Source organism: Hydra vulgaris, chromosome 09 (assembly GCF_038396675.1).
Source record: "Hydra vulgaris chromosome 09, alternate assembly HydraT2T_AEP".
NCBI lineage: Eukaryota > Metazoa > Cnidaria > Hydrozoa > Anthoathecata > Hydridae > Hydra > Hydra vulgaris.
In genome coordinates this window covers 42176887-42248975 of record NC_088928.1, presented here as the reverse complement: position 1 = coordinate 42248975, position 72089 = coordinate 42176887, and the positions used below count along the sequence as shown (strand labels likewise).

General features: G+C 27.6%; 1 protein-coding gene across 5 annotated transcripts; it reads left to right on the top strand.

The window, feature by feature from the left end:
- Window positions 1-13184: 13184 nt before the first annotated feature.
- On the top strand, window positions 13185-69127 carry LOC100198141 (serine/threonine-protein kinase D3). 5 transcript variants are annotated; one of them, XM_065805759.1, is made up of 20 exons: window positions 13218-13261; window positions 24888-24966; window positions 26260-26462; window positions 27842-27980; window positions 29748-29879; window positions 29966-30300; window positions 39267-39303; window positions 39568-39651; window positions 39970-40187; window positions 42656-42733; window positions 42824-43144; window positions 45667-45739; window positions 48144-48250; window positions 48329-48385; window positions 48461-48565; window positions 59710-59817; window positions 64256-64416; window positions 64632-64738; window positions 68714-68799; window positions 68884-69127. In XM_065805759.1, the coding sequence occupies exons 3-20, from the start codon at window positions 26277-26279 to the stop codon at window positions 69046-69048; spliced, it is 2499 nt and encodes an 832-aa protein (XP_065661831.1). In that variant the 5' UTR covers window positions 13218-13261; window positions 24888-24966; window positions 26260-26276; the 3' UTR covers window positions 69049-69127. The 5 variants fall into 5 exon arrangements, 4 of the variants coding, with proteins under 4 accessions (XP_065661832.1, XP_065661831.1, XP_065661830.1 ...); XM_065805760.1 differs by lacking the exon at window positions 24888-24966 and having other exon boundaries at window positions 13185-13261; XM_065805758.1 differs by lacking the exons at window positions 13218-13261; window positions 24888-24966 and adding an exon at window positions 25822-26061.
- Window positions 69128-72089: the final 2962 nt, after the last annotated feature.

The following is a 72089-nucleotide window of genomic DNA, read 5'->3' as shown; positions in this document are numbered from 1 at the left end:
GGTTTAGTACTTCCTCGATGGTAATATTTTTGTGGTTGTTGAATTTACTATAGAGATGACTCCACGTTTTTATTGTTTGACGGTTGTAGGGGGGTAGAGTTTTTAATGATTTGGAAGAATGCGTGGTATGAAATATAAGATTTCCTTGATTTGCATGTCGGTAATTATTAAAAATATGAAGGGCTGAATCTTTCCATGCTCCCTGCTTGTTCTCATCAAAATATTTGGAAATCCAACTTAGTTGAATTGATTGTAATTTTTTTTTCACGTCAATAATGTTCAAACCACCTTTATTGATAGGGAGTTTGGAAACTTGTTTTGGTGTTTTTATGGAGCCATTATTCCAAAGGAAGTTGTCGATTTTTCGTTCTATTAGTTTTATGTTTTTGTCACATGGTATAGGTAGGGTGAAAGCAAGATGCCATAAGCCGCTTAGTAGTGTTTGGTTGATTATTAGAGCTTTTCCTTTAATCGATAATTTAAATTTTTCCCACTTTTCTATCTTTTTGTCCAACTTTTCTATGCTTTCGTTCCATTGTTGGTTGATATATTGATTAGAATTAGAGAAATTAACACCTAGACTCTTAAGAGTAGTGTCATGCCATACGAAATTTAGAAAACTGTCTTTTATTATTGATCTGTTTCGTCCAAGCCTTGGCATTTGGAAATGTTCAACTGTGTTCCTGTACCTCGTTTGTATATGTTTAGAGCGTTTCCTAAAGCTATTATTGAGTTGTAAGTCGATAAGAAAAAGACAGTGTCATCCGCATACTGTTGCAGTTTAGTTTCTTTATTGTCGATTGTGACTCCTAATTTCTGGATTTCTCCTAATAAATCCTGCAAAAACCTTTGCCTGAATTATATATAGTATCATGGAAAGGGGACATCCTTGCCTAACTCCTCTATATATGTTTATTTTGTCTGATAAATAACCGTTTACTTTAAGATATGCACTGATGTCATAATATAATGTTTTAATTACGTTAATAAAGAAAACACTAAAACCAAATTTAAATAAGCAATCATATAAAAAGTTCCTGTCAACACGGTCAAAGGCTTTGATTTGGTCGATTGACACAATGGAGGCATCTAAATTATTTTTGTTAGCTATATAAATTATGTCTCTTGTATATGCAAGATTTTGGTATATCGTTCGGTGGGGAACACTTGCTGTTTGGTTTTCGTGTATGATTGTTGGGAATATTTTTGCTAGTCGGTTTGATATGATTTTAGTGAGTATTTTTGTAATCTATGTTTAATAGAGATATCGGTCTCCAATTGGAAATGTCAGTTTTATCTCCTTTTTTAATAAACATGTTACAATGGCTTGTTTTTGTGTTTCCGACATCTCGTGTTTTTTTATGATATCATTTAGACTATTAACTAAAATTTCACCGATATTATTAAAGTTTGATTTGTAAAATTCGACGGTTAAGCCATCATTCCCGGGTGATTTATTATTTTTCATATTCGTTAATGCATTTTTGACTTTAGATAATGTTATTGGTTCGTCCAATGATCGTTGTTGTTGTTTAGATATTTTTTAATATCCGAATTATCTAGCATGAGTTTTTGGAGTGTGGTATCATTTTTAGTGCCTTTGTATAGTTTTCGGTAGAAATGTTCAAAACATTTAGTGATGTCTTTGGTGTTATTTTTTTGAATTCTGTCTTTGTCTTTTACTAATGTTATGACTTGTTTAGGAGTTTTTGATTTTTCCAGGTGGAAGAAGAATTTGCTCGATTTTTCACCCTCCGTTCGCCATTTAACTTTTGCTCGGATTTCAGCACCTTTGGCTCTATTTTTGTCATATATTTCAAGTTTTGCTTATAATGTATCACTCAATTTTTTCATTTTTGGGTTATTGAGGGCTTTTTTTAACGAGTTTTTTAATTGTTTTTTTAGTCTGTATTCTTTAATTCGAGTTACTTTAGCGTTTTGCTTAATTTTTGGGAAAATAGTTTTATTTGATATGTTTTTGAAATTATTAATTATAATTTGATCAATTAAAGTAGCAGTATTTTTTGTAATTAGAGTAGGTTTATTTATAGTTGGAATAAATCCATTTTGAAACATAATATTGAAAAAAGTACTGACGTCTTTGTTTTTGTTGTATTCGAGTAAATCTAAATTCAGATCGCCTACGAAGTAAACGCATTTGCCACATAGTTCTTCGCTTATAATTAGACTTTTAATTTGTTTGTTAAATGCTTTTTCATTACCGGAAGTATATGACGTGTACAACTGCGTTCTTGCAAGTTTTGTTTACAACTTCAATTGATAACAATTCAAAATCATGCGAACAGCAAAATAATTTTTGCGTAGTTTGAATCTAAGGAGTTGTGGATAAAAATGCACAATCCTCCACCTATTTTTTTAGAGTTTCTAATTTGATGAAAAACTTTATAATTATTAAGTTGAAAATTAGAATTGTTTTCAATTTCCTTATCGCGGCACCATGTTTCGGTTAGACATAATTTGAAAACTAATTTTAGCACTAAATAAAAATTGTTTAAATTTCTCAACATTTTTTTGGAGGCTCCTTATATTAAAGTGTAGGATAGATAATGCAGTTGAATTTATGTCAGCAGTAATACTTGAGATATCTGAACTATAGTAATAAGGACTTATATTTAGTAATCCCTCCTCATCATTATAAAATTTAATATCTATATCTGATTGATTTTTTAACGGTATATATTTGTTTATTAGGAAAGGTTCAAGATTATTTATGTCAATATTATTAAAAGCGCTATTATTAAAATTATTCCTAAATAATCGGTTAGTTTCCATTTTAAAATATAAATTTAAGATAACAAATTCAAATAAAAAAAAAAATTAATTTTCCTTTTGAATCCACTCACGAAGGATTAGTTTATCGTAAGATATTATTGCAAACTTGCCAAGTTCTCGTTCCTTTTTCATTCGCTCTTTTAGATCTTTTCTTATTAGTATTGTTTCTGCGCAGTAATCTTCATTAACGTTTACATTTTTTTCTTTTAATTTTTAGACGTTTTTTAAAATAGCAACTTTATCTTTATAATTTAGAAGTTTTATAACAACTGTTCTAATCTTTTTCAAGTCTCTAATCCCAGTCTATGGGTCCGTTCAAATTTTATATTTTTCAATCCAAGTAAATCTTCGAAGAGTTTTTGCACTTTAAATTCAGTCTCATTCCAATTTTTGTTTTCACTTTCTTTTAATCCGTCAATTCTCAAGTTATTTCTTCTTGAGCGGTCTTCTATTTCCCTAAGTTTACTTTTTATTTTTGTGATCTCACTATTATCTTTTATCTTGTTATTAATTTCTTTTGTTTTTTTCTTCAGTAATTCTAATTTACCTGAGATAATAGTTTGTTTTTTTTTTTTTTTTTTTTTTTTTTTTTTTTTTTTTTTTAGTTTTTATTTATTATATTTCCATAATAAAGTTTACATAGCTTACATTTTTATCTTTATAACTTGTTTGTGGTGAAAATGTTTACTTTCAGAACTTGTGTGTCTTTAGCTAGAAATTTGTTTTTCGAGTTTTTATATCCGATTATAATTTTGTACAAAGTCACAATTATTTTTAGTTGTTACACATCCATATCTTCAGTTTTTTAAGAAATTTATTAATCTTTTTTTCTTTCATCGTAATGTTCGTTTTTCATTTTTAATAAAATAGCACTTCATTTTATTTTTTTTTATTTTTTTCTTTCTTTTTTTCTTTTTCTTCTTCTTCTTCTTCTTCTTCTTCTTCTTCTTCTTCTTCTTCTTCTTCTTCTTCTTCTTCTTCTTCTTCTTCTTCTTCTTCTTCTTCTTCTTCTTCTTCTTCTTCTTCTTCTTCTTCTTCTTCTTTTAAATCGTTTCAAGTTCTTGACAATCAATAAAGCGTAGATACTAAGAAATTGCTGTTTTGACCAATGTGTTCAGGTGTGATAAATTTTTTATTTTTTATTATTTTTTTTATTTTTTATTGTTTGTATGTAAACACATACATAAATACACACACTTACACACATACATTTATATACACACATACATACATACATACATACATACATACATACATACATACATACATACATACATACATACATACATACATACATACATACATACATACATACATACATACATACATACATACATACATACATACATACATACATACATACATACATACATACATACATACATACATACATACATACATACATACATACATACATACATACATACATACATACATACATACATACATACATACATACATACATACATACATACATACATACATACATACATACATACATACATACATACATACATACATACATACATACATACATTTTTTATATATATATTCTCCTCTTTTTTAAAATAAAGTTTTACGTTTACAAATATTGGAATTTTTATACTTTTAATAAATTATAATAGAGAATATAATCACCACATCAATAAGATTAAAAAATAAAATAACAAAATAAAAAAAGTTTAAATAAAAACTTGGTATCTGATAGAAGATCTAATGATCTTGTCGCCAGAACCATAAATCGTTATAATAAAATATAACTTAAACTATTAATAAATATAAACAAATAAAAATGACAAAATACAAAAACAAAGAGCGTATTTATATAAATTACTTATTTTTAAAAGTATTTCAAAATATTGTCATTAAAAAGAATGAATTCTTTTAATTTCTTTTTAAAGACTGGGAAGGTAATCGATAAATCAAAATTAGGTAAAATGATTTTGTTCCAGAGATTTGGTGCACGATAAGCTATACAGAACTGATTGAATTTTGTTCGACAAAAGGGTTTATAGAGTGAGTTATCATTTCGTAGTGTATACTTATTTTTTGTCTTTAAAGTAATAAAATCTTTAAAAATGTGTAATGACGGATTGATTTTACATTGAAACATAAAACATAATATTTTATATACATTCACTTCATAAATATTAAGTACTTTTATATTTTTAAATAAAAGCCTTGAATGCGTAAGTCGATTTTCAAAACAAACTAAGCGTATTGCATGTTTCTGACGATGACAGAGAGTACGCAACTTACTTTTGCTTGTACTTCCCCAAGCAATATTTGCATAGTTAATATAACTATGTATAAATGAGTAATAGAGTTGAATTAAAATGGTTTTGTTTAAATAATTTCTTGACTTATAGAGGACTCCTATATTTTTAGAAACTTTAGTGCAAATGTAGTCAATATGCGGTTTCCATGTAACATTCTCATCAAGATAAATGCCAAGAAAACTAGTAAAAGTTTCCCTTTTTATTTCAAGTTCATCAATAAGAATTTTTGGCATGGTTGTTGGTAAAAAACGTTTTTTAGATATAGGGTGAAACAGAATGTATTTTGTTTTATCAAGGTTTAAGGTTAATTTGTTACATTTAAACCACTCAGATACACATTTAAGTTCTTTATTCATATCAGAAAACAGCTCATTAATATTACTATTTGATAAGAACAAATTCGTATCATCTGCAAACATAATACTTCGAAGATTAGCTGCTTTACTTAAATCATTGACATAAATTAAAAACATAAGAGGACCTAGAATAGAACCTTGTGGAACACCACAGGTTATTTTAATATAGTCACTTTGAAGGCCATCATTATAGGTAACAAACTGCTTTCTATTTGATAAGTAACTATGAAACCATTTTAGCATATTGTTATTAATTCCATAATATTCGAGCTTTTTAAGCAATATTTTATGGTCAACGGTATCGAAAGCCTTCGAAAGATCAATAAAGACTCCTAGGGTATATTGTTTTTTTTCGAAAGATTCTGAGATTTCCCTAACAAATTGAATAATTGCGTGCTCAGTTGAAATATTTTTTTTAAAGCCAAACTGTTTGGTATATAGTATATTATTTTGGTCAAAATATTTAAATATTCTATTATATATTATTCTTTCTAATAATTTTGAAAAAGTTGATAGAACCGAAATTGGGCGATAGCTGTTAATATTTGTTTTGTCGCCTTGTTTGTAAATTGGTATAACTTTCGCAATTTTCAATTGGTCCGGGAAAACTCCTTGTTTTATAGATGCATTAAATACTTTATAAAGAATATCTTTCAGACTTTCATAACAATCTATGACTATGTTACCACTTACTTCATCAGCACCAATACTTTTATTTCTTTTTAGAGATTTAAAGGCTCTAGCAAGCTCGTCCTGGGATAATTCAGAAGTACACTCATTGTTATAATAAGATTTATTTATAGGACACAAGTAGTCTTCAAACGAACTCTATCATCATTTGCGTGAATAAATTTCTGCATTTCACTGAATTCAGTTACCAACAGTTCTGTAATATTAATTTATGTAATAAAAAATTATGATATCAAACTCATGTTAAAAAAAGTCAGAATAAAAATGCTTAAAAAATAAAAGGTTTTATATAAAAACGATTTTTTAATTTTCATTGAAACAAGTAGGTAATGAAAAAGTTTTTAAGCGCATCAATTTGCTTTAAATAAACACAAAATTACAGACGGAAAATGAACAGATGAAATTTTTTTTTAATCTATTTATTTAAGGTGTCCCAAGAAGTCCTTACGGTCTTATCACACCGCGGAAGAGCAATTGAAAGGAGGTTCACGCCTCCTTCCTTACCGATGTTATAAAACTTGTCCAGAGGTGGCGTTGAATTATAGATCTCTAGATTCTGAGGCAAATGCGCTGCGGCTGCTCAAATTATAGTATTAACGTATGAATAGGGATTGCAATCCCGGGATCCCGGGATCCCGGACGTTTTTGGGTCACGAAAATTCCGGGATTCTAAACACAAAATCCCGGGATTTTCGGGAATATAGCAGGATTGAACTAATTAAATTATTTTGTATAACAAAATGTTCAAAGTTGGTAACTATACTGAATTATAACGAGTTATATAATGCTGCTTTGCAGGTTTATCCTGTTTATGCTTTATCCTTACGATAAATGGAACAAATTTTTGAATAGACCATGGAGTTCGGGAGTTTATCATTGAAAAAAGTTTCACAAACACAAATTAAGGCAGGTTTGTTTGACTATTGTATAAAAAACAATCGTTAAGTTTGTTGGCAAGACTTCTATTCCACCGACGAGCATCGAATCTCAGCGGGCATTTTCTGCAGCTGGGTATTTGGGAAGTAAAATAAAAAGTAGGCTAAATGGCCAAACCTTAAATGCTCTACTATTCCTCCTATCATATTTTCAGACAAAAAAAGAAAGTTTGTAAATAAAATATGCATTTAATATGAATTGTTTTTTTGTTTTACATTTATCATTTAGCTACCATTTATTTATAAATATAAAATAAAGATTTTCTTTAATTTTTGTCTCTCAATATTAACAAACAACTTATTATGTTATTTTTTACAAAGTAGCTTGTTGCTACAGCAGCTACATCGGTAGCCAAAGAAAATTTATGTTTACAAATTTATTTTGAAACTTTGATTGTTTAGTTACTTTAGTCAAATACACTTTAAATGTTCAAATGTTACTTACATATCCAATTATTTGATGAAGGTTATTCTGTAAAGTCTGTAATCTTAAAACATAATATGGAAGGTACCGTATATATATTTCTGCATTATTTTAAGATCTTTATATACACCTGCTGCCTGTTACACAATTAAAACAATTTAAGGCGCCATAGAAAATTAATTTAAGTCATTAAGGCATAATGAAATTAAATAAAAAATTGATAACATCAAAAAGTATATTCATATATGCAGTATTAAGTTCTGTTTTTTAGCAAATATCTCACATTATATAAAATCCCGGGATCCCGGGATTTTATTTACTTCAATCCCTTAATCCCGGGATCGTAATTCATGCCCGGGATTGCAATCCCTACGTATGAATTATAATATCAACGTCGTGTTAAAAAAAAAAAGTCAAAATGAAATGCCTAAAACAGTTTTTATCTATTGACTCAGTTTCTAACATCAATATTATCTATGACTCAGTTCCTAACATCAATAGGTATAATTTATATTGCAAAGATCACTGGGACGGACGTCGAGGTGGTGGTGCAGCAATCTACATTACTTACTTATTTAACTCTCACGAAGTTAATCAGTTCTATACAAACCCACTTGAACAAGTTTGGGTATCAGTAAAAGTTAATAATAAACGCATACTTATTGGGTGTATATATAGACCAAATCTTAATAATCTAATATAATCTAATGCCGAATATGAAGTGGTCTAATAATGATATTAAATCTTTCAATCCAAACAATTCTAACAAGTATGAATTTGGGAACATTTACCAAGACAGCCTCTTTACACAACACATCACATTCCCTACTTTCAAGACAACCTATGGTTCCCCAAAAAATATGTTGGATTTATTATTTACCTACAACAATGATTCTGTTTTAACTCTGTCTCCTAATTTTATACTCGGTAATAACACTAAGTGTCACTTTAGTATTACTTGGAGAATCTTAGTTTCAGATCCACTACCAGAAAACGATTGTTTAGTTACAACAAAGGTGATTATGATTCAATATCAAGCTTTATTGGATCAATCAATTGGGATATTTTATTTCTACACAAAAATGCGGATCAAATGTTATATGAATTAATTTCTTACTATCGTACTGTTTGCGAATTTTTTATCCCCATGATTAAATAAAACAAAAAATAGTATGGTTTTTGGGTTACTCCATATATTAAAAGCTTAAGCGGAGCAAAAAGTTGGCTTCTACAAACTGCTCAACTAAATGGAAGAATAAAAATCTCAAAATAAATTACAATTGTCTTAATCGTTCCGTTAAAGCCGAAATATTTAAAGCAAAAATATTACATGAAAAAGAAATAACATCAAAATCTCAGATCAACCTAAAACTCTTTACAAATACATTAACAAACAACTAAAAATTAAAGATAAAATTCGTTCTCTAAAAAATGCTTCAGGGGAAATTACTGAAACTCTTCCCGATATACTTGAACTTCTGTTTACTCTTGAAAGCTCCAAAAGTTTTCGATTGTTAAATAAAAGTGAAGTTAAACCTAAATGCAATTATAATATCAACTTGGATTTCGCTATTGCAAACATTATTAATGAACTTACCAATCTAAACCCTTATAAATCTTTCGGACCTGAGTGCCTGCACACTTTAATACTTAAGATATGTGCTAAAAGCTTCGCAATTCCGCTTACGAAAATCTTTAATGAAACTTTTAATTCAGGAATAATACCAACTCTCTATAAATTGGCAAATGTCAGTCCGGTCTATAAAAAAAATGAGACAAACTACTCCCTGAAAATTATCGACCTATTTCACTAACCTCGTTGCCTGCAAAATAAACAAAAAACAAAAAACAAAAAAAAAATCTTTGAAAAATTTGTAAAGAATAAAATCTTGAAGCACATCAACAATAACAATCTGCTCTCTACAAGTCAACATGGCTTCCTTCATCATCTTCCTTCAAATCTTGTGTAACCAATCTAATAGAGACTTTTGATATTATTTTGTCCCTAGCATCGCACCAGTTTATAGATATAATCTACCTCAACTTTTTCCGTACCTCACAACAGACTTATGTAAAAATTAAAATCATTCGGAATAAACGGCAAACTACTACAATCGATTAATTCCCTTTTAGTAAGTAGAAAGTAACGCGTTACAATTAACAATGCTAGTTTTGTCTGGGTTGATGTTCTTAGTGGTGTTCTTCAAGGTTCTGTTCTCAACCCGCTCCTCTTTATTCTTTTTACAAACAATCTTGCCCAACTTACTGAAACTTCTGAAATATTTGCCGACGATACTAAACGTTTTTCTAATACTTTATCGCAGACTAATTTTGTTGATCTGCAGGATCGTCTGCGTTTAGTATACGAGTGGTCAAAAACTTGGTTACTTAAATTAAACAATTCAAAATGGTGTGTTATCCATTATGGTGAAACCAATCCTATGTATAGTTACTTTTTGCAAAATAACCAAGGTATAAATGAAAGCCAAAGAAGCTTTACTAAAGAGCGCAATTTAGGAGTCATTTTAAAATCTAACCTCAATTGGATAACACATATTCAATCAGTTGTCGCCAAATCTTTACAAATTCTTGGTCTGCTAAAAAAGACATTCACCATCATTGATGAAAAAATGGCTCTCAAATTAAATAAAGTGTTCACAAGACCACACCTTGAATATGCAGTGTCTATTTGGGCCCCGTATTTAAAAAGTGACATAGCTTTGGTTGAATCTGTTCACGTAAAGCAACAAAATGGGCTTCAAGCTTGAGGCATCTTTTTTTTTTTTTTTTTTTTAAATTTACAATTATTAATCGTAATATAATAACATAACAATACATAAACTTGGTATCTGAAAGAAGATCCAAAAGATCTTGTCGTCAGATCCATATAAAATATATCAAACGTGTATATATAATATAATAAAAATACAATTGATTTAATAATTATTATCAATGTAGAATAAACAAAAACAGAAAATAATTTTACATTTCAAAAATATTTATATATATTGTCAGTAGAAAGAATAAAGTTTTTTAATTTAGATTTAAAAACAGAAAACGAAATTGACAAATCAAAATTTGGAACAACAATTTTGTTCCATAAATATGATGCTCGATAGTTTATGAAAAATTGATTAAACTTTGTTTGATAAAAGGGTTCAATTATTAAATTATTATTTCGTAAAGTATATTTGTTCATAGCTTTATGGGTAAAAAGATCTTTAAAAATGAACAATGGTTGTTCACTTTTACAACGAAACATAAAACATAAAATATTATAGACATTGAGTTCGTAAACGTTAAGTGCTTTAACGTTTTTAAACAAAATATTTAGAATGAGAAAAACGATTTTCAAAACATATTAAACGCATTGCGTGTTTCTGACGATGGTAGAGATTTCGTAAGTTACTTTTAGAGGTACTTCCCCAAACAATATTGGCATAATTTGTATAGCTATGAATAAATGAGTAGTAGAGTTGAATTAAATTTTTTTTATTTAGATAGTATCTGACCTTATATAGAACTCCAATACTTTTGGCCAATTTAGTAGAAATCTTCAATACTACGAAAGACTAAAAAGACTAAATCTACCATCACTTGAGTTTCGGCGCCTACGATGCGATCTTATCCAAATTTTTAAACTAATACATCGATTCGATATAATTAATAACATATATATCAACCAAAACTTATTAACTCTTTGTCACGTGTTTACCATCTTAAAATAAGACGTGAATATGTTTCAAGACACGACCAACTATATAATAGGTCAGCAAAATACTGGAACGAACTACCCGAGCAAATAACTTTCTACTCCACTGTACTTTCTTTATTTATATATTGTTGTATTGTATTGTTATATTGTATAATTATATATTGTATGTATTTTACGGCTACAACTATGATAATATTAATAAAAAAAATTATACTTATTTTTTAAAGATAGTCGTCGAGTTAGAGAAAGCAGTATTGAAACAAATTGAGTAAACACAAATATTTTGTTTTCACCAAAATAGAAAACCATGCTAAAAACATTTAGTTTTTCAACACATAATTGCCTCATAATTGTGTCGATGTGATTGCTTCAAAAAGCCTACTGAAGAATAATTTAATATATTATTAATTTTATGAATTTTAATTTTTTTTTAAGTTTTTTTTTTCAAATATATTTTAAAGAAAAAATATTTTTGACCCAATAAAAATTAAACTTCAAAAAAAATTAAATTTCATTAATGTATATTTTATTAATGTATATCTAATGTATATAATAACTGTAAGTATGGTTTTATATTGAAGATTAATTAAAATCTTTAACTCGTGCGTTTGCATTTTAACAAAACCACCCAGTGGGCATGGGATCTAAAAAAGACGTCTTATGAACGTTTAAAAAATGTTCAAAACGTTCAAATGACGTCATTAATACGTCCAATACCCGCTGAGCAAAGTTTTACCTGGCTAAAAGTTAGACTGAAATAATCTCATAAAACTTCCAAAACATTTCAAAATTTTGCTCAGGTCTTACAGCTATAATTGTGTTTCTCTTACAGCTATAATTGTGTAAATATACTGATCTGCTTTCATTCTTTCACACGTTTGTAGAAACTGCTGTTTTACTAAACACATTTTTTTGTCTGTTGCCAAAATGATCAAGTATTTAATTGTACAAATTGTTCAAGTACATTAGTTTTTTGATACCTAGTCGATTCAAAAAATATAAAATGTGTTTACTATGGTAACTATATTTATTTATGATTTTGTCCGTGATGCTTTAACATGCCATACTAAAATAAACCTCATATACCAGATACAAGATATATTCAAAAATTAAGTATATAAATAATTAATAAAATTGTCAGCAACATACATTTAAATTATTTATATTATTTTTTTCACTTAGTTATTTATTCCTAAATAATTAAGCATTATTTAGAATAACTAATCAATGGCGTTGATTGATTATTGATCGATTATCAGCTATATGCCAAATTGCTTTTCTGGGAATGGACGTCTCCATTGTCAGTTGGAAATAGGCTTTTATACTATGATTAATTTTATACTATGGTATACGTATGACATCTTACCAAGAGTGAAACTAAACCATTTCAAACACTTGAATAAGTGTCACAGAGCAACGTGAGTTTATGATTTTTTTTTTTTTTTGATTAATATTTTTGACTTTATAGCGCTTCAAATAATAAACGTTTTTATATAATCGCAATACCTTTGATTTTTCTGCTATTTAATGTTTTTTAAAAAAACTTATTGAAGTTTTATTATACAAGTATTTTAAAAAAACCTTATTAATTAAATATGGTAAATTGGCGCGTGGTTTAAAAGCAGATTGAGGTTTGTATGTTGCGTGATCAATTTAATAAAAACTACTTCTTTAGTTGACAAAAACAGAAGATAATTTTAAAAATTAATTAGTTACGATTTAATTATCTATAGATTTATGAACTATTTTGGTTGTTTAATTTTTGAAATCGCATCAAAGGTAACATATAAGTTTTAAAAATTACTATTTAAAAGTTATTTATTTCTATGTTAATACAAAGAAATAAAGAACCTGAAGGACCTTATGTTTTATCTAAAATATAAAATTTTTGTTTTTCATTGAATGTTGGAAAAAACTTTTTTTAAATGAATGTTAATACATATGCTCTAATATTGTTTTTTATTTTATTAAAATTTTGAGGTAATTCTTTTTTTTATTCTACAGACTAAACACAAAGTGCTATTGAGCAACATAATGCAAAATGCAGTTTTGAAGTGAAAAACAAAGAGGTAACTGTTCATTATAATATTTTTTGTATTATTTTATTTTAAGAATAAATAATTTCGCTCAAAAATTTTTTCCTTCGGTATCATTGAAGAATCGAAATCTAAGTTAATGTGCTGCCGAAAAAGTGCATTCTCACGTAAAACTAACGGAGTCTCAAAAATAATGTTGCGTTTTCTTTTTTTATTACCTCCCAAAATATTTCTATTATTGTCTAAATTTTATTGAATTAAAAAATATTGATTTTTCTTTTCTTTTTAAAACAATAAAATTTTTTTAATACAAATAGTTTCCGTTATTTATAGACGGGTAGAACAATCTGTTGTTCTAGGATTTGCAAATTTAAGCAAGTAATAGGTAAATTTAAGCAAGTAATAGGTCCTAAGCTAATTAATGTTTGTTTTTTTTTAATTTACTTTACACCATTTTGTTCGATTAGCAACTTTGTACCAAATAGAGCGGTTAAAGTTTAAAGACCAATGTTTTTTATAAATTGCAAGTGAAAAGTTGTTTTTATAAATTGCAAGTTATCTTTTTAGCTCTAAATGATTTTTGGGAAATAAGGCTTGGGGAGCAAGCAGTTGCACCAGTTTGAAATATAAAGTTAGGGGAGCAAGCAGTTGTACCAGTTCGGAATATAAAATCATCGCGGACAAGGAAAGTTACCAGTGGAAAGGCATACTGATTAGTGCTATGTGTAGAATCAATACAAACAATTTCTGACCCATGCTTTTCAAACATTGCCAGTTGCTGCTTAGTTTGTGTAGCAATAACAAATAAATCCTTGTTGATATCAGTATCATCATACACTTTAGGCCCAATAATAGCAGGTTGCCCTTGTGGTTTATATACAAGAATGCTATTAAACTCTTCACACATTAATTTTTGAACAAGTAAATAAGTTGAAGTGCTATCATCTGGGTGAAGCTGACATCCCTTTTTTATGACTCGGTTAATATCAGAAATGTTCTTTTTTGTAAGGAGATTGGATTTAGTAAGAACAATATTAGCTCCATTAACTCTGTTTTCGCGTTCTCCAAAACTCTCTCTAAGATCATGATAGACCTGATTTACTGGTACGCCAATAGATAATTTAGCAGAAATGTTGTTTTTTACATTATCTGGGATTGGCTGGTACATAGTATTAGTAACAGAAATAGTATGATTGTGAGTTTTTATGTAACACACATTTGTGGTTCCATTTTTCTTCATGTTAACAATCATTCTAGCAGGACAGAAAGTATCTGATTTAACACTACCTCTGAAGTATCTTTTATTTGTTTTTCTTGGAGGTTCTTTAGCAGAGCGATGTGATTTTGAATGACCATCAACTTGACAAATAAAATAACTTGTTTTTGTGTCTTTGCTGCTTTGTTTACTTCCAGTTTGTTTACTGAAAAATACATAATTATCAATCTCCTCTTTTTCTTTCCATGTTAAGAACTCGGATTCTGAGGAAAACTCATAGGTTTCTGTAGAAAATTTCCCTTTATGATACTCCTCTATGTGTTTAATCAATTTTATTTTTTGAAAAAAAACTTGATTACAGTTTTTATAATAACAAGGAGTTCCTTTATCTCTGCACTGGTTGTCAGCGAATATGGGCTTATGCATCAGCAGTGTATGCCATTTTAAACTATCTTTTCTTGAAAATGATCTCATACAAGTGGAGCATGTAAAACTAAAAATCAAATTTTTTTGTTAAATTAAAGTTAAAAGTCAGTATTTAAGATATTTGACAAACATTTCACCTAGAAGTTTTCATAAGGCACATCTGAGCATCAGATAAACTAGTTAAGGGATTGAACGAAGATGCTATATAAAAAATAAATATTATAAAATATTTTAGAAACAAACATTAAAGCACAAAATAAGGATATATCAAAAATTCAAAAAATAATGAAATCTCTATAAAATGTATAAATTATAATTAAATTAAAATTCAAAACTTTCCCAAACACGATAAAAAATATATTAGAAGAAAACTAACTTATTCAAATCAAATTATCGCAAAAAGAGTTACTCTTTCAAAAAAACTTTTTTTAAGTTTATTTTGTATAATTATTCATAACAAAATTCGCACTGATACACTAGAACAATATAGAAAAAAAGGACTTGCTTGTGAACAAAATAATATCAATAAAGGGAGACTTATACATTTTGTAATAGTTTACAAATGGAAGACTTTACCCAATTGAAAAACTTGAAATTGAAAATTGAAAACAATTTTAAAAAAAAAGGGAAGCAAAATAGGAAAAAACAATAGAAAATAATGAGACCGTTTTGGTCTCATTATTTTCTATTGTTTTTTTTAATTAAATTTTTTTTATAAATCTATACTTAGATGTTCAAGTGGTATTCCAGTTATAATACCACTGTAGTATACCACTCATTTTTGGTTACTTCCAATTACATTTGCAGAAAATTCAAAACAATTTTGTTTTTCACTTTATCAAATAATTTTCAATATTTGATATTTCAATCTTATTGTGATTATTTAATGTTTCAAACAACTATTTCTAGTTAAAAAAGACATTAAGACAAAAAATATCACAAGAAGAATTGCAGAAGAATTCATGACAACTTATAAACGTAAACCAGGTAATCGATCCTATGCATTGTATCCAGCAGAACCCATGCAAAATGCCTTTTTAGATATCTCAACTAACAGAATATCGATTTTTAAGGCATCCAAGTTATATGGTATACCATATGGTACTCTGCACAACAAGAGTAAACTATGACATGAAAAACTTTTGAGGGCAGTCCAGATTACAGCCCCATACTGAAGAAAAGATTCTACAAATTATTAGCATCCCAACAGATTGGAAGTTACCTTTAGATAAGTTGGATATACGTCTGTTAGTAAAAGACTATCTAGACAGAATGGATGTTACTGATTTAAAATTTAAAAATAACTTGCCTGGCCCTGATTGGATAAAATCCTTCATTGTTCGCAATCTTCTGACTGCTCAAATTGCTGACAGCGTAAAACCAGCAAGAGCTGAAGTTGATCGAAATTCAGTATGTTTATATTTCGATGAGTTATCCATTACACTTCAAGACATTCTTAATACCAATATATTCAACTATGATGAGACAAATGTGAGCGATTATCCCGGCTCAAAAATATTAGTTTGTAAACATGGCCTTAAACGGGTAGAAAGAAAAATGCAGCATTCTAAAGGGGCTATTAGTATTATGTACTGTGGGAATGCAGCTGGTCAGTTTCTTTCTCCCATAGCTGTTTATAATGCTGCAAACTGCTACATAGAGTGGACAAATGGTGGCCCACCTGGAACTATATTCGACAGTTCAAAATCTGGTTGGTTTGACTCTAGAACATTTGAACGTTGGTTCAGGGAAATTTTTATTCCTGAAACAGCATCTCTTACAGGAACTAAAGTTGTTATTGGGTATAACTTAACTTCACATTTCTCATCTGAAACCATCAAAGCATGCTTGGAAAATAATATCTGGTTTACATGATTAATCCCAAATGCCACACATCTGCTACAACCCCTTGATATTGCTGTTCTCAGATCCTTGAAAGTTGAGTGGTAGAAGATTTTACAAACATATAGAAGAGAATCACAAATCAAGGGTTCAATTCCAAAAAACCCAGCGCTCTTGACAAAGTTGCAAAATACTCTGAAAGCAGACAACTTAAAAGCGGGATTCGAAACTTCAGGCATATATCCATTGAATCGAAAAAAGTATTAAAATGGCTTGCAGATGTCAACAAAGACTGATGTCAGTGAGACCATAAAAGAAATATTAAACGAGGGTGTAATAGATATTCTTACGAAGTACTGTGGCAATGATGGAGCAGGAAAAATCCATAGAAAAAGAGGGAAAAAAATTGCACCAAGAAAATTGATCATAATAGATGACATTGATTATAGACAAACATCAAAACAGAAAAAATCCAACAACCAACAAATTAAAGGCAAAAAATCAAAAATAGCTTCAAAGGATGTTAAATCTCTGTCTAAATTAGAAGACATTGAAGTCGGTAGTAATGATTATCCCAATGAAAGTAATGACAAGAAAAATGTTGACAAATAATAGTTATCAACTAGAGTTTGCAAATGTAAAAAATATTGATAAAATCTGTTAAGTGAATCCGATACGCTATCAGAAGATGTCAGGAATATTCACAAAATGATTGAACATTTCATTTAAGAAAATTAACACTTTGTCTTTCAAATATTCAATTTACTAATTAGTACCCTGCAGCAGTTTAGAGGTGCTACACAGAACAACTAATTCCTAGTCCGGGTTTAACACCAGTTGTTGTAAAATCTTCAGGAAATGTAATTTTAAGGTTTTTTTGTTTTGGTATCTTTTTTTTATTTTAAATGGAGTTAAACAAGTAAAGTACATTAGTACTTAATATTTATATACAATTAGTACTTTTTTTTGTTTGTATTATTTTATAACTGCTAATTACAATTACTCTAATGATGATATTGATATATTATATTGTTATATTTAGCATATTAACACCAAATTGTTTTTCGTTTTTTTGTCCATTTTGTGGATATATTCGATAACCAATCTTGTTGTCTAAATTTATAATTTTATCAGTAAAATCTTAAAAATATATTTGTAAATTGTGTTGTAATTTAGTAAAACTCCAAAAAAAAAGTATTAATGGCACTTGTGAAGATGGCTTAATTAAAAAGCTTTTAAGAAATAATAAATCAATATTCACCCCCAACGAAGGGTTGAGATTGATAACATTTTTGACTTAAAAAAAAATTTATATACATATTAGAATATATATAAAGTATATATATATTAGAACCAAAAAAAAATTATATTTAATGGAATCCTATAAAGGAAAGCTATAATGTTATATCAAAAAAATAAAATTCAAAAAAAAATTTATACGAAAGAGTTTATTTGCAAAAATGTTCAAAAACCTATCAAAGTCAACCCGTTTGACGGTATCACTTAAGGTTGGCCAATAAATGGTAAATTCACTTTTTTTCACTGAATAATTTTTTTTTTTCATTGTCAGCATAACCTCTATACAAAAAATTCATAAGAACAAAATAATTATCAAAGTAATTATCAGAAATAAGTTCAACTATCATATGTAATATATATATATATATATATATATATATATATATATATATATATATATATATATATATATATATATATATATATATATATATATATATATATTATTCATCGTTAGTATTATTATAATGTTTAATAGCTAGTTAGTTTTTGAATCACAAAGAGCGTGTTCAGTAAACCCATCAACATCTAATTAGCCTTGCTCATGCATGTGTGCACGGAAGATGGAGTGCTGTGGTAATTATGGTGGTAGCTGATCGAATTTTGCTTAGTTGTGAAATTTTTGTTTAGTTGTGCGTTTTATGGGTGAACGGCGCGATTGTTAAAGAAGTTAAATTGATATAGTACTTTTTGGCCATTTCACGATGAAACTGCTAGTGATAATTTTAACTTGGTTGGATGTTAATTGGAGCAATAAGTCAGCTAACTATGTCAAATTATTTTTCGGTATTATATTTTTGGATGAAGTCACTGCGTAAACGTTTATCGTATAGGTGAGGTCGATGCATCTAGTATTATTTTAAATGAAAAATCATTTCCAGAAGAAAAAAAATGATCTTCATATCAATTTGTATGATGTTTTAAAAGCCTCAAAAAATGTTTGATAAATCTTTTTTTTTTTTTTAATATATCATTAGAGAGTTAAGTAATCCAAACCTTTTTCAAACTTTAAAAATCTAAAAATTGTGGTTGCATATGATTGTTTGTTACTAATTATTTTTAAAAATATTCACACTTAGAAAAATAAGAAGTTGGACTAGTGTTTGACTTAAAGAAATTGACAACAAAAAACAGAAAATGAAAAATCACATTCATCACTCTTTTACAGCTATTTTTAATTAAATGCATCTTTTAATCAATTAATGGTATTAAATAAATGTTTACATTATATTCATTATTCTATTCAAGACTATCTTCCGTAATAATTTAATTATTATATTTTTTGATGTTATCATATTTTATCTTTTTTTATTCGAATTTTTGTTCCGTAACTACTTTGAAAGAAGAAAAAAAAACAGGTCAATTTAGTCAACTGATTAAGTTCGAATTTCATAACAGCATGTCTTCATAAGTCATAAGCAAACAAGCATAAGTTGTCTTCATAAGCAAACAAGCATAAGTTAAGTGCGAACTGTCGTAAATGCCAACTTGCATAAGTGCCAATTGACGTAAGTGCGAATCCTAAAATAATTTCTATCATATGTTTTTAATTTCTTTTGGCGCACATATGCGAGTTCACACATATGCCAATTCATACTTTAAACTTGTGATAATTTGCACTTATACCAATGTTTGAAAATTCTTTTGGCGCACTTTTGCCAATTCACACTTATGCCAGTTTTTGCAATTGCTTCGCATTTATGCCAGTTGGGAATAAAGAAATTGACACTTATTCAGCCTCTTGCATTAAACTAATAGACAAAGATGATTGAAAAAATTCTTATTTGAATGTACCGATTGTACAATCAGCTGCAATATTAAAAGCGCTTGTAATAATTTGATAAAAACATTCAAGTGTTAATTGAAAGACATTGATTGCGAACTAACTTTATAATCATTTATCACAGAAAAATAAAAACTTGCTGTTACTTTTGGGGAATCTTTTAAATTTCTATAAAACCACCAAAAATTGAGGGGGTTACAAGTTTTGTTTATTCATAACATTTGAACGCTGAGAGATAATACTATGAAATTTAAAATTTATCGTTGAATATTAAGTCTAGTTTAGAGTAGTACAAAAAAGTGTTCTATCAACTTGTTAACCCTCACTTTTGGGGTGGGGGTTTGTTTGAATGAAATTAAAGGGCTTTTTTGTTCCCTACCTCCAATCATAGCAATTTTTTCCTAAGCATCATTATTTGACATAATTATAAACATACAAATGTTTGGAGTTTACTCCATGTCTGGAAGTTAGCTTTCTCAAACAGCAAAAAATGCAGTATCCGTCGCTGACTATTAAACAAATCTGAAATTCAATATAAATGTTAGTGGTCAAAAGTAAATTAGAACGGTAAAACTACTTACTTCATTTTTTATTTTTTGCGTAAGATTTTCGCGGATAATATTTTTAGAATAGTTATGATATTTTGGCGTGGGGTTTTGGATTTTAGTTCCTCTTCAACCATATTTTATTAGTTTCAAAAAATGCAAAAATGTGTTAAATTTTTTTTTTTGCTTATTTGTAATAAATAATAAGTGTCAGCAACTAAATAAAAATTAAAGTTATTTAAAAACTCAAAAAGTAGTCAAACTCAAAATATTAGTTTTTGAAATTTTTCTTAAGAGGTTCTTTTGCTTTTAAAACTTAAGCATCATTAACTTAAGAAACAGTAACTTTAACCTAAAACATTCATAATAAGTTTACAAATGCCATATAAAATCATTTAAAAGAACTCGTTGTGGTGGATATACAATCTGTAAACTATTTTGGGATTTAGTTAAGTAATACACCGTGTAATCACAAACGACTGACGACTGAATAAGCGCGAATTTTCATAAGTGCGAACTGGCATAAGTGCAAATGGCGTAAGTGCAAACTTATATAACTGCAAGTTGGCATAAGTGAACCAAAAAAATTTGCAAACATTAGCATAAGTTCGAATTGGCGTAAGTGCAAAGCATTTGCAAAAATTGGCATAAGTGCGAATCGGTATAAATGCAAACTGGCATAAGTGTGCCGAATAAATTATTAAACATTGGCATAAGTGTGAACTGGTATAAGTGCGAAAAATTATGCCAATTCGCACTTATGCCAATGTTTGCAAATTCTTTTGGTGCACTTATGCCATTTCGCACATACGCCAGTCCACACGTATGTCAGTTTTTGCAACGCTTTGCACTTATGCAAGTTCGCACTTTTGAAATTCGCGTTTATTCAGCTTCCCGTCTCACACTAATAGATTTAACATAACGATATGCCGCGCCTAAAATTACAAATATACTATTAGTAAGATTGGAATATCTATGGATACATAATGTATGTACATATTATTTTGGAAAGGAAAACAAGAATTTGCTTAACTTGTGTAGTTCGTACATTTTTATTAAAAATGAAAAATAAAAATAAAAATCGTTCATCGTACTTTTCATAACTCTTGAGAGAACTTTCCACTTACTTAAACTCACCAATTAAATTTTTTTTTTAAATTTAAAAATTTTTTTGTGTGTATATATATATATATATATATATATATATATATATATATATATATATATATATATATATATATATATATACACACTTAAATATTGTTTTAATATTTAAATCTATAAATACAATATAAAATGTATAAAGACATTACTTAGGCAAAAAGAAGACAATGGTTGTCTTATCACTATGCCCTGCAGTTTAAACTGTATTTTTACATAGCAAACAGTTAGTTTTATTAGATACGTTATTTTAATGACTTGAAAATTTACTTGATTTATTTACTTTACAAATAAATTTGAATCAAGCAAATCAAAAAGCAAAAAGTATGACAAAATTTATTTTGAATGACTACACTTAAATTTAAAACGCTGTCAACAATAAAATGGAGTGCTTATCATGCTGCAGTAAAGCTGGTTAAGAAAAAGTATCAAAAATGATTTGCAACAAAGTTCTATGTTATCTACATAAAAATTTAGATACATAAAAGACAAGACAAGGTCGCTCGTCTGCTGTCTGCACTTTCATATTTCTATAAAATGTTTCTTAACAAGTTAATCTTTAACTGAAGTATTTGCAGACTAAAGAATTAACTAATGACAAAAAGATAAAATGCTAGAGGCGCTAAGATTTTTTGCATAAGAGAAACAGTCCACAGAGTAACGTGAAATTAAAAAGACATAACTAAAAGCAGATCAGTATGAAATTTCCTACAAAAAAAAGTCTGGTTTAAAAAGAGAATAGCATGTACTATTGAGTACATGCTATTCTTTTTTTAAATTCCATGAGAGTAGCATGGTTTAAAAAGAGAATAGCAAACAAGGGACTTGAAATTACACTCAAAATTAAAATTTTATGATGTAATAGTTTACTAGCCATCAATTTAGGCTTTTCCGTCAATTACAATTGTTGATATTTATGCTCTTACAATATACAATGTAATATAATTTTTTGTTTTAGGTGCCCCAAGTAGGCCTAAAGGTTTTGTCACAAAGAACCGCGGAAAAGCATTTAACTAAGAAGTTTATGCCTTCTTTCTTAGCATTGGCGCGAAATATGCCCAGAGCTCTTTTCGAACACTGGATCTCTGACCATTGCGCCACTACCGATTTAATATATAAAATTATTCAAATGAATTTACTGAAATATTTGTGATTCTTGAAATGCAGTTCTTTGATTTGCGAAAAAATTTGCATTTTATAGACTAATATTGATGTTTATTCCTTGTTGATCTTCTAATATCAGTGATCTTGCCATTGTTCACACTCACTTACAGTTTATAAATACTTATTTAATAAATAAATAAACTCTAAAGTTGTGATGAGCGTTGCGGTAAACCTTTAAAGTTGGAAGCACAAGAATTAATTTTGGCATGAAGTTCACAGTGCGCTAAATCCTCTTCCAAACACGCTTTAGCTTTTTAGGAATAAATAAATACCCCTTTAAAAATACCAGATATGGATAAACACTTACGGGTAAATTTTCTCGGTTATGTTAATGACTAAGCGGTAATGACTGGCGAATATTCGTTAAAGTTCGGGTTACGAAGTTTATTGAAAGGCAAAAATGACTTCGTCTTCAACTTCGGTTCTGAAGTTGAAATAGAAATTCGGCTTTCAGTTATATTCGGTATCAATTTCAAAATTTTATTTAACTTTCAGTTAAATTCGAAAGTTATCAAGTTTCTTTCAATTTATAAAGAAGAATAATTGTGAAATATATTATGTTTTATGTATATCAACCTGTTTCTTTTGGTTACAACCCTCTTTCAACAATTTAACTCCGAAAAGTGTTTCGAAGTTAAAGGGTTGAGAGAGGGTTGTAACCAATATAAGAAGTAGCTTCCTCGACTATAGTGGACCACTCAGCCTTGGGAACTTGAATTCAGTAAAAAAAAAAAAAAAACATATTGGAAATACACACATATCACATATAAATATCAAACGCCACACCGTTGTTTAAAAAAGGAAGTCGTCTTGATGCCGCTAATTACAGACCAGTGTCTATCACATCAGCTCCATGTAAAGTAATAGAAAAGATTACCAGTGAACAGATAACTAAATATCTTGAAAAAACGAGCTGCATCTCACATAATCAACATGGATTTATGTTCAAAAAAGGATGCACGTCTAACTTATTGGAGAGTGTCAACTACATCACGAGTTAAGTAAAAGAAATTTTGTCGATATTGCATTTTTGGACTTCGCGAAAGCGTTTGATAAAGTTTCTCACCGTAGACTACTTCATAAATTGAAACCATATGGGATTAATGGCAATGTTCTAAAATGGATTGAGTCATTTTTGATTAGTAGAAAACAGCGAACTGTTTTAGGTGAACACTTTAGCGACTGGACCGATGTTCTAAGCGGAGTTCCTCAAGGGTCTGTACTTGGTCCAACATTATTTATCATTAATATAAACGACTTAACGGATAAGTTAAAATCAGCTCATAAAATTTATGCTGACGACACTAAACTGTTACAAGAAATAAGACCTGAGTTTCACGATGCTGATCGCCTGATCCTCTAAAACGATTTAAACATTGTCACAGAATGGTCAAAGGAATGGCTAATGGAGTTAAATGTTCCAAAATGTAAAGTTATGCACCTTGGTTATGGAAATAGTAATCATGAATATGTAATAAATGATGGAAATACATCACTTACTCTTGAGGCAACGGATATTAAGAGAGACCTGGGTATCTTTATATCTAATGATCTAAAATGGAATCAACACATACAGGTTGCAACAATAAAAAAAAAACATTTAGAATTTTATTACTTTGGAAACTCGCAGGAGACGTGGCGACTTAATCCAACAGTTTAAGCTAGAAAACGGTTTTGAGAGTATCAATTTGCATAATCCACCAATTCGCAGATCATCTTCCAACTTCCTAATGCGTGAATTCACATATAATAATGCTCGTCACAATTTTTTTACAAATCGTATTGTCAATGATTGAAATAACTTGCCGTTAGCATGCAAAAAGGTTCCGTCAGTTAACGCATTTAAGAATAGAATAGACAAGTATTTTTTTTCTACAGCTGCAAACAGTACATCTTTTACTGAAGATGAGTTGCACGTTTATTAATTAATTCGTGCTTTAGCAGCTACAAATATTGGCTTTTTAGATACTATTTGTCATAGATGTAAACTTTAATTAAATGAAAGCAATCTTTTTTCCCTTTTTCTCAAATTTGATATCAACTTATTTGCTATGAAATAAAATTGCTTTTTTTTTTTTACTTAAAGTTTATATTTCACAAACCATAAATTTTTGTATAATTTGTTGGTTTTGTTTGTTTGTTTTTTAATTATTTGTTATTTTATCTAAGAGGACTTATTTAAATATATTACTATTACTATTACTAAATAAATTTGTCTTACAGAGTCTATAGGCACGAAGTCTATTCATCATTCATAAAATCTTATTTATCGCTTTCAGAAAATCCTAAAGGTAAAAAACAGGTGAATATTTAACTTATTATTCTTAACGATCCTTTTTCCTTAATAAAATTAACAATCAAAATTTTTCAATAAACGTTGTAAATGCTTTTTTGTTCATGTTCGTTCAAAAACATTAGGAGTAGTAAAGATTAACTTAAGCTCTCATTATTACTGAATTTTTAGATTTTTTATTGCGACGCAGATTGTTTTTGTGAGGGATTTTTTTAATAAATTAAAATTTACTTGGCTTCACTTGTTCTTCGTCATGTTTTGAATTATATTTAATTACAAGCTAAAAAATTATAATTTTAGTTTATACAAAATGATTATACATCAACCGCGACGCAGTGTTTAGAGCGCTTGCTTTAGAAGCAAGAGACCGAGGGTTCAAAGCAAGCTCTGGGCATATTTCGCACCATCGGTAAGGAAGGAGGTTTGAACTTTCTAGTTTAATACTTTTATGATGGTGCTCCTAGAAAACCTAACGGCAAAACCGTTAGGTTTTCTGGGAACACCTAAAACAAAAAACAAAAAAAAACAAAATTTTATACAACTTAGTAAAAGTTCTTAAAAAATTTATATTTAAATTTAATGTTTTTAAAATCTAAATTCGACTTTCAGTTTAATTCAGTTTAGAAGTTCAAGTTCGTCTTTCAGTTTCAGTTCGGGCTACATATTCGGCTTAAATTCGTCTTTCAGTTAAATTTGGTATACGCGTACAATCTCAATTCGTCTTTCATTTAAATTCGAGTCCTTAAAAAGTCGACTTCGCCGGTCCTTATTAAGCGGTTAGTCGATAAGACGTTAAATTTTGTTTGACCCAATTTTATATTCGGTGCACAAACCTGTATTTGTACATTCGCTATCGATAGATCTGATTTATCCCGGTGATATATCACCGGGATAAATCAGATTTTATAAACATGAACAAAAAAAAATTCGTAAAAATATAAAAGACAATTTTTATATTAAAACTCATATAAAAATATTGCCAGAGTTATATAAAAACTCCTTTTTTTCTTCTTAATGTAATAGTAATAGTTTATAAACCTTATTGTTATGATGTATGCACTAGTTTTATTAATAGCAGGTGTGCCTAGAAGGAACGTGAGCAAGGTGCTTTTTTGTGTTATTTTTTAATTTATTTTTTAAATTAGCATATGCTAAAATTCTTGTAAATGACATTGGATATTTTACATAAAATGATTGGAATTAAGAGTTTTAAAAAATTTTAAAGTACGAATTTTATATATTGTTTCTATTTTTTAAAAGGGAAAAAGTTGTAAACTGCTGCATATTGATTTTGTATTTTAGGGAAATTGGAATTTACAATGAGTTCATTAAATTCTCATAAAAAAGACAGCATAGATAGTTATGAATATCAAGAAAACAATAATTCTAATAATGTAGACAAAGAACTTGTTTTTAAATTTGGCATTGATAGAGAATCTGTTGTATATGAAGGTTATGATTTGGCGAACCTCAAAGAACTAGCTGCTGTATTTATTCAAAGCAAAGTATATATATATATATATATATATATATATATATATATATATATATATATATATATATATATATATATATATATATATATATATATATATATATATTAATATTTATATTATGTTAGTGTATTCTACAAATAGAGTGCTCAATGTTCTTAAAGAAGAAAGCAATAATAAATTAGTATATATATATATATATATATATATATATATATATATATATATATATATATATATATATATATATATATATATAAATTTATTTATAATTTGTTTATATATTGTGCATATATATATATATATATATATATATATATATATATATATATATATATATATATATATATATATATATATATGTATATATATATATATATATATATATATATATATATATATATATATATATATATATATATATATATATGTAAATTATGTTAGTGTATTTTACAAATAGAGTGCTATATTAAATAACCTGTGTGTTTTTACAGCTTCTATTCCACAGATTAAAAACTTTGACTTTGCAACTAATATCTTTTTTTTAAATTATTTTATTTTTTTAAAGTAAACCAAATTTACTTGTAAGAATTTGCTACATAAGTCTATTATAAATTAAAATACTAAAAAGTCTTATAGTTGGCAATTTAATTTTTTCAAAAGAGGTTAAGGGGATGTAAATGATGTGCAAGTAAAAATTATTTTACATATATTCATTGCAAAGTTAAAAGTAGTGATGACATACAAGTCAGGACATGATGTCGGGAGATACAAGTTTGGGACATGTTGTCAGGAGATACAAGTTCAGAACATTTTGTTGGGAAATACAAGTTCGGGACATACAAGTCAGAAGTCAAAAAAAAGTCAAAAACATATTTTTGATAAAAAAATGTTTTTGACTTTTTTAACATAAAAAATGTTTTTAACATATTTGTATGCTAGCTAATTGGCTTAAAAAACTAAAAAATTTTAAACGTAAATTCAATTTTTTTAGAAAATGTTGCTTCTGTTTACTCTGCTTTTCAGATGTAAAAGTAACTCTCTAAGACAATCAGCAACAAGAGCATTTATTTATAAATATTTTCTATTATTAAAACTTATATTTAAAAAAAGTATAAATAAAAGAATAATATAATTAAATTGAGCAAAGGTAAAATATGTTGGCTTTTGCCAACATATGTTTAAAAAATGACAGCGTAGGTTTTTTTGTAACTATCAGTCAGACACATGCTACACCTGTTACTTTTAACAGGTGTAGCCTGTGTTAAAAGTAACAGTTATATTTTATTTAGTATATTTTAAATTATATTTTATATTTTACTTTTCAAAATATTTTAAAATCAGTTATTTATTTTAGATGAAATTTGATTAACAAAAAAGTTTTTTTTTAGTATCCTAACTGCACCAAGCCTGGAATAGTTGACTCAATTATGCTCTTTAGACATGATTATCATTTGTCGAATTCTCTTGAATTAGTTCAGTCAGTAAATATATTGAACAATAATGATACACTGGAAATTGTTCTTAAAGGTTTGCTAATTTGATTTCTAAACACGATATAGTATGTATTAATGAATACTTGTTGTTGAATTTGTTAGCAAGTTAGTTATAAAAATTTGTATATTGATTTGATTGTACTTGTTAAAGATGTATTAAAGGTATGATACAAATTGATACAAGATGAATTAATGAATATGTACTGTAAATTTATTACAATCTGATATAGAAATAATTATTGAATATGAACTGCAGATGTATTAAAAATTGATATAAAATTAGTTAATGTATTGTAGATCTGTTTTAACCTGATGCAAGATTATGTAATACAATATATATATATATATATATATATATATATATATATATATATATATATATATATATATATATATATATATATATATATATATATATATACATATATATATATATATGTTTATATTTATATATATTTATGTATATTTATATTTATATATATTTATGTATATTTATATTTATATATATTTACTATAGCTTGTATATAGCCATATACTTTCCAGTTTTGCTTATCTTTATAGCATACAACTTTTTAAGAAAAACATGAAAAAATAAAGAATAGTGAAAGAAAAGATAGCTGTCTCATGCCAAATCCTCAGTTAATGTAGTGTCATTTCTTTGACTATAAGATGCTTTTTCTCTTTTTCCGTGTGAGGTCACAGTGCTTATCTAATTTATATTTGTATATATTGCATTTGTAATTGTGTGTGTATGTGTATATATATATATATATATATATATATATATATATATATATATATATATATATATATATATATATATATATTATTTTAGTGTTACAAATAGAGTCTTCAATTTTTTTAAAGAATAGAGCAATAATAAATTGTTTTTAGTAAGTTTTCTTGATCCAGGAAAATTTACTAAAATTTTTTTTTAGAATTCAGTTATTTGTGTTTACAGAATGAAAAATAAGCTTATCATAAAGTCCTACGTTTGTAAGATGGTATTAAGTTATATAAATTCCACTATTGCAGTCTTTGTGTTGTACACCTTTTAACCTCAATAATATTAGGCCAACCTTAAAAAACAAAATTTTTATATGTACATTGTGGAAAAAATAGCTTTTTTTTTTTTGCAAGATTATACACTCGAATAGTAAATCAATGTTTATTCAACATTGTGATTTCAATCTTGATCTAACATTAGGTTTCAATGTTAGATCAACATTGAAATTAACTGTCTTTCAATACTATATTTCAACATTTATTCAGCATTATTTTCAACTTTGATGTGCTCTAAACATAACATTAAAGCCCTTAATTACTAATTAGGTCTCTAATTGAATTAGGCATTTGACTGGTATATTTTAATAGGAAAATTATTTTACTACTATTTTAAAAATAGCTTTTTTTTATAAATATTTTGAAAACTTTAAATTCAAATAAAACAACCTTGTACACAGGTTTTAACTAGTAGAACCTTACTTAAGTAGTTATAACTATTTAAAAAAATTTTCAAATTAGAAAAATTTCCCTTTAACATATAAACTTACAAAACACTTTGATAACATATTATTTGATTTGTTTGAGATGTCTGATATTAATTATATCAGGACCAATACTGAATTATTATTACATTTGCGTCCGCCAATTTGAATTCTTTCTCCATGTTTAAAAGTAAAATAATAATAAATGTTGAAATGACATTGTGATTTTTTCTGTTTTATTGAATAAAGTAGATTTTTACTTACAAAATGTAAAATAATAATCTTTTTGTTATCTTATAATTTTTATCACACAGATTCATTTTCTTTGGATGATTCATCTGTGCGTTCACATATGTTGTATGTATATTCATATAAATCCCCAACATTTTGTGATCATTGTGGTGTAATGCTCTTTGGACTTGTTCGACAAGGTTTAAAGTGTGAAGGTATGCTTTATAGCAAATGTTCTCAGAGTTTTTGTTTAGAGATATTTACAGTTGACAAATTAAATTAATTTTTTAAATTTTATTAGGATGTGGGGGAAATTTCCATAAAAAATGTGCCTTTAAAATACCAAATGATTGCTCTGCAGAAAAACCTTTGGTTAATGGTTCTTCTTATGGTACCTCAACAGCACCAAGACGAATGTCAGAACAATGGACTTCTTTATCTAATGATGGAGATATTTCATTGTTCTCTTTATCATCAACAACAACTATTCAAAGACAAAGAAGGAATACATGGAGTGCATTTGCTGGTGGTAGACCACCTGACATTGATCGATTAGTTAATAAGCTTGAAATACCTCATACATTTGTAATACATTCTTATTGTCGACCAACAGTCTGCCATGTTTGTAAAAAACTGGTATGTTAATATTACGTCTAAGTAAAAAAAGTTTTTTCTAACTATTATTGTTAATGCATATAATTTCATTAACTAACACTGTGCTCTCTAAGTTCACTATAATAAATTTTGGTTTACTACTTATTTTTTATCATTAATTGTTATTATTATTGGATTTGTTACTTTAAAATAATTATTAAAACCTAAACTAAGTTTTAAATATTTTTTATAAAAACAGATTTATCCTATAATAAACGTGGAGAAGAGGTGTTAGGGTAGTATCTGATTCTTTCTTTTCAGAATAAGGTTTTAAAAAAGTTAAAATATCTTTTTATTTTTTTAAAGTTTCAAAATTTATTAAGAAACATTTTTTTAAAATTAAAAGGTATTAAAATGACACTTTTAAATCAAATTTTATTAAAAAACTAAAATTTTTGATTCAAAAAAATAGTTCTTGATTGATATATAATGCAATAAATGTAACAAACGTGTAACATTAAAAATGAAAATATTAATTTCTTTAACGATTATTTTTATATAACATCAAGCGGTTATTGATTATTTCACATATAACAAAAATAACAATAAGTAAATAAAAGTTCAAATAAATGACTGCTTTAAATTATTTGCCTTAAACTCAATCACACTTTTTAAATGCTGTTTTACATAAGAATTGTGCTCCAAATAATACTTATATTGTTTCTATATCTAATAGTGACAGCTCTCTCTCCGGTCTGCTCGGTTAGGGGGCTATTCTAGACTTTTTTGAAAGGGTTGAATGTATTTGGGAGATATTGGGGTATTGCCCATTATTTATTGGGATTATTTATTTACATATTTCTTAATAAAGTTACATTATTTAATCTGTAATTAGTATTTTACAAATAGGACATTTTATATTTTTAGAAATTAATTAAACCCAATTCTAAAACATGTTTTTAAATAACTTTTTTTTAAAATAACAAGTAATATTTTTTTAAATTTCAAAACTGATTTCTAAAAAATCAATTTCTTAAAAGATGTAAGTAGTTAACTTTTAGTTTTATCTTCAAATAGATAAGCAGAGTCTTCCAGTAACACAGTTTGTTCATCAACTGTGAATGTAACTGCCAGATAACTCATTGGTAATATGTTTTAAAACAAACATATATTTAAAAATTTAAACACACATTTTATTAGCAAAAAACACAAATGTGCTACTTGAAATGAACAACAAGTAAAATTTTATTTAAAGGTAACATTTTTAAACAGAATATTGATAGGAGTATAAAACATAATGAAAAAGAAGAATCTAGAAAGAAATGATTCACTATTAAATTTTTTAAAGCAGCATAGTTTCTGATCAAAAAAAGTGGAGCAGCTGAATGCATTGTAAATTTCTTATTGCATTGTCCAATAATATATAAATATAATACATAAGAATATATAAATAAAATGTAAACTAGTTGCATATAAATATAATTGCATTGTCCAAGAATATATAAATAGAGTAAGTAAGTAATAAACTTGAGCTCGGGTGTCTAACTGATATAACAGCAAGTGTGGACAATGTTTTGTTCAAAAATATCTGAAGCACTTTTTGATATAATCAAACAGTTTTTATACAAGTTAAAAAATTTCAATAACTGATATGAAATTTTATAGACTTGATGGCACAATTGCAATGGGAGGTAAGCAAAGTGGTCTACAGCTTCTCCTTTAAGCATATTCATTTAAACTGTTGAAATTGTCGTCTTGCCTTTTGTTTAGTTCACTTAATTAAAAAGTATGGTTCTCTTGCTTTACTAGACAAACTCTTAATTGCAATATGGAAGCATTTTAAGTATAGGTCTATCAAACAAGCTATTTTTAAGACTGTTCAACTCAAATTTAAAATAAAACCACTGATGATTTTAAAAACAAGTACTACTCAATGGCTTTCACGTGGGAAAACATATCTAGATATGAACCACTTTGCTCTGGGTGCTCTAGACACAATATTTTATAAAAGAAAAGATCTCTTATTAGCCAAAGTTTTAATGCCAATTTATATTTTGTGTTTATATTTGCAAACAAAGAATATTCTAAGGAGTAAACAAGTTTTTGTTTTTTCTGTATTTTATAACAAAAAGTTTTTAAATTGTGCTCACACAAGATTTCGGATCCTTCCCTCTTCCCAATTTTTTTTGTGTCTTAGAGCAAATATTTGACAAGGGATTCTTTATATAATATCAATATTTTCTTACAATAGCTCCTGTGGTGTATATAATAAATAATCGTGTTTTAGATTAAATGCTATTGAGTAATTTATATTCAGAGCTTGTGATTTTATTAGTTAGATAAGATTTCCATGTTTGAAAACAACTTTAATTAAAACTTAAATCAATGATCTTTTGAACTTCAAAAAATCTAAATGATCATAAATCATGATCATTTAGGGGTCTTCCATTAAGTTCCTACGCAGGTATTAGGGAGGGAGGGGGTCTACCCAAAAACATATGAGTGAGTACAAGGGAGGGGCAAGATGTTAAAGACAGCAAGTACATATGCGATTTGACTATCTCTCATTCTACATTTCTCCTAAAACTCAATTTCTTTTTTTTTTAAACGAGTTTAAAAAATTAATATTATGTTATGTAATAACATTAGAGAAATTATCAAAAGGTTTTTTTGTTTTTAATGCTTTGAAAAATGAATGCGTTGTAAAAGTGTGGGGAGTTGATTTTAGATTAAATAATGCGTATGTATGCAGTAGGGGGTTGGATGTTGAAAGTATCAGGTGCATACAAGGGGTTAGTTTTACTGCATATAGATTTCATGGATGGCCCCTTAGAAGGTTCTAGCAACAATGCAATAAGGATTTAAACCTTCTTTAATCATACAAATGGTAAATCAGAAGTATTTTTATTAATATTTTTGTAAATATTTTTCAAAAAGTACTACACTGCACTTTTAATTCCTTGAAAATCTAGCAAAGTATTATGAAACTGCTCATTCTGAATTGATTTTTAAAATTCAAATATTGTTGTCCTTAAGTTTTGTTGCATATTTTTGAAAAATTTTTTCTCTTTTTTTTTTACTCAGGTTTAAAGTAAATAAGATTTTCATTATTGCTTTAAAAGATGATATTTTAGATAATACTCTGCTACATTTATTATCAAGTGTGCCAACGACAACAAAAATATTGTACCTAAAAGTCTTTAAAGGAAACTTATCTTCAGGTTTAACAAAAAATATTTAACTGTAATGTTATATAAGGTATAAAATATTTAGATTTGTCTTAAGAAATTTTATCTACTAAAAAAAAGTCTGAAAGAAAATTTCATTTTAGTAGTTCTATTGATTATTTCTTGATTATTTGTTGTGATCTGTTCAGATACTTCACTAATATCAGATGACCTTCTCAGTTTTTGCTTATTTTTTGAGGTATTTTCTAAATTAATATTTAAACTTTGATGTTCCATCACTGTTCAATAATTTAAACTTTGATGTCCCATCCCTGTTCAATATTTAAACTTCGATGTTTCACCCCTGTTCAATATTTAAACTTTGATGTTCTGTCCCTGTTCAATATTTAAACTTTTATGTTTCACCCTTGTTGACTGTATATAATTTTTTTGCAAGAAGTATAAATATTTTTTGAACAATATTCTTTGTTTGTGTCATATTTCTCCAAAATAAGTTTTAAATATTTTATAAATTTATTTTTATTTTTTCCATGCAAAAGTATAATAATAACAAATAAGGCATTTTGCTTCAGCCATTTTGAAAAAAGTTCAAAGTATTTTAAGATTGCTTTAAGAAACATTAATATTAATAACAATTAGTCTTTTCATTTGTATTACAGTTTTTTTACTAATTTAAATAGACATTATATAAGTTTGTTTAGATTGGTAAAAAAACCTGCAGTTTAATGCAGTTTTTTTACTAATAATAGAATGATGTAGATATTTATATACTTTTTTTTAGATATATTAAATCTATATTTTTGATGTTTAAAAGTTAGTGTAATAATAATGATAATAATAAAGTTGAGCTGTGGCATAAAGTGGAGCTAACCAACTGAATATGGTCAACTATGACAGGTGAACTGTATATAAGTTTCATATTGTTTTCTTATAGGCATCATAACTATTTTAAAACGAATTAGTAGTTTTGGAGTTTTTAACTGCATCCGTTAACCAATCTATTTAAGAACAAGTATTCTCTTTGACAACGGCTATTTGTGAGCTGTTTGATTAGTCGTTCCTTATTTCTTCTAACTGCACCTGCTGGCCCAGGACAATCTCCAGATTGAGACTTGTTTGGAGGGTGGATCCAGGATTTAGTATTAAGACCAGTGCTTTCCTTAAAATACTGATTTGAATCTACCTGTGTGCTACGTGCTTTGATTGATTGGATATTGAGTAGGGCTAGTCGATCTTCATATTTTTTCCCCTTAATGAATGGCATAATTTAGTGGCTCTTCTTTGTACTCGTACAATAACTTTTTCATTGACTTAGTTGAATGGAGTCCATGCAGGCTTTCCATACTCAAGGTGAGGTCTCACAAATGTGGTACAAAGTGTTTTAAACATTGAAGGGTTCCAGTATCTAAACGTCTGCGTGAAGCTAGTGGTGCATTAGTTTTGATTGGGCTGACCATTTTAGATCGCTAGTTATTAAAATTCCAAAATCTCACTTTTGGTTGGTAGACAATAAGTATCTTCAGCTGTTATCTTGATTTTGTATGCTAAATTTGTGGTCATAGATTATTGTTTTGGACGATTTTTTTATTGTCAATACCTTGCATTTACTTGCATTAAACTCCATTTTCCAATTATCTATCCATTTAGCCACAGCATCAAGATTTATCTGCAGCTGTTCAATTTCAAATTGATTTTTTATTATATTTACTAGTTTGCTGTCATCAGCAAAGAGCTTGAGTGAACAATTGAAAACATCAGGCATGTCATTTATGTACATTATAAACAGTAGAGGACCTAGAACAGATCCTTGTGGCACACCACTCTGAAATTTTACATACTCAGAGTAGTTTTCGTCAACAAGAACTCTTTGTTTTCTGTCCATAAGAAATGCTTTTCGCCATCTCAGTTTACCTTTGAAACCATAGGCCTCTAATTTGACAACTAATGCTTCATGACAGACTTCATCAAAGGCTTAAGCAAAATCCAGATAGATTATGATTGTGTAAAGGCCACAGTTCAGTGCCTCTGATGTATTGCCTATTGTCTCTAATAAATTTGTAACACATGATTTTTATCTTACGAAGCCATGTTGATGCTTAGTGATTAATTGTGCTGAACCAGGTGTCATCATATGTTTTTTCAACAATCTTTTCATGATTTTACATATTATGATTGTTGAAGATATTGGTCTATATTTAGATGGGTCGTTTTGTTAACCTTTTTCTTTATATATTGGTATCACATTTGCTTCTTTCCAATTATTAGGTATTATACCTGTTTCAAATGGGCCAAGCTAAACCAGTAGCACACTCATTGAGAACATAAGGATTTATTCCATCTTGACCAATCACTTTGTATTTCTTCAAATTACTCAACTCGCCAAAAACCGTAGTTTCATTAAGATCAAATTGATCAATCTTGCATACCTGATCAGTCCTGTTTGGGAATGTAAACTTGTTCTTGTGGTCAATTTTAGAAAAAGCAGACTCACAAACAAACTGTTTATTAAGACATTCTGTTTATCACAGACTAAAAAACAAACTGTTTATTAAGACATTCTGCTTTTTTAAGCAATTTTGTTAGCTCCATGCCGCCTTTTATCAAAGAGGGAACAGTAAACTTTGCTTTTTTTTGACTGAAAATATAGTTGTATACAACTTTTGGATTAGATTTTGAAAGTGAAACAAGTTTTGGTTCATAGCTTTTTCGTGCAGCGAGTATGTCTTTTTTTAACTGCTTGCAAGTTGCTTTGTAGAGTGGGATAATAGATAGATGAGTAATGACTGAACTGGCTAGCAGTTTTGACCAAAGGTTAAATTTCTTTTTTGTTAGATTTTTAATGCCTGTTGTAAACCATTTTGGTTTTGATCTCTGTTTTTGAGTTGATGGTGCTTGATTTGGTATATATTTAGCTAATCCTTCTTTGTATCAAAACTCAATGAGTTGGTTTATCATAATGGGATTGTTTTTGAACTTTTTAAGTTGTTTCCTCCATTCTGCATCTGCAAAAAATTTGTTTAGATTTTTATAGTCACCTCTACCATAAATTAGTTTGGTTAGTAATAACACCCTGGTTGGTGAGATTGATGGTTCAAACAAGAAACTCCATATAAGAGTGCAATGGAAATTATTTTTAATTGAGATGCTAAGAGATGGACCAATATTGAGTTCTATAATTCTGGAGGGGTAGTGACATTGTTGCATTTTTCTTAGTGCTGCCACCAGCTGCTGTCCACTGTATTTCAGGGTGATTGAAATCACCAATTATTTGTAACTCCATACTTTTTTTGTTGTTGCTATATTTGCAGTAGAAATTAGGCTACAATTGTTCTGTTGAGTTCTATGCTTGCAGATGGCTCTCAATAAATATATCCAAAAAGGAATTTTTTACTTTTGTGAGATATTATACACCGTACCTGGCCTGGCATTTTACTATGAAGCTCAATTGCATTAAAGTAGGATGCTTGTATATCTTGTTATATATAAATTGCAATGTCACCATATGAATCAGGTCTGTTGTTGTTAAAAAGATTGTAATTTGGTAATTGGAAGTTGGAGTAATCATTGAACCAAGTTTCTGTAATTGCCACTATCATAGGGGAATTTAATGTTGTGACTGTTGCAGTAAGAATGTCCATTTTATTACAAAGTGATGAAGCATTTGTTTAGAAACAGGTCATTTCAATTAAGGCTGTATAACTACTGCTAATGCTAGATTTTTTGTTGATGGTTATGGAGATGGTATTTTTGTTACCGATAATTGGTTGGGCATGCTTTGTACTAAACACTAAGTTGTTCATTAATTGCTAACACCTTTGTTTATTATCTTGATGGTTCTGGTGTTGTACAGGTTAAAGTACTTGTAGACCTTTTTGTAAAAAATAGTTAGATTCAAACTCTGAAAGCTCTACTGTTATTTTTTTTAAAACTCCATTTCTTGCGACATAAATAGGCTTTTTTCCATTGTTAACATCACAACGCCTAGCCATGCTATCCTGGTGTTTCAAGTTTGCATTTAACTCATCTCTTCTTTCTCCCTGTCTCTTCTGGATTGCTCGCTGAACACTAGTTTTATCAGGGTTAATATAAATACCTTTGAATTTTTCGTTGTCTATCAGTTTGCGTGCATTGGCTAGTACTAAATTGACTAATTCTTTACTTTTCAGTTTAACTAAGATAATTTTTGTTGTCTTTCTTTCTGTCCCAGACTTTAATCTAAATGATTTTGGCGTTGTTTCTTCATTTACTTGTAGTACAGATAAGATTTCTCTTACTAACTGATCATCTTTATCCTTAATTTTAACCTCAGATCCCTGAGATGGTTCAATGTTGCTTATTACAATTTTATTTTCAATACGCTTGCTCGAATCCAACTCCTGCCTTATCTTAGTGATCATAATTAACTCTTCTTCACTTTTTTTTTTTACTGAATAACGATGCAAATGTGGGAAGTGGTTATTTATTTGAAGGGCTAGAATTGGTTGTTAAAGTGTTTAGATTTTTTGTTCTAAGTACTTCCTTCTCCAAGTCATCTATTTTAGTCATAAGTTGGTATATTGTCTGGTTTTTTTTTTATCAAAGTCTTCCGAAAATCTTACTCGGTTTGACATGGTGATATGCTGTTCCTGTAACAATTTGATTGATGTTGCTAGAGATTTAAACCAGTCATGGTGCTGTCTTGTTGATGTTGTATGATTTTCCTGGCCTAGACTAGGCTAGTTTGATAGCAAAACGATTGGATCATCCATTAATATTACTTGATTTAAGGGACTTATTAACACAAATACTTATTACGCAGGGACTAAAAAGTTTCAGTATGTTTTTTTTCCGTGTTTAATTTTAAAAATTATATCTATATATTTTCGTGTGTAATTTTCTGTGTGTAGATTTTAAAAGTTATATCTAACTACCCTACCAAACCCAGAAATAATAATAGTGAACCAAAATTTACTTTAACAGTCTCAGGAGAGCACAATGCTTATAAAGAATGATTTAAAGTTTTCTTACAAGAGTATATCAATTTTTTTCACATTCGGATTTGCGATTTTAATTATTGTTTAAAAATTTTGAACATCAACCATGTGAAATATGATAAAGTTTGTTGTGGGTAAAACTTTTATTAAGTTGTTTCAATAAAAGAAAAATTTTGAACCACTGAATAAAACACTGATAAATCAAAACTATTGAAAACAACTATCACAATAAAATTAAAAACCGAGGCCTTAAAATGCAGTATTCATTTTTTGCCATTTTTACAAATTGTTTTAATGATTATAAATTATTATTTTAAAAACTATTTTTTATATATATATGTATAAATAATATGTAAATGTTTTATTAATGATAGTTGTTTTGTTAATTTTATATTATTTTATTATTTATAATTTTTTAGTAATTTATGAATAATTTATAGTATAAATTTGAAAATTTAATTTAATTTATAAAATAAAATAATGAAAAGCTTTTTTGTTACATTTTCATAAAAAGGTCGGCTGTTTTGAACAATTGTAACAAATTTGGATTAATTTGTGAGAGAACATTTGGCTGTTTCAAACTCTAGACAAGATTTTCCAAATAAGTATAAAATCAATCTAATTAGTGTGCATACTAGGGGTTTTATTTTAGGCAGTCTTTTAATTTATTGAAAAGTTTTTAAAGTTTTTCATGTTTATTCCAGTCATTTTGTAACTTTTATAATTGATTTGTTTTTTTTGTGGGAAAAACTTTGGACAACCAAGCAAGAAATTATTAGGAAAAAACTTTAATATAAAATAATGTCTTTTATTTATATAATAATCATTTTTAATATTTGGTTTTTAGTTAAAAGGACTGTTTAGGCAAGGTTATCAGTGTAAAGGTATTTCAGTTAATAATATAGATTTTATAAATTACTTTTAATATGCTCAAAATTAATTAAAAAGATATTTCCATTACTAATAAATCAAATAACTTTTTTGTTTATTATACTTAAAAAATTCTTTCATAGTTTATAGTTTTAACTTAAAGACTACTTTTTAAGTAATTTTCAAACAATAAATTATAATTTTTATAGTATATTAATATATTATTGCTCATTTTTTTGTTGTTTTAATTTGTGCTGATTGTTTTGTATTTCAACCAGACTGTAAATTTAATTGCCATCGTGATAAAAAGTGTCTTGAAAATGCCCCAAGAAACTGTTTGGGAGATTGTATAAATGAAAAAGGTATATAAAGTTATTTTTTTGTATAGTTGTCAGTGACAAGTGTTTAACTGAAATATATTTATTCTATTACTGTATTTTCCTTGGGGGCTCCGTACAGTTAAGGCAGTTAGTCTTTGTTGTTGTTGGAGCCTTGACAACCAAGACTGTTATGGGGAGAAACAAACGCTACTACCAAGGGCATGCTGAGAATCTTGGAACTTCTTGTGTACAAAGCTAGCATTTTTTAGTTTCTTAGTAACGTTTATCTTTTGGAATTGAAGTTTATTTGCAATTAAATGCAATAAAAAGAATTAAAAGGTATATCTCTACTTGTTTCAGAAAATGCACCAGTAAACAATGATGCTGACATAACTGACAATGATCATAACACTGAACCTGATGTGGAAGAAAGTATTGTTAAAATAGAACTCACAGAAACCTCTAGCATTCAAATACCATTACAGCGTATAGCCATGTCTGTGGGTCACAGAAAAACAAGAGGATCTAAAATTCTAAAATCTGCATGGATGATTCATTACACAGAGTCTGATCAAGTAGTAAGGATTAAATATGTATAATTAAATTCAATATAAATTCTTTTTTACTATTTTTTTTTAATTTTTGTTTGTATAATGTGTTATTATATGTATTTTATAATATCTAATTGATTTTTTTGCTTTTGTATGTATTTTGCTGTCTGTGACTCTTTAGTATATTTTTGTAATCAGATAAATTAATTTAATTTTTACATGATATAGTAATAGTTTTATAGTAATAAAGATGCTGTTGTGAGTTGAATCGCAAAACAAATATATGTTTATATATGCATTATGGCTATATATATATATATATATAATGGTTATTATATATATATATATATATATATATATATATATATATATATATATATATATGTATATATATATATATATATATATATATAAATATATATATATATATATTTATATATATATATATATATATATATATATATATATAAATATATATATATATATATATATATATATATATATATATATATATATATATATATATATATATATATATATATATATATATATATATATATATATGTATATATATATATATGTATATATATATATATATGTGCGTGTAGACTGTCATAATGCATATATGCAGTTATGGTAGCCTACACTACTCTTTATTTTATTTATAATAATTTACAATTTAGTTAAAAAATCAAAATTACGCATAAAAAAAACTAGAGTTAAATAAATTACACAAAATTTGTAATAAAAATCTATCAAGTCTTGCTTTAAAAGAGTTCAAAGACCACGCATTCACCATGTGAATTGGTAATGCATCCCATTAATTTGCAACACTTTTACTGAAGAATGCTAACCAAGATGAAGAATGCTTGGCATTTTCTTTTTCAGTTCTTAGATTATGAACTCTTATTGCTGATGCTGGTCCGTTAGCTCATAATGATGGTGCAAATTGTTGTGGTTTAAGCCATGTAACATGATCTTTATTGTTCAATAATTTGTACTCTTGTATGAGATTGCCGCACAAACATTTAGTCTAATGTAGTCAATTTTATTTTGGATAATCGTTCCTCATAACACAGATTTTTGAGATTTTGTTCCAGTTTGGTTGTATAACATTGGACTTTTTCTAGTGTTTCAATGTCACCTTTCAAACTAGGATTCCATACAATGATTGCAAACTCAAGGTGAAGTCTAACTAGCACTGTGTACATAACACGTATCATTTATATATTTAGATGAGTGAAGGTATGCTTGATGACTCTGAGTATATTCTGCGCATTTGCTGCTGCATTAACTTGATGATGCCATTAGATGTCTGATAAGATCAACATGTTAAGGTCACATTCTACTGTTGTTTTGCCTTGTTTGTATTTAACACCATTTTCTGTCATTGTATAGATGGTTTGAGGGTTCTTTTTGCCAGTGTGCATAACCTTGCACTTCTTTTTGTTAGATTCCATTAACCATATACTTGTCCATTTGACTAATTTGTTGATATCCTCTTGCTAACTGATCATATCCAGAATGTTTTTTACCACTTTTATTAGCTTGCTGTCATCAGCGTAAAGTTTCCATATACTTTTTTATATTCCTGATATGTCATTGGTGAATATCAAAAACAAAAGAGGCCCAAGAACAGATTCCTGAGGAGCACTACTAAATATGTTCAACCATAACGATGAAACTTCTTCTATTACAATGTGTTACCTACAATTGGTTAAAAAAACTTCTATCCATCTTAACAAAACACCGGATATCCCATTCTTCACACTTGAATAACAGCATTTTGTGTAGTATCTTTTCAAAGGCTTTGTTAAAATTGACGTATATCGTGTCAGTTGGACACTTGCTCTCTATGTGCATTATCAGAAAATCTATTGTTTCTAGTAAATTGGTTACACAAGCCATCCTCTTCACAAAACCATGCTGGTGTTGCGATAGAGCATCACGTAGTTGCAAATGGTCAGTGGTTGTTACACAAATAAATTCTTCCAAAATTTTGCATGGAACTGATGTTAATGACACTGGTCTGTAGTTTAATGCTACATATGGGTTGCCCTTTTTGAACAAAAGAGTTATGTTTGCTTCACTCAAACTATTTGGTATTGTGCCCGATTTAATTGTAAGGCTGAATATGATTGCTAGAGGTTTCAAGAGTGTTGACGTACATTGCTTTAGTACATATGGACTCACCATAACACTACCTTTTGCTTTGTTTTTGCCCAATTGTTCTAGTTTATTTTTTACATTTTCAGAATTTAAAACACTCATCCAGTCCTTGTCAATGTCTTCATTTATTATTTTATTAAATTTCGGAAGCGCTGTATCCCCCTCAGAACAAATTGAAATTTTTTATTTAGATAATTGGCAATTGTTTCCTTGTTGAAGATTAAGACTAGAATAAAATATATAAATAAAAGTATTGCCATTTATAAAAAAGTATTATTCTGATGTATTATAAATTTTTAACTGAAAATAAAAAAAATGTTTTTTAGAAAAATGTTCACTATTGGCGGTTGGATACAAAAAGTCTTTGTTTTTATGTGTCTGAATCTACTACAGAATTTGTCAAGGTAATAGAAACTATTATATTTTTTTATTATAAAAACTCTTATACTGTCTGGTTTTATCAGTAGAGTTTAAGTTGTTTGGATTGGTCTTAGGAAATTTTGCTGTCTGAAATATTAGCTGTTGATTCAAATATGGAATCCATGAGATGTAATCAAGGTGGCGACTATTTATTTGTACTTAAAACAAGAACGGAAATATATTATTGTGGTGAAAGAGATCATTATGATCCAAACGGCACAGTTTTTCCAAATGATCCCAAAAGTGGTAAAGGAACTCGTATCGGTATTTCATGGGCAGAGGAAATTAAAAGTGCATTTCATTCAGTCTCTGGGAATCAGAAAACATTAACAACACTGCAGGTTGAGTTTTCAGAAGATAAACTGGAAAAAGAAACTGAACTGAATGGAGAATGGGTAATAGTTTTCTAGAATTTTTTTAATATGAGTTATTGTTCAGTTTTTAGTAGGGATGCGCCTAATCCAGTTTTTGGCCGAACACTGAATCCGAATGTTCGGCCATGATATTTTGCCGAACTCCAAATGGTTCGGCAACTGTTTTTATTTTTTATTTTATATATATATATATTTCGCTGTTCATATAAAAATAAAATAATAAAATTACAATGAAACTTTTACGTTACACAAGAATATATATAAGACAGACAGGGGCTCAAAGAAGATACGGATGAGTTATTGAACTCAAAGTGAAAATCAGGCTTTAGAGAGGAGGTACAGTCGGTAGCCACACCAGGCCATAAGAGTTAGTAAATGCGGTTTGCTCAACATATGTTGAGCAAACAACATTTATTTTATGTTACCTAGTTTGCCATGCATCTTGTTGTTCCCTTCACGGTATATCTGGCACCATATGATCAAATCGAATAGAGAGTGTTAAACCATTTGTAGCTCACTTTCCAGGAGTAAAGCTGGCTTTTATAGACTTGCTCCAGCTAAATCTTACTCCAAAAACTAGAAATGAGTTAGTGTGGCACAGAATAGTAATTCCTATTGACATTTGCAACAAAGACATTCAAGCCAGTAACGCAACTTTAGAGATAAGGTTTCAAATATAGAAAGCTTACTTTCTCAATTAGTAGCTATTCGTGACATTCGGAATGCAATGTTGAATGAAGCTAAGTTTGATTTATCTAGCCTTAATATAGAAATAAAATTGTTTAGTAGCAGAAAACAGAAAACAAACTCCACGATAAAAATGTGAGTAGAATGATTGAGTTAAGAGAATCTCCCTTGAAATTCCAAAAGCAAATTTTTAATGTAATATTGGATAATATTCTTGTAGGACTTACAGTTTTTTTTAGCACCATAAAACAGATTTCTTTGGAAACCTTCAGCTTTCTTTGGAACTACAAAAAAATGACAGAGGAGGAATTAATACACGAAGCAGCTAGTTTTGTAAAGAAATATCACTTTTGGTTCAGTTAACAGAATATTAAGGCTGTCCGAATGATGGGTGGTTGTAGATGGCTGTATATGTACTTTTTTATTTACTCTTTATTTAATTTTATCTATGGATCTTGTGCTTATTTATATGTACATAATGTTTGAATTAAAAAATTAATTGTAATATAATAAAATAAATAAATAAATTTTGTATTAAAATTTAACTTATTTTACCGTAGCTACCAGATACGCTACAAATGAGTTAAATTTTAAGTTTAATCTAAAATAATATATGATATTTTCAAAATTTTGCATTTTTTGCATGTTCGGCCGAACTATTGCCAAGGTTCAGCCTAACCGAATGTTTGGTGCATCCCTAGTTTTTAGTACAAAGCTGTCAATTATGGGTTGGGAGATTTTATATATATATATATATATATATATATATATATATATATATATATATATATATATATATATATACATGTGATAGTGGTGTTGTGGTAGAGCTCTCGCTTCATAAGCGAGAGGTTTCGAGTTCAATTCCCACCACGTCCCTAGTAGTACCGCGCTCAACTTGTTTCTCCGCGCAGCGGCCTTGTTCATGAAGGCTCGTATTTTGGAGTTATAGAGTTGGGAGAGGGTTATAACCACAAGTAGCCTCCTCATCTGTAGTGACCTTCTTGGCCTTTTGGAGGTGAATTACAAAAAAAATATATATATATATAAAATCAAATTGAGCATATAAATGATAAAAGATAATCAATTGAAATATGTTATTATATTTAAAAGTAACATTAGTAAAGTAAAAAGTGTTATAAGTTGTAAAAAATATATTATTCAAATTATAATAAATCATCTATTTTTTTACCAACTGCTAACTTGCATTGCAAAATTGCAAATTTAAATAATAACTCAAACTTACAGTAGCTAACTATACTGACTTTCAAACTTATCTAACTAGACAGCATATTTATATAAGTATATGTAAGTAGAAACTAAATATACCATGAAACTAGAACTATATATACCATGTAGCTATATATATATATCATTAAAGTTAAAACTATATCAGTATAATACTGACTTACAAACTTATCTAACTATAACAATATATTGTCAAGGAAATCTACAAAAATATTTGAAATTAATCATTAAAATTTATTTCTTATATTTTTGTAATCTCTTTTCCTTAGAGGCAAAAAATAGACTACTGTACTTTTTTTAGTGGGTTTAAATAAATACTTTTGTATTTATTTAAACCCACTAAAAAACTACAAGAGGTTGAAAGCATATATGCATAACAGAATTGATTAAGAAAAATTTTTTTAATAATTATTAAATAGTAACTAAGTAAATAATATAAATAAAATTAAAACATATATTAAACATGTAAACGTAAAAATGAATTAAATATTTAAGATATCTCTTATGGAATCTTAAATATTTAATGTTAAACATAATATTCTAGAAGTTTCTTATCGCAAGTTGTAAACTAGTCATTAAAAGTTAATTATGCTTATTTTGAATTTAAGGATATCAGTCAAGTATACCAGATTTTTCCTGATGAAATTCTTGGATCTGGACAGTTTGGTATTGTTTATGGAGGTTTGTAATTATAAAATCAAAGTTTTAATGGGTCCCAAACTACTCTAGATTGGTGGTATATTAAAAGTTAGATATAAATTATTGTCTTTCAATAATTAATTTCTTTTTTTTTTATATATATATTTATATTATAGTATTCTATCTTTCTACTAATATACTATTTTAATAACAAAAAACAACAAAAGAACTTGAAAAGCTGATTTTTGAAAGTTCTGAACATTTAAAATAATTTTTTTTGGTATAAAAAGATGCACAAAAAGTTACATTGGTTAAAAAGGTATTCATATTTTTACCATACCAAAATGACATATAGTTAATTTTTAATTAGGATTTTATTAAGGACTTTATGATAAAAACCCAACTTTTTTTTCAAAAAGTTTTTCTTGGAATAATTTCAGATAACGTTCATCTTGATAACCAACTTGATATTAATGTTGCCTAATGACCCTGCATCCCACAACAATAAAGTTTTTTTGAAAAGTTAATTTAAACCTGTTTAAATAAAAAATGTATTTTAATAGTTTTTTTTTATCACAACCTTTATACTAAAAAGTTATGGTATTCAAAACAATGCACTTAGAAGGTGTAGATGTTTTGATTGTAACAAAGTGCAAGATGTTGTATGGAATGGTGAGTTTTAAACTCCAGTTGTAATGTGTGAGAGAGTCACTACAATTGAGGAGGCTACTTTATTGTGTTTATAACGCTCTCTCGACTCTTTAACTCCAAAACACAAACCTTGATGAACAAGACTGCTGCACATAGAAACAAATTGAGACCAGTACTACCAGAGACATGACGGGCATCAAATTCAGAACTTTTTGCTTTTGCCACTATCATATTAAATCTGATTATGATCTAATTATGCTGATCTAGTTATGTTAATTACTATGTTTAGTAAAGAGTTTACCAAAAATTAAAATGGAATAGGATTTAAAAATTATAATTTCAAATGAATTGAAATTATTTAGTCAAAAGCTAATAAAATGTTTGATTTAACACAATTTGACATTTGAACACGTTACACTTTTTGACACTTGAAATTTGACACTTGAACACATTACACTTTTTATGACTTCTTATAACTCTTAAAAAAATAACGCACTAGTTGGTAGGTAGATAGCTTTCATTATTAGATTATTATACATAAATTATACACTAATTAAGTTGTTAAACAAGAGTTTATTTATAATGTAGAAAAATTAAGAAGCATAAAGAACATTATAACAAATAAATAAATAAGGTAACAGTTTTCATCTATTCAAAATTCAGATGACACATTTTAAGTTTAATAGATCATTAACAGACATACATCATTAACACACAGCTGTTTGGGATTTAAATAATAATTTAATGATATCTTTCCATTATTTCGCGTACATGACTAAAAAGTTAAAAAAATGTTATAGAACAGGGTGGCCACTGGTCATGGAAATCATGGAAATGTCATGGAATTTTGTTTGGTCATGAAAAAGGTCATGGAGTTTCTAAATTTTTATTGAAAGTCATGGAAAATTGGTGGAACTTTTTAAAATGATCTTTATTTTTTTCTGCTTGTGATATTTTTAGGATGCAAAGAAAAGTATAAGTGAGTCTAGTCTAAGTCCATTTTTTGAAAAAGATATTTTTACCCACATATTTAACTTTATTATATATGAATGATATGGTATTCAGAGGTACCATTGTGGTAAATATTCTAAAATTACTTATTTAAAAAAAATATATATATTTGGGATAAAGTTAATCTACAGATGATTAAATTGCTTAATCCAGCAAATCTTCACCAGATATGGCCCTGAGCAAATAACTGTTTTATCAGCGGTAGAAAACCACAATGACCATGAAATTACTTATATATATACTTTTTTATATATATAAATTTCTATCATGTGATATCACTCTATTGCTTATCTGATGTGATGTTTACTGCTTGATTAACTGTTTTACGGACTTTTTATTTATTAAGTTTTACTTTAAATAGTTTTTTAATGGTTTTCAAAAATCTTTTTTATCTTTGATAATCTCTAAAAACTCATATACAAAGTCATTAGAAATTTTTGAATGGCTATGTTTGAATAATGGGTTAGTTACAATTATGGATTAAGGTCAATTAGTTTGACTAATGCATTAGTTAGAATGATGGCTTAAGGTCAATTAGTATGACTAGTTCATTGGTTAGAATGATGACCTGATGTCACTTAGTTTGACTAATGCATTAGTTTGAATGATGGTAATTTTAATATTTAGTTAATTTTTTTTTTGCTTTTATTTAAGTTAATTTAACCCCAATTTATGTTATGGTATGTTTTGGATACCTTTTTAAATTTTTAAAAAATTTAGTTATTTTTAAAACTTAGTTTAAATATAGTTTTTATTTTTATAAAAAACATTTTTTTTAAATTAGGAGTTCATAGAACATCAGGAAAGGATGTTGCTATAAAAGTTATTGACAAGCATAGGTTACCAACTAAGGAAGAAAGAGGTTTAAAAAATGAAGTTATAATTTTAGAGGTACTTACCTTTTTAATATATTTATCTATCAGTAGTGAAAAGCTACATCAATAAGAATAGTTTTTTTTTTTTTTAAAGAACATTAACTACCCAGGTGTAGTCAACCTTGAAAGAATGTTTGAAACAGCTGAAAAGGTATGATCAACCTTTAAAGTGGAGTTGGTTTTGATTTATATTTTTTATAATTTGCATTATTCTTTGGATTTTTAGATATTTGTTGTTATGCAAAAAATGAAAGGTGACATGCTCGAGTTGATTTTGAGTAGTCCAAATGGTAGACTAACAGAAAAACAAACAAAGTTCATTTGTTACCAAGTGAATTTTTATTTTTATTTTTTTACTTAATTAACATAGTTTAAAGTATAAATCAATATAGCTCATTATTTTGGGGGAGCTCATTGTCTAAATAGTGTCTTGAGCATTGTGTATTGTCTAGTTGGATTGAACATGATCCCTTAAAAGACATGTGCATATTGCTCCACATACAAAATAGGTTTCCTGAATAATTTAAAAAAAAAAACTAAATAAGAAACAATTAGCACAATGTTGGAACAATACTGTTTACAATATTGTTAAATAGTTTACATAATTGTGCCAATGTTACACTAGTGTTGTTTGTTACTTGTGAGTAGATCTATCCATTTCATTAAACACTCAGACAGATAACGCTCATGATGTTACAATATTTTGGTGAAAGGTTTGTAAATTTAGCATTTAACAAATGCAGAGTTATTACAAAATGGAATAACAGTTCTTACTTTCCAGCGTATAGGAAAACATGGTTAAATTTGCTGAGTATTGAAGAGAGTTCTTCAATACCAACAAAGCTGCAAGCAACCACTATTAAGTTGGGAGTTACTACAAAAAAAGAATAGAGCAAGGAAATGATTAACAGAAGACATGAAAATTTGAAGGTTGTATGAGTCAGGAAAAAATGAAGGTGGGAGAGAGTTTCAAAGAGTTAAAGTACGAGGAAAAAAACTAACAGGGACAGATAGAGTAAAAGAATAAGACTTTGTTAAATGACGAGTCAAGCAAGAATGAATAAAGAAGAGGACTCAGTGAGAGGGTTGCCATTCAATAATATAGGAATGTTGAGAGTACTGTAAGTACTGTCAACATTCCTATATTAATGAATCCTTAGTTATTTACAGCAAACTAGTTGTTTGCAGTAAATAACTAAGTTTTGTTATTGATGTTGAAGTTTAAAAGCTACTGTGAGCCCCAATCTAATACAAAAGTGAGATCAAGTTTGGCTGTCTGTTCTAAGCAATCGAAAAAAGAAGACTTTTTGTCAAGACAGGAGTATAAAGTTGAGTCATTTGCAAAATGAGCTACTTGAGATGTAATGCTGTCAGGAAGATCAATGTCGATAAAAAACCAAACAAGACCAAGGCTAGAACCTTGAAGTACCCCAGAAGTTACTGGAAATGAAGAAGAGTGTATGCCTTTGAAGATGACTTTAATAAAGCGGTTAGAAAGAAACGATTTGATAATCTCAAAAACTTACCCAGATACACCATATGAAACAAGCTTATGGAGAAGACCACCATGCCAAACTTTATTAAAAGCCTTAGATATGTCAGAGTAATAGCCCTAGCCTCTCTGCCTACATCTAATGCACAACAAAATCTTTCAGTCACAGAAGTTAGCAAGTCTGCAGTAGAGAAGATTTTCCATTAACCCCTTAACTGCATCTAAGAGATATATTCGTCTCTGCAAGGTATAGCTCTCTGTGTGTCTGACAGATTATTCCGTTTAACTTTTTTTTTAATAAAACGTTTACAATTTATGGCGCTTACAAAAAAAAAAAAAAGTTTGAAATAATCGTAAATAAATATATTTTGCCGTAATAGAGAATGTAATTTTTGAGTCTACACCACAATTAAGTGGTTACAGGCGCGGGTTTAGCTTTTTAAAAAAGTTAGTCAAGAAATGTTAGCACTTCTAGGTATAGAGAGGGGCGGGGGCAGGGGGGGAGGGAGCCCCCTTCAAGCAAGGGGCAACCTAAATTTGCGCCCCTCGTTTGTCGAGGGGAGAAATTTAAATGGTTCAAAAATTTTTAAAAGAAACCACTTGTTTACAAACTCTTTAACTGACACTAAAACGGACACGAACCATCAGACCTGCTCAATCTGCCAAGCTTTAGTTTCTCTCCCATTGTTGTAAAATTGTTGTAAAAAAATCTCTTTTTCTTTTCTACAAATACTATCATGATCACTGTTCAAAGGAGCTACTATCTCTAGTTCCATCAACTAAAAGTCTAAAGCACTAATTATTTCAGACACACTTTTTATAAATTCAAAAAGAAGCATAGGGTTACACTAATTTAGATCGATTACAGGAAAAAAATACAACACATTAATTAAAAACACAACTATTATATTTCAAATTTAATACACAGTATAATTAATTTATGACAAAACAGTCACAACAAGCAATGTTTATACTTTTAGGTACTTTCTTAGGTCAGTTTTTAATTGATCGTTTATACCTTAAACGTTAATACCGGTACCTTGAAACAAATTTCTAATTTTACTTTAACTAGTCTCACAAGTTTAACCTGTTATATTTTGGTAATTTATAGAATTTATTTTGTCGAAATAAATTTTTTCTACAAAGTAAACAAATCACCTAAAAAAAAAGCCTTTTAAAAAAATTGTTACGAAGCAAAAACTAAAAGTGTGTCATAGTGCTCCACTCTCCCCTACATTGTTTCCGAAACAACAAAAATAATAAAAATCTAAATAGACTCACAACATTATTACCATTGATATAACAAAAATTATTATTGTTAACATGAAAGATACAATATAGTAACAACATACTAATATACAATATAGTAGTAACACAATATAGTAATAACATAATAATATACAATATAGTAGTAATAACATGAATATTAATCGTAAACAATGTAAACAAATTTGCGATGCGGCTGGTTACCTTAACTGTATTGAAGTCATTTTTTCCCCAATACTGCTGGCTAATGATCAATAAAGTAAATTTTAAGTCATGAAATTTTACAAAACTAAAACCATATTTTAACAGTTAAGCAAGGTAATCTAAAATAATGGCGCTGAGTAAAACATTTAAAAAAGTAGAACTAAAAAAATAAAAAAAAAGATATATTTAATAAAATAAATATTTAAATTTGTATAAAACATAATGCTCTTAATTAAAATATAAAAAATACAGTACATCAAAAAGTAAAATCATATATATTTTTAAAATGTAAAAACTGATAAAAATCCTATCCTACCGATTGAAGGTGTTAAGGTTACTAAAAAGAAAAAAAAATAGTATATTTAAAATCAAAATATTGAAATATTTTATATTAAAAAATCTAATTAAAATAATTTTACTTTCATAATTTTAATTTGTTTTACTTCATGTGTTTTATTAAATCTTAAAATTTTAAACTAAAAAAAATATTTAAAAAAAGTAATACTAACATTTCACTTTTTTTTTCAATCAAATTAATTCAATTTAATATGTTGGAACAACAACAACTTGTAATACTTATTCTTAGTCTTATATTTATTACATAACCCTGTTCATTGCTTGTTTAAAATTGAGGAAGGACTGACCTCTGAAATTTTAACAACACATTTTGTTCAGAAGAAAGGTAACTGTATTGTATTTGGAAAAAAAAAAAAAGATTTTGTTACTAATATGGCCCAGACACTAAGTATTACATAAACTAATTATATATAGAGTAATTTTAATTAAAAATTTAAAACAACTTAAAAGGCATTAAAAATAAAATATTAAAAGTTAACTTACAAATTAACAAATAAAAAAAACTTGTTAAAGAAAATGAATAATAAAAAAAGATAAAAGGTTAACAGTTATAATCTGTAAAATTTAATCTATGATTGTTAAGTGCAAATAAGTCTATAACTTTTTCAACATTAAGTTCTATCTCTTGGTAAATATGCAATAAAGCAAGACTGTTCATTCTCTCAGATGACATAGTACTTCATATGCAGTTTTTTAATCGTCTCATAGCTGAAAATGATCTTTCCCACGCAGAAGAGGTTACAGGCAATGTTACTAGAATGCAAAGACAAATTTTTAAATTTGCAAATTGATTGTTAGGAAGACTTTTTAAAGTACTTGGAATATTATCTGGTAAGCAAGTTTTTTCTTGAACCCGAAAGCTTTTCCACAAATCAAGTTCTGCGCTTAAAGAAATTGCACATGGCAAATTTGTTAAAAAAAAAATTATAAAAGATTGAAACTTAATTTTTCAGTCAATTTTCTTAGAAACATAAGACATCTGGAATGATAACAAAACCATCATAAGCAACCAAAGCATCATCACTAAATCTGTTATTAACTTCGAATAGGAGGTGATCAATGAGTGGTATGGTTTACGATTTCTTGAAATAATCTGAAGTTGAACAAGAAGGAACATTATATCTATATATTTTACAACTTGATACTCTTGGTTTAACTTCTGCAACATCAACTTTAGAATCATACCACTTAATGTGATAATCATCTATTAGATTTCTAAGTGTAAACACACAACTTTTTAATGCTGAAATAGAGCTTAAACCATCAGAAATATCAAAAGTTTTACCTTGCAACATTGTGTAACAGGAATAGTGTAGTCAAGAACTGTTCTAGTAATCACTAAAGATGCAATAAAATCAAAAGTAATGAGTTTTAAAAAACAAGAAGCTTGTGAGAAAGTTTCTTTATTGCACTTTTTTCTAAGTTCATGCTCATTCCTTTAAGACAAAAACAATAGGTACAAACAAACTTTCAAAATCATCCAACCCAGTTATGCGTTCAACCCATCTTGTGCGACAAATATCAATTAATTTTTTGTTTGTTGCAGAAGGACAATGTTTGGTGATAGCTGCTTCTAAGAAATTTTGTCTTGACTCAGAAAAATTAAAAAAATAAGACAATTGTTTTATTTGCTCCATCATATTTCTGACTTCTTGCAGTTTTGCACGAATTTGCTACACTAAGATTAAAGTGATGACTAAAACTGCTTTGTCATTGTGATTTTTAATTCTCTTTGCAAAACCTTTAACATGACCAGCAACAGATCCTGCACCATCATACCCTTGGCCTCGACAATTGGAAATGTCAAGAGAATAATTTTTAAGACATGATAAAATAGTTTTGCAAAGAGCTTCTCCTAATAAACCATATTGGCAATGCAAAAAACCCATAAATTCTTCTCTAACATCAAAAGAACTATCTATAAATCTAATAATTAAAGATATTTGTTCCTGATTAGAGCAATCAGATGCTTCATCAGCAACTATCGAAAAAAATTGATTTTCCTTTATATCGGAAATTAAAATATTCTGGATATATTTACCACAGCAATTTATTAATTCATTTTGAGACAAATAAGAAATATTAGATGCATTCTTTGCACAGTTTGTTAAGATGATGCTCAAGAACTTTATCCCCACCGCTGATCCTGTAGTTTAAAAGTTCCAACTCAAAACAAAATTTCCTACTCCATTTACTAAAGAATATTTCGTGACGATTTCCAACAGTAGGATGATGTTGGGAATTGTCACGACCTCTATATTGAGCCTAAGAAAATGATTGAGTCAACAATTGAAAGCAATTTGTCCTGATTTAAAGCAACCTTTTAATATTCTTTATTAATTAAAATATCAATATTTTGAATACTTCTATTCATTGTATTTAAAACTGCTGAAAATATGGTCCAGGTGTTATAATGAAGACTTTGTACAGCATAGTGATGTTCATTAATCTTTCCTTTTTTCCCATGATAATGTCTTTCAAAAGCACTCACAGCATCTGGCCAGTGCTTTACAGGCTGAGAAAACAAGTTTTTACATCTACTAGATTTCGAAAAGTATTTAAACCCAAACAAAACACAACTCAAACAATATGCTCCATCTTCAGATGGTGAATAACTAAGCCATGAAAATTGCTTAAACCAGATAAGTTGGAAAGATCGTCCATTTGTTTTTGGAAAACAATAACGCTTATCAGGCACAAATCATTTCTAATCAAGTTTTTTAATTGCAAATCATTTAAAGTAGATGCCTTTGAACAAAAGCATGCAATATCATATTCACTTGACAACTTATTTGTATTAGACCCTAGTTTTGAAATTTTGGCAGATAAAAACTTTTTTTTTTAAATTTTATAATCATTTTCATTTAAAGGTAGAAAAGTATTGGAAGAACATGATTTTGAATCTGTAAAGGAATCAAAAACACTATTTCTGTGAGAGGATGTTATAAATTTGTTGTTATTAAGTCCATATAAAAAAGATTTATTAGCAATGGTAAAAATAGGTGGTTCTTGATTGGTGTTGTATTTATCTGTAAACATAGTAATTGTTAATTGTTTAGCACAATTACTAACTTTTTTACATAAAAGTTTACGCTTCAAGCATTTCTCATCTGAAATGAAAACTAGAGGTACATAATGGTTGTGTTTATATGGAAGTGGAGGATTTGATCCTTCAAAACAAAACAATAAATTCAGAACATCTGATGATGCAGATAAAATACAAGGTTCAATTTTAAGATTAAAAATAAGTTTATATTTTAGGAGAGAACTAATTGTTCTGTAGTAACACTGAACTTGCTTAAAACACACAGTTGAAAGAGCAAGAATGCAAAGAAAACCAGACCATACGAGTTCTTAACATATATGTAATGCTTCTTCCTTAACAGGATCATCTTTTAATTTTCCTGAGTCTACAGAATGTGTGGACACAGACACTGCTAACAAATTATCTATTGATGAAAACTCATTTGGATACTTAATGCACAAGCTGACAAGCGATGGATGATTACTGTAAAATGAGGGAATTAAATATAAATTAATTGCTGTCAGAATTCTTTAATCCATTACCAAACTATTATCACCACTCAGACAAATAGAAAACGAACTAAATAGACAATTACCAGTAGATTCAGATCTTAAAAAAAAAATGAATAAAGCTTTTTAATACACAGTAGAAGAGATCCAACAGCAAGCTTAATGTAAAATAAAACTTTATTCAAGTATTTATATGTTTGATTAAAAAAAAAGCAAATCAATTAGATTAAAGCAAAAGATAAAAAAATGGTTTGCTAACTTTCTTAAAGCAATTTTAAGTTTATTTTTATTATTATTTTAATGTAATTATTATTGCTATTATTATTATTATTATTATTATTATTATTATTATTTTAATGTAAATGAGAAATGCTTACTTCAACGCCATAGTTTTCCTTGAGTTCTGCGGAATGTCACACTCAACAGAAATATTTCTCTTTATTGACTTTTGAACAATCAATAAGTCATAAAGATCTGGTTTGTGAAGGAAATTAATCTTTAATGACAATTCGGAATAAACAGTTTGTAGATATTCAATACAACCATTCTGATTAATTTTCTTACAGACTGTAAAGAAATGCAAGACATGCTAAGAAAATGTTTTAATTTAGTCAGTTGAAAGTTTCTTTTAAAATCTGCAATCGACAGAAACAAACAATAGATTTAAAAACGACTAACTTGCGCCTAACTTGGCCTGAAGTTAACCTACCGAACGATGAAAAAAATCACTAGTTAAATAAACTAATAATTTTTTGGACCTTCGTTTGCCAAATAAACGGGCCAAGTTAGACACAAAAATGTTTTGCCTAACTTGATCTGAAGTTACGTTACTGGAGGATAAAAAGGAAAACATTTAATAAGAATTTATAACATTTTGAAATCTTGTCAACCAAATAAACAAGCCAGGTTAGGCGCGCCTAATATGGTCTGAAATTACGCTACCAATAACAAAATTAGAATCCACTTTACAAATATTTCTTAGATTCGGAAGCCGGTGAAAAATGAGCAAGATGAGTACTTTATATAAAAATTCCTTAGATATCGCTAATTTACATACAAAAAATCACAAAATAAAATTAAAAAATGTATTTTTTTTTAATTAGAAAGCTTTTTAATTAAAAAGTGTTTACTAAAAAAGATGTTAGTTGACACGCCTAACAAGCCTAACCCTAAACCTGCCCCTGGGGTTAAATCAAGAGAGTAAATAGTATCAGTATTATTTTAGCAATAGTCATTCAAATATACTGACAAATTCTTATAAATTTAAATAAATAAGAGATAATCAAACAAATATAAACTAAGAATAATAGTGTTTGATGTTCATTTAGAAAAAAGTAAATGATTATCTAGTTTAAAATTCTTATTTTTTCTTAGAAACTCACCACTTTACACTTTAATTTCTTTGCAAAAGTGTTCCATAGTTTTGGTCCATTGTATGTTATTCCATATTCAGAATACTTTATACTAATTCTTGGGAATTTTTAAGCACTCTGTTGGTTTGTTCTAAGAGAACACTTTTTGTTCACATTTTTCTTAAATTTATTATTAAAGCTTTTTAGAATCAAGCTGTTATTATATTTATACATAAAAATTAAGTGTTGGTAAATGTTTCATATATATTCATCGTTTGGATGTTTTTCATTAATGGCTTTGCTTGTTGATTTTTTTTTTATATAAGTCTGCATGCATGTTTTTGTAGGTAAAATATTTTTTATTCATTTTTTTGGTCGAGTGCTAGCCCATGTAATATAAGTAATAGTATGTAATATATACAATAGACCGGGTGAAAAAAAACAATTGCTTTTACTCAGCGTTTTTAGATTTATTGCTCAGCTTTACGTGAATAAAATTTTTAATGATTTTGCTAAAATTTTTATTCACGTAAAGCTGTGCAATTACTCAGGGTTTTTAAAGTAAATTGCTCAGCTTTACTCAAATAAAAATTTGAACGATTTTGCTCAAATTTTTATTCATGTAAAGCTGAGCAGTTACTCCAAAACACTGTGTAAAACCAGTTACTTTTTTTGCAATAGTTTTACTAATTTTTGATTGAATTTAGTTTCTGGAGAAACCATGATAAATTTTCATCAACAAGATTTTTATTGACTTATTTTTTTCAATTAGTTTATCATTTAAAATCAAATCAGGAAGGTTTTCACCTTGTGTATAAAGTTTATTTTATATTATTTACATTAAATGATAGAATATTAGCCTTAAATCATTCATTAACATTCCTTAATTCAAACTATATATCATAATAAAGTTGTTTAATGTCAGTGTTTAAAAGGTTTGGAAGAGATTTGTATTGTCAGTGAACATTATCTAGTTAAGCTTTGCTGATGCATTATTTGAATCATTCACGTAAATCAAGAAAAGCAGTAGGCCAAGAATTGACCCTTGTGGGACTGGGAATATGATTTTCAGTTCTTCTAATTCATTATTAACAACATTTATTTATCACTTTGTAGTGTTTTATTTCTTCTAAAAAAAAAGGAAACGATCAACTGTATTATATGCTTTTGATTGGCTGATGAATAATTTAAAGTGAAGTTATTATTTTCAAATTCAATTTGAAAATAATAACTTCATTACTGTTAGTAATTTGGTTTACCACTTTAATTATTGCATGTTCAGTTGAATGATTCTTCCGAAAACCAAACTGTTTTGTGTAAAATTAATTATTATCATTAAAGTAGTTATAAAGTTTATTATAAATGGCACGTTCAAATCTTTTTGAAAGTACAGAAAGTACTGATACAGGTTAGTGATAATTAGCATAATTATCAGGTTTTTAATTAATTAGCATAATTAGTGACTTAGATTAATATTTTTGTGCATCAGAGAAAATTTATTTATTTATTGAAAGTTTTATAATATAAATCAAAGGTCTGTAAATGTACTTCTTGTTTGAGATAACTATATTACTAGAGGCATCATCATAGTCATCAAAATCAGATTTATTCTTTTTTTTTTTAAAGAAAAGGCTATTTTATACTCTTTAAGAGAAAAGTCTCTATCTTACAGTATTGCACCATTTAAAGATTTAAGATATTTTTGAAATGAATTTGGTGTGGTTATGATTTTTAAGATATTTTTGAAATGAATTTGGTGTGGTTAAAATTTTTTTAACAAGGTTAGGGTCAATGTTTGTAAAATACTTATTTAATTCATTCAAGATTTGTAAGCGACAATAAATATTAGATTTATTCATATTTATTCTTTGAGGTAGTATAGCCATATTTATTTTGTTTCTCCCCAATTTATCATTAATTACATGGCATGTTATTTTACATCAAACTTGTTTTTTGTAATTTTTTTACTTTGATAGTTTTTTTTAGCTTTCTTGAGAGGATTTTTGTAAAACCATTTATTTATTTTTTTATTATTTTTCCTTCTGTTTTTTAAAAATTGTTTTAAAGTCTTTCATTTTTTGAACATTTTCTGAGTTTTATTCATCCATGGGTTTAGTATTTTTTTTTTTTTTTAGTCATTTTTAATTCATATGGACACTTTTCATTATAGATATCAAGAAATGTTTGTATAAAAACATTAAATGCAAAGTATTAAAATTAATTTAATAAAAAATATTTAAAAAATATTAAAAATGAATATATTATTTGTATTCTCACATTTAAAAACCTGATTCCATGCCTCCCTTGCTCTGAACCCTCTTGCTCTGAAGACTCTTGCTGTAATGCGTCTTGCTCTGAAGCCTCTTGTTGTGACGCCTCTTGCTCTGAAGTCTCTTGCTGTGACGCCTTTTGCTCTAGTTTATTGGATTTTCTTATTAATTGTTGATAGATTGCATTTTTTTAGAGTTACAACTTCAATATTGTCATTGAATGTGACTCTGAAAGGATTTATTTTAACATATATTGGGAAGCGGTCACTAATATCAGTTTTAAGAAATCTCAAATGATGTTTCTATATAATTGTTAATAAGAATATTATCAAAAAAATGTCAAAAAAAGATTTTGTTTTTGGATATTTTTTATATGTCAATACATTCAAGTTTATAACACTGGCATTATACAAACTTTTTTTCTTTATTAGTTTTTAAGACTAAATTAAGTTGTTTAAAAAATATATTTTTTAAGCAATTCAATTTTGCCATTTGGTGGTCGATATACACACCCAACAATTATGTTTTTTTTTTTTGTTTCTTATTATTTCAATGAATAGACTTTCATAATTAAGATTTGATGACCTTAGTTTATTTTCTATTTTGTATGAATATTTGTCTAAAACATATACACCAACTCCTCCATTTTTTTACTTTGTCATAGAAGACTAATTTATAATTAGGCAGTTTGTAATTAGAATTAGAATCAAATATTTTATGATGTGTAGTCTCTGCTGGAGATATGTCACATCAAACCTGTAATTTATAATATTTAAAAAGACTTTAAACTTGTCAAAAAAATTGGTTTATTTCTTTTTTCCCTTAAACTCATAAGGATCAAAATACAGTGTTTTCATTAAATTCTTTTGAGTTTCTTGAAAAATATTTGTGTTATTTATTAAATTGTCATTTATCTTATTATATATTTATGTTATTATATTAAATATCTAGATTTTATCTATTAAACATTTTAGGTTTTTTAATAGCTGATTTTTTTCAGATTTTGACAGCTCTCCATTTTCTTCATGAAATCAACATTGTTCATTGTGACCTAAAACCAGAAAATGTTCTTTTGTCAGGAGTTTCTTCCAAAGGAGGTTTTCCTCAGGTATCTAAATAAATAATTTTTATCTTTTATTTTATCTTATCTCCTCATAGCTCATAAAGATGAACTGCATGCAAAGTTGAAATGTAATATGATAAATTGTGGAAATATTGATTTTAATATTGTTAAACATTTCTTTATGCTATATTGGGTGCAATACTGTATGTTTTTACAAAGTAATAGTTTATATATATATATATATATATAATATATATATATATATATATATATATATATATATATATATATATATATATATATATATATATATATATATATATATATATATAATGGGTGGGCGTAAAGAATAAGAAAATTTCATATTGATTTTTAAGTAGATACTAAAAAAATTATCTGTTCATTTTATATATTGATTTAATAAAGAAATAGAACTCTTTAATATTATAAATGTTTATTTAAAATTAAGCCACCTTGATTTTGTTCAATAGCAAAAACTCGAGACCTAAAACTATCAATCGAATCTTGGATACTTTTCAAGGGATTTCTTTAACAACTTCTTTTATTTTTTTAACAAGCTCAATCTTTTTACTAAAAGATTTCGATTTCAAACGATCCTCCACTTCATTCCAAAAAAAATAATATAAGGGATTAAGGTTTGGCGACTTCGGTGGTCAGATTTTAGGTGGAATGTTTTCAATGCCCATGAGCTCAAGGTTTTCGATAGTTTGTTTGCTTGTGTGTGACGTGGCGCCATCTTACTAATAGATAAAATTATCTCCAATTAGTCAAATTCCTTCTTGTTTAACAATTGGTAGGACATTTTTTATGTAAAAATCTGAATTAATGCTCATATTGTCTGGCTTAACTACTAATTTGGTTCGTCCATTAAAAGTGAGTCCACACCATGGCTTTAAAAGTAAATTTATGTACTGGATGAAAGCCAATGTCTTCGTTAGCAGCTTGTCTTGATTCAGCATAAATTCTGTCGTTTTGACAATTGTTTTGCCCATCTTGATTGAATATCTTCCCATCTGGAAATAGGATTTTTTAGCAAGTCGGTTTAGTGAACCGATTTCTTATGAGAAAACGACTTTCTTTTTTCGATGTGAGCTGCAGTTAATACAGGAACACCAATTTTTTTTAACTGACTTTTTTTTCTTGTTAGATACAAGATTTTGCCTTACTTTTGCGATGAATTGTTTTGTTCAAATGCTCCTTGGCCTACCAGGCGAGGCTTTGGCTGAGATTCCAGATTTAAGTATACAATTGACCCATCTGTACACTGTTGCCCTAGATGTTTCTGTTTGTAATAAACTATAGATTTTTTGAGCCTTGAAACCTTGCTCTAGCCAAGATTTAATTATATATCAAAAGATTAGATTTAGCGTCATTATTTTAACAAATTCTAAAGGCAAAATTTCAAAAGCTATAACATTTTAAACAAGGTTAACATTTTAAACAAGGTTAACATTTTAAACAAGGTTAACATTTTAAACAAGGTTAACATTTTAAACAAGGTTAACATTTTAAACAAGGTTAACATTTTAAACAAGGTTAACATTTTAAACAAGGTTAACATTTTAAACAAGGTTAACATTTTAAACAAGGTTAACATTTTAAACAAGGTTAACATTTTAAACAAGGTTAACATTTTAAACAAGGTTAACATTTTAAACAAGGTTAACATTTTAAACAAGGTTAACATTTTAAACAAGGTTAACATTTTAAACAAGGTTAACATTTTAAACAAGGTTAACATTTTAAACAAGGTTAACATTTTAAACGAGGTTAACATTTTAAACAAGGTTAACATTTTAAACAAGGTTAACATTTTAAACAAGGTTAACATTTTAAACAAGGTTAACATTTTAAACAAGGTTAACATTTTAAACAAGGTTAACATTTTAAACAAGGTTAACATTTTAAACAAGGTTAACATTTTAAACAAGGTTAACATTTTAAACAAGGTTAACATTTTAAACAAGGTTAACATTTTAAACAAGGTTAACATTTTAAACGAGGTTAACATTTTAAACAAGGTTAACATTTTAAACGAGGTTAACATTTTAAACAAGGTTAACATTTTAAACAAGGTTAACATTTTAAACAAGGTTAACATTTTAAACAAGGTTTCATGATGTATAATAATATGTATAAAACTTGGAATAATTTATTTGCAACATAATTAATTAGCAAAACTTGTTTCATTCTTTATGCCCATTATATGCGGTAGTGGTGTAGTAGTAGAGTGCTCGCTTCATAAGCAAGATGTCTTGAGCTCTATCCCCACCATGTTTCTAGTAGTTTAGTGCTCAACTTGTTTCTTCGCGCAGCAAACTTGTTTGTCAAGGTTGGTGTTTTAGAGTAGCCTCATTGACTGAAGTGGCTCTGCCTTTTTTATTAAAACAAAAATTTTATTTAATAAAAAAATCTTTGTTTAAAATAATATAAGTAAACAATTTACTTTAAGGATTCAAACAAAATATTTCTTTAACAAAAAGAATTATGTTATAAAATTAAAATAGACTTCAAAACTATGGAAACATGTTTATGGACCGAAAAGTCTTTTGTGCTACAATATGGTAATCTAAAAAGGAAAAAAATTTGAAAAAAAAGAGTGAAGTATACAATCAAGAGTCTACTCTTGACACAGTCAAATATTACCAACAAACCATGGTTTGAGGATGCAATTGGTGCTCATGGATCGGGAAACTTGTACTGAGTTGAAGGAACTATTGACCAACATGAGTACTATTGTATTTTAGTGTACCAATTAAAACCAAGTAAAAAGTATCTATCTCTGGATAAAATTTATACTTTTCAACAAGATAATGACCCAAAACACACAACAAGGAAAAATAAAAGATTTATATGAAATGCTGTAATATCTACTTTTGAGTAGCCCACACAATCGCCAGATCTTAATTCAATTGAGAATGTGTGTTCTATATTAAATGCTAAACATAAAGATAGAAAGCCTAGTAATGAAAATAAACAACTTTTAAAACTTCTAAAAGGTTCAAGTTTGTTGGGAGTTATCTTGTAAATCAAATGGTTAAAAGTATGCCTTACAAATGCCAATTGGTTATTGATTCTAAAAGTATTGCGATCAATTATTAAAACTGATTAAAATATATAAAGATTTAATTTTTATGAGGTTGCAATGAGTAAAAAGTAATTGTATCAAGTTTTCCAAATTAAAACAAAAAATGAACAAGTATATTTATATGAGCATTTGCTCACTTTTTTTGCTTATCTAAATCGATAACGGCTTTTTTAAAAAAAGAAGAAAATGAAGAATAATGAATGAAAAGATTGCTGCCCTATCTCAAATCCTCAGTCGATGTAGCAGCGCTCCACTGCGAGGCAGAATATTTGTCAATCGATGTATGTACTGAAGCTCTGGCAGCAGGCTATTTCAGTATGACGCCATACTACTCACCTAAATCAGCAGTATAATCAGCTTTTTTTTTAATCAGCAAAAATTTTAAATGGTACTCCAAACCTCCCCCCCCCCCTCCTTCCCCCACTTGACACTTACTCGTACCAGCCCTGTGTGTGCATATATATATATATATTTATATATATATATATATATATATATATATATATATATATGTATATATATATATATATATATATGTATATATATATATATATATATATATTTATATATTTATATATTTATATATATATATATATATGTATATATATATATATATATATATGTATATATATATATATATATATATATTTATATATTTATATATTTATATATATATATATATATATATATATATATATATATATATATATACATATAATACAATTATTTTTATTAGTTGTATATATATTTATATTATACATATATATATTTATATTGAATATATAAATACACATAAATACACACACATATACATATGTATGTATATGTATATATATGTGTATATATATATATATATATATATATATATATATATATATATATATATATATATATATATATATATATATATATATATATATATATACTGAAACAAATATATATAATAATTTTATATTTTATATTTAAGTATTATATTATTTATAAACTTACAAATAATTATATCATTTTATATTTTATATATATATATGCATATATATATATATTTTAAATTTCATATATATAAATATATGTATATATATATATATCTATATATATATATATATATATATATATATATATATATATATATATATATATATATATATATATATATATATATATATATATATATATATATAAATATATATATTTATATATATAGATAATTTCTGTTACCTTTAATAAACTCTAAGGATTTTTGGTTCCTTTTATTTTTAATGAAGAAATTACTTTATATTGTAATTTCTCTTCAACCAAGGTTACCAATTATATTCATAAATTGGCATGAATAAACCAAATATATGCATACAGGGTTTTTTTGTAATTGTTTCAAAGATAAAATTGTGCGATTTTGGTTTTTCACGAATAATTGGGCGTGAATCTTTTCGCCGTTCAAAGGTTGGTACACCTGCTTATCTACCACCAGAGGTTTTGAACAATAGAAAATATAATCGATCATTAGATATGTGGTCGATAGGAGTTATTATATATGTCAGGTATTTACACATTTCTATTTTTATTATAATAAAATGCTATAATAAACATTCCATTATTATTTCTCGATTAAAAATAAAATCTCGATTAAAAATGTAATGTTTTATAATAGTTATTATCTTGTTTTATTACAATTTTAAAAATGAAAATGACAGTTTTTATTGTTTCCATATTTCCCAAATTTTCTTTAATCTTTTGCTTTTGTTACTTTTTCAAGTGTAAGTGGAACGTTCCCATTTAATGAGGATGAAGAAATTACAGACCAGATAAAAAATGCAGCATTTATGTATCCAATCTATCCATGGGGTGGAATTTCTAAAGAGTGTGAGTTCTTGTTTCAGAATATGACAGTTTTCAATGATATACTGTTTTTTAAACGAAGTTACTTGGAAATTTATTTTTTTAGGTATTTATTGTTTTTGATAACGTTATTATTATTTAAAAACACAACATAAGCAAATACGTAATAAAAATACAACACCTAAGAAGCAAAAAAGGAGGGCTTATGAGAGGAAAATTGCAGGTTTGAAAATTCAAAAAAACTCTACGTAGAAGAAATTGATGGGGTATATTCTAAAATAAAAACAATATTTAAAAAAATTAAAAAAAGGGGTTTTCTATTAACACTTTTTGATCTGGTAGTACCCGTTGCGCGGATTGCTGTTTATCGTCGGGTCCTGTATTTGTACCCAATTTTTTTATTTTATTTGAAAAACCACAACCAAAAATTTAATCACATTTATTTGAGTGAGTAGTTAAACAGAAGTAAGCATAACTAATGTATTTTGTTTTATAAAATACATAATAAAATGTATTTTGTAAAACAAACCAAACATTTTATAAAATTTTATAAAATGTTTGGTTATTGAACTTATCTGTATATTTTATATATTGTATACTTATATATCATATTTTACTTATTATATTTTATATATTATATTATATTGAACATATCTGTTCTGTATATTTTATATATTGTATGATTATTTGTTATGTTTTATTTATTATATTTTATTAATGATGTTTGATATTTTACTTATTATATTTTAACACATTTTTTATATTTTAACACATTATTTTATATTTTAACACATTATTTTATATTTTAACACATTATTATTATATTTTAACACATTATTTTATATTTTAACACATTATTTTATATTTTAACACATTATTATTGTATTTTAACACATTATTTTATATTTTAACACATTATTATTATATTTTAACACATTATTTTATATTTTAACACATTATTATATTTTAATACATTGTTTTATATTTTAACACATTATTATTATATTTTAATACATTGTTTTATATTTTAACACATTATTATATTTTAATACATTGTTTTATATTTTAACACATTATTATTATATTTTAACACATTATTTTATATTTTTTAATAAAACTATTGATAAATTATCTGCATATTTTGTTCAAAAAATAAAACTCTATTGATAAATTTATATGTAAATAAACTTTTTTTTTTTTAACTTTCGGAGAAAAACCACTCACTGTAGAAATATGACATTAATCATTTCTTGTTATAATCGTTGTTATATTTTTGTTGTTTATATTTACTGTTATTTCATATTTAGAAACTAACATTGTTTAAGATAATATATATGATCTGGAACAACAACTAACTTTTGTTTACTCACTAACACTTTTCTGAATTATGTTATTTATAAAAAACAGTTTCGCTTATGATAAGGCACTTTACAAAATTTGGCACATATGGCAGGTTAAACTTTTTTTATTCTTATGCGCAGGTTAAACACGGTGCTGGGGTTTTACTTTAATGCCACCTGTAAAATTGGTGACTAGTTTATGTTTCTTTGTATGCTTTGACAATCTTCCTTTAAGATGAGTTCTTCTGGATGTAGCTGATGTACTTGGTACAGAACGGTTTTTATTTTCCGGAGTAAATTTGTTTATTCATTCTTTTGCTATATGATGTAAAAAAAACTTACTTTTTTTTTTAATTTGGATTTAATATTATAAAAACTCTAAATGCATTAAGTAGTGCACAGTTTATTAGAAACATCACAGTCCTTTTAGTCCATTTTGTGTACGATGTAGTAAAATACGACAAATATATTTAACACCTTTCATATATTTTTTATAATGAAATTATAAAAATTTTTGAGCCAACATGCCACGCATATTGGCTCAAAAATTTGTCACCCAATTTGTCACCCAATCAATATTGTGGTTTTCTACAATATCGGCTGAGTGTTTGTCAAAATCATTTAGACAGGTGATTTTGATTGCCAACATTGTAATGAAATGATTTGCCCACGACGAAAAATATATACCTCCTTTTTCAGTTATTCATTGATGATTTTTAAAACTTTGTTTGTGCGAATAGTGCCACATGTCCGGAATTTATGTTGTAATTGTATTTCACAAGCGTCAACACTATTATAATAGTTACCCATACATATGTGATGCCATAAGTTTAAATATGGCTGCAGAAGATTTAAAATTGTTTGTTGTAATTGACCTCCTTCTCCATAGTTTATATGAAAGTTACAAATACAGCTGGTTTAGCTTTACAAACCATTCTTATAAGAATTCCGTATTTTGGCATTTTTGAAGCATTATAAACTTTAAAGGGTAGGAGACTTCTCCATGACATGATGCTTTCATCTATTGATAATTCTCGCTGCGGTTTGTAAACTTTTGGAAATTTATGTAAAAAATAAGAAATAATGGAGCGAATCTTTTGACGTTTTTCCAATAATGCTGATCGAATGGAGGCGATTGTTATCCTCTCGATCAGCATTATTGGAAAAACGCCATGAATCTTTGTTTGTCAAAATCGATCCCTGCTCATTATTTGAGCAAAAATTGGAGTTTGAATTGTTTTGTTTGTCAACCAATATTCGTCCCTCGTATCTTTGTAGACTTTACTCATAAGTTGAAGAAGTTTTAGCCTTTTTTTTAGTTCCAACACAGACACATCTTTCCACTAAACAGATTTTACACTCTCTTTAAATAACTATATTTTGTGCGTGGTTGCGATTTATTTCTGTCGTCATATATTTAAATAAATTGCCATATATTTACATAAATCGTCCCAATAATTAGCTGAGCCACATTAACTACACTTCCAGAACTGCTTGGCATTACAGAAACCCTACTACTTAACCCTACCTACTTTTTCCTATAAATTGCTTGATTATAGGCACGTTATCATTTTCTGACCAGTCCAGTACTTTGTCATCACTTTCTTCAGAAAGGGTATTGACAAGATTCTTCTTCTTCTCACTTGAAATCAGACAATAAGACGAGAACAAACAAAAAAAGCACGTAATCTTTTTTGTGAAAAATAAATGAATACTTATATAATAAAATGAATGGCAAAATACAATCATGTTTTATTGCCACCAAACAACCAAAATACCACCATTTTTTATTGCAGTCACCAAACAGTCTTGAAGTCTATCAATAAAAATCCGACGAGAAACATTTTAAAACTGCTGAACAACATATATAAGACCATTTTACTTCATTAAAAATTTATCAGAATTTATTTCCCTTTAATGCTAATGCGTGCATGCAACAGGCTTTAGTGCTATGCCCCTCTTTAAAGTGGGTCATAGCATTAAAGTGGGTACAATTTCGCCAATAGTAGTTGCTTTACTTGAATTTTTTTTTTTTAATTATACCCGCTACGCAATACAATTGCGCTTGTTTGAGTACCCGCTTAAAAAGTGTTAATTATGTCAACAATTTTTTGGCGATTTTGACCTCCCTCTTGATAAAAAATTTGTTTATCAAGGGAAGGGAGGTCAATAAAACGCCGATTTTCCGCTAAAGTTCGCCGGAACGTGGGGGTACCGCGGCCCTAATTTTTTTCCAAGAATAGCCTCTGACACCCCTTATAAAACTACGTCAACATTTGATAATCCCTCCCCTCCCCTCCACTCCAAAAAAAATCCTCCCCCTTGGTAACAATTGAAAACAACAGAAACTCTCCTCCCTATTATATTGACATAACTAATGGGTAGCCCTGAATATCAGAAACAAAAAAGGTAACAATACATGTAAAATATATATGTAATATTTACAATGATTCACGATGTAAATATTCAATGTAACATTTACGATGGAAATATTACATACATTTAACTTCGTAACTTATATAGTTTTATAAACTACAGTGTAAATTGTACCGTATTTATAGTAACACGTTACCATTTAGCATGTATAAAAAACACATCATAACATGAGTAACGTAACCTAATTAAAAAAGTTTTTTTTTAATTTTATTCAATTTTTTAGGTCAAGATCTAATTAACCAACTTCTTCAAGTAAAAATAAAAAGCCGTCTAACTTGTAAACAAGCACTTCTTCACGCTTGGATGCAGGTATAATACTTTGAAAGTATAAATAATTTGTGAGCACCAAATTTGTTTTAAAATTTGAAATTTATATTTTACGCGCATTTTTAGGACTACGACATTTATACAGAATTACGCAGTTTGGAAACTTTAGTTGGCATTCGATACATAACACATGAGAGTGACGATGCTGCATGGGCGCGTTATCTTCAAAGTAAACTCTTCAGTGTAGAATCTATTGATGAAGAAACAAATCCTAATATAAGTTACTTATAATCAGTTTGTTTCAATTGCGAAGCAAATATTACATTATATATTATACATATATTATTGTACATATTATATAAATTCGTATTATAGCTTATAAATTATATTATATGCTATAATACATCTAAATTATTATATAACTAATACAACCCTCGGAATTAGTAAAATTGCGGTTGGCAACTATTTGCCGACCTTAATCTTTTCAAGGTCGGCAGCAGGTCGGCAAATTAAATTTAATACAAAAGTCTTACCATAAAATATAGAAACGAGGTCGGCATTTTTTTGCTGACCTCAAACACTTTTAGGTGTTTAATAGCACACCCTAATTCCGAGGACTACTAATAAATACTATGTAAATACATGAAAAATATATACGAATACAAGTGTTTAAATGTATTATAAGCTTCACATGTTCGTATTTATTTCTAAAACATTTCCAGATAACAATTTTAGACAATTTTTCAAATTTAGGAGACTTGAAGAAATAATTTGCTTAATATTAACAATTAATTCAAGTCTCAAGATTAAATTACATTCTTCTTTACACGTTTTTGTATCGAAATTTTTTTTTTGAGATTTTTTAATTTTAATTACTAAATTATTTAAAGTTATTTTTATAACAGAATTATGCAATATTTGTTCAGTGCCTCTCTAAGTTTATAATATGTTTTATGTTTTAACATCTATATATATATATATGTGTGTATATATATATATATATATATATATATATATATATATATATATATATATATATAGAACCCTTAGATGTTGTCCGAAAGTTTTTTCGATATTTTGTTGACAAAAAGTAAAAATTAAAATGCAAGACCGGAATTTTTTTTTTTTAATAATGATAGACTGCCTGCCCCAACCAAACCCTCAGTCGATGTAGCAGCACTCCCTTGCGGGTCAGGCTATTTGTCAGTCGATGTAGCAGCACTCCCTTGCGAGTCAGGCTATTTGTCAGTCGATGTAGCAGCACTCCCTTGCGAGTCAGGCTATTTGTCAGTCGATGTAGCAGCACTCCCTTGCGAGTCAGGCTATAAGATAGTCGATGTAGCAACACTCCGCGCATGATTTACAGTAAAAAAAATAAAAATAAAAACATTTTATTAAAAAAAATAAAAATAAAAACATTGTTTATATTGTTAAAAACATTCAAAATGTTATAAAAACATTCAGAATGTTTTTAAAAACATTCTGGTCAATTAAATTTGCGTTTTTGTGGTTTTTTTAAAAAACGATTAATTTGTAATTAAATTAATGGTTTTTACTTTCGTCCAACACGGAAATGTTGGATGAAAGTCAAAAGTAATTAAAAGTGACGTATGTGTTGGCGTAAGAATCACTTTTTTCCTTCCGCTCTTCCTAAAGCCAACAAACTATAGAACTATATATATATATATATATATATATATATATATATATATATATATATATATATATATATATATAGAACCCTTAGATGTTGTCCGAAAGTTTTTTCGATATTTTGTTGACAAAAAGTAAAAATTAAAATGCAAGACCGGAATTTTTTTTTTTTAATAATGATAGACTGCCTGCCCCAACCAAACCCTCAGTCGATGTAGCAGCACTCCCTTGCGGGTCAGGCTATTTGTCAGTCGATGTAGCAGCACTCCCTTGCGAGTCAGGCTATTTGTCAGTCGATGTAGCAGCACTCCCTTGCGAGTCAGGCTATTTGTCAGTCGATGTAGCAGCACTCCCTTGCGAGTCAGGCTATAAGATAGTCGATGTAGCAACACTCCGCGCATGATTTACAGTAAAAAAAATAAAAATAAAAACATTTTATTAAAAAAAATAAAAATAAAAACATTTTATTAAAAAAAATAAAAATAAAAACATTGTTTATATTGTTAAAAACATTCAAAATGTTATAAAAACATTCAGAATGTTTTTAAAAACATTCTGGTCAATTAAATTTGCGTTTTTGTGGTTTTTTTAAAAAACGATTAATTTGTAATTAAATTAATGGTTTTTACTTTCGTCCAACACGGAAATGTTGGACGAAAGTCAAAAGTAATTAAAAGTGACGTATGTGTTGGCGTAAGAATCACTTTTTTCCTTCCGCTCTTCCTAAAGCCAACAAACTATAGAAATATATATATATATATATATATATATATATATATATATATATATATATATTTATATGAAAATGTCCGACTTATCAAGATTTTGAGAATTGAATGTTCTTCAATATATAAATCTTATGTATATATATATATATATATATATATATATATATATATATATATATATATATATAAAACAATATAATCTTATGTGAAATAGATATATTTTTGTATATATAATATATACTATAAACGAAAAAAGTGCAAAACTGATGTTTTTTCAGTGACTAGCACAATTATTTTTCAAACAGCTTTGAAGCATTCAAAGCTGCTCCTCCAATTTCACCACTCTGAGTAAACATCAAAAAATTAACAAGGGTATCAATTGCTTTACAAACTTCTCCAGTCGTTGGCTTTGTCACCGTGTTGTCATCAATTGTTTTTTTGCTTTCTTCATCTTGCACTTTTTTTTCAACTACCTCATTGATACCTTAAAAAGTTTCTTTATCTGTCACTCCTCCAATAACCAAAACGTCATCATCAATCGTTAACATATCTACGTAAGTAAATCGTAAAAAAAGTATTTAATAGAAGTTGTTTCTGGAACTTCATTCTAGTATAAACAAGCATTTTTATAGCATCAAGTATGGAGATTAAATTTGTTTTCCGTTATCAATAGCATTTATGATCTTGTTAGTTAAATTAGTTCGGTACTTGCACTTCACTGATTGTATGACCCCTTGATTCATTGGCTGCAAACATAAATTTGTGTTTGGGATAAAAAAGTGGAGAGTGACCGATTTAAGATTCTTAATATTCGGATGGGTGGTGCACTTATCGATAACCAATTCTACCTTACGGCCTTCTAATGCAAACTTTTTATAGTTTTTTTTGACTTACTCCTCAAATAGTTTAAAGGTTGTCCAGTTCTTTAATTGCGCACGGTAACGGCATGGA

Bases quoted from the DNA above. Each gene is read 5' to 3' on its own strand.
- LOC100198141 (XM_065805760.1), top strand. From the start codon at position 26,277: ATGAGTTCATTAAATTCTCATAAAAAAGACAGCATAGATAGTTATGAA. The intron at 43,145-45,666 runs GTAATAGTTTTC...TTTGAATTTAAG, and splicing joins CTGAACTGAATGGAGAATGG to GATATCAGTCAAGTATACCA. The intron at 68,800-68,883 runs GTATAATACTTT...GCGCATTTTTAG, and splicing joins TTCTTCACGCTTGGATGCAG to GACTACGACATTTATACAGA.